General features: G+C 43.7%; 2 protein-coding genes across 6 annotated transcripts; one reads left to right on the top strand and one right to left on the bottom strand.

Moving 5' to 3' along the window:
• Positions 1-841: 841 nt before the first annotated feature.
• LOC135912350 (uncharacterized) lies at positions 842-19,116 on the bottom strand. The gene is made up of 4 exons (XM_065444782.2): positions 18,945-19,116; positions 18,371-18,518; positions 16,171-16,451; positions 842-11,594 (listed from the first exon to the last, which is right to left on the bottom strand). The coding sequence occupies exons 1-4, from the start codon at positions 18,957-18,959 to the stop codon at positions 11,307-11,309; spliced, it is 732 nt and encodes a 243-aa protein (XP_065300854.2). The 5' UTR covers positions 18,960-19,116; the 3' UTR covers positions 842-11,306.
• A 197-nt stretch (positions 19,117-19,313) lies between these two features.
• Positions 19,314-54,614, top strand: ari-2 (E3 ubiquitin-protein ligase ari-2). 5 transcript variants are annotated; one of them, XM_065444776.2, is made up of 16 exons: positions 19,314-19,481; positions 20,504-20,524; positions 20,641-20,750; positions 23,464-23,670; positions 24,280-24,423; positions 25,073-25,223; positions 25,827-25,948; positions 27,869-27,978; positions 28,233-28,350; positions 30,724-30,774; positions 34,315-34,360; positions 37,654-37,781; positions 38,874-39,017; positions 40,993-41,061; positions 44,739-44,822; positions 50,198-54,614. In XM_065444776.2, exons 3-16 carry the CDS (start codon positions 20,652-20,654, stop codon positions 50,264-50,266), a joined length of 1,542 nt encoding a protein of 513 aa, XP_065300848.2. In that variant the 5' UTR covers positions 19,314-19,481; positions 20,504-20,524; positions 20,641-20,651; the 3' UTR covers positions 50,267-54,614. The 5 variants fall into 5 exon arrangements, with proteins under 5 accessions (XP_065300848.2, XP_065300851.2, XP_070396771.1 ...); XM_065444779.2 differs by lacking the exon at positions 20,641-20,750 and having other exon boundaries at positions 19,315-19,481; XM_070540670.1 differs by lacking the exon at positions 20,641-20,750 and having other exon boundaries at positions 19,315-19,481; positions 20,504-20,536.
• Positions 54,615-54,916: the final 302 nt, after the last annotated feature.

Here is a 54,916-nt window from a genome sequence, read left to right as displayed (position 1 = left end):
CAGGGCTAACATCAAAGAGAGTCGTTGAATACGAGCCCAGACAGAATGACACATATCCAGATGGCTCCAAGTGTCCTTGGGGAAGCGCGAAAGAAGAGTCCCACTGTAGTACACATCTCGTACATAACGCATTCTGATGGCGGTAATATAATGGCGGCATTCTGATGGCGGTAATTGATAATAGCCACGCATTGCGTGGCTATTATCAATTCAATGCTAACGCATTACTGTCGACAGTCATCATGAAATGGGTTCTCCCAAATTTTTTTCTTTTTGCATTGAGAAAGGCAAAATTCTGCTGTTTCACCAGAAGGTTATGGCATTCATAGTGGATGCACGTGCGACATGTTGGTGCGACGCACCATGGAAAACAATCTCTGCTGGATAGAAGGAACCATGTCCTGGCAGCTACCAGGCGTCCCACACCAGTGGCATGATGAGAAGCATCGCCAGTGGTGACGCAGGCATGAGACCACAATGGTTGGTCAGCACGCAGCGAAATGTTAGGTAACATCATCTTGACGCTTATTGGCCATTCCATTCAAACAAGTGCATACACAAAGCACCTCAGCGTGAATGCTATTGTGATTCAAGTAGCATGCGCACAAGGCTCATGCCAGCAGCGGAAGGCAGAATGCAGAATGTTGCCCTACAAAAGCAAACCTTCAGTTAAAACTAAATGTACTGCCAAAGCATGTTTACATTTCATTCAGTTCGTATAAGGCACAAGATTATCTTCCTGTAATAGAGCCAATAACAATGCTGCATAAACACTACCTAAAAGCAAGAGCAGTTACACTTTATCACTTGTACTGACAGTAACAGACACAACACAAAAGGCTCAAAGAATTGACACATCTGCTTTATTTCACCTATGAAGGACGTCCTCTAATGAGAGACATGAACAGACATGCTCACACCACAAAAAATATCATGTAGACATTACCAACACAGAAACACAACAGCAAAAAAAAAAAGAAAGAACAGCCCATGTATGACATTTGTAACACATGTTCCAGTCACACACCATGAGATAAAAAACACAAGAAATGACTTCAAAACACTTCAACCAGTCAAGATGCGTCTGATGAATGTGGGAATGTCAATAAATATTGCAAGTAAAAACAAGAGTTCAAAAAGCAAACTCTTGGGAGTATTGGTTGCACGGAAAAATATCACAATAAGAAACATGAAGGGCTTACAACACACGAGAAAAAGGCAGTTTCAATGTTTTTTATGTCACCATGGCACAACATGTCCTGTGACCTGAAAAATTAGACGGCTGCGTCATATTATCATAGGGCCATTACATAAGATAAAGAAAGGGGCTTACCATACTGAGGTAGAGTCATGAATATAAATTTTCAGAAAAATGAGGCGGTGCAGACGTGTGTTCATAAATAGTTGTTCTAATTACAAGATAATGAGCATGACTGAAAAAAGTTTTAGGCAACTAAGGCATACATAGGCAAGAGCACGCCCTCAACTATGATGTTCCAAGAAACACATACCTTTGGTGCATACATTAAAAAAGGCAATATCGCCAGAAAAAAAAAAGAAACAGGTGAATTGTAGTCTTAAATTTGAAGCCTTCGAACTCGCATCTGAACACAACAATGATTTCAATAAAAAAATGTCATTGTTCCTTCTTTTTTAAATAGCAGGAAGTCAACAACAGAACTCATTAGGAAACAAAACAAAAACTAAAATAGTGCTACTCCCAAAAGAGGATTTGACACCGATATTTCCTGGGGAGTGCTCAGCTTTGCACGACACAGCACTCCTGGTAAAATCGGGGGCTACATGTTGAATTATTTCCTTTTCGTAGAAGCAACATTCAGTGCAACGCCCTCAGAGTCAATGAGTATTCATCGATGCCACAACTTTTCTGCTGCCCATCCTATCTCTGTACTCAGCAATTATGTGACATGAAACAAATGCTGATGAGAATTAATGTCACCTCTAAGTACATTTGGTGTTGCACGTTGTTGCTAGTTTAGCAAGCCCGCACGCACTGAAAAAACCGTTCTTCAATGTCATCAACAAGGAACACAGTCCAAGGTATGACCAACCCTTCAAGGTGTCAACTGCAACGAAATTTCGCTTACATTAAATTGATTATAGAATTGGCAGTACATACTACTGAAACAGACTTGGCAAAACTGCACGGCTGGTAGTTGTTTAATTTTCTTAGCAGCAGCGTTTAAATAGCCCCCTAAGCAGACAATGAAAAAGTCCCGGAACGTCCCCTCCAAGATCTTCAAGCATGCCACAGACAACTACGTGTGGCACCTAATCTCTGACCTCGTGCGGAGGAACAGCACAATCCGAGTCATGCATCACTTTCGGCGAGCAGCAACATCAGCATCTGTTTTTTTTTTTCAGCACAAACGTCTACTTTTGCAAGCCTTTTGTGACACATTCATTCGTATATTGCATGAACGCTGCCCAACATCAACGCTATCTGAAACTAGGCTTTTTACAGGGCCAAAACTTCTGTAGCAGTTGGCCTTCAACTCCCGATATTGAGCTACATTTGTACTAGCAGTTTATATTAATAATGCCAAGTCCCACTCATATATGTCTCGCTTTATTTTGCTGGCCTAATAGAAATGAATGAAACGTGTCAGCTCATTTATTGTCGAGAAGACAGATTTATGCAACAGTGAAACAAGAACAGACAGTACTTGTGTCAGACCCGCCTCGGGGGCTTAGTGGCTATGGCGTTGAGGTGCTAAGCACAGGGTTGCGGGGTAAAATCCCAGCTGCAGCAGCCACGTTTTGATGGGGGTGAAATGCGAAAGCGCCCATGTACCGCGCATTCGGTGCAAGTTAAAGATCCCCAGGTATTAATCATTTCTGGAGCCCATGGCATGCCTAATAATCATACTGTGGCTTTAGCACATAAAACCCAAGCAATTAAAAAAAAAATTACCTGTGTCAGTGTTTGACTTGGAAACATTCTCACCAAGAGACATGTTGTTCTACTGCCAATTCTCTTAGATGTTGGTCGGAGGTTGCCCCCCTGAACATTCAGGTGCAAGTTGAAAAGTTCCTTGGGACATCATATGAGCTAGCTAGCGTTTCAGGAGTTTAGGCCCCTTAGAAAAAAAAAAAGTGGTGCACAACAATAGCACGATATCGCTTGCCTAATTGGGAAGGGGCTTGAGAAAGGGAGTGGGGGTCGTGAGGCAGGACATGCTAATCTTAGTGCTTCCGACCCCATGCAACTTGGCAAACAGTGTGTGAAATACCTGGCAAAAGGTGTGGTTGCAACAAATGGCACATAATGCTTTCTGTGAATTGTTATGACTTACTAGGTATGTCTTTGCTGTGACAAGCATCATGTCGGAGAAGTGGGGCTGGGGTGAATGACCTGCTAAGAGTGAACTGCAGTAACGTCACTAGAAGACACGACAGAGGACATGGCAGAGCATGCAGATCCAAGCCCCCTTTTCAATGTTGTTCTACTGTGCCGAGACAGGAAGACAGTCTAACAACAAATAAGATGGGAAAAATTTCAAAGTTCAAGTTCCGAGTGCACAAGCACTCCATCCTAAAGGAACTTTATATGTCATTTTATATGTCAATATTATCTGCGTGAGTTGTATGTTTGTTTTGACAGAACATGGTATATGTAATAAAGTATAGGCATTGTCAATATATGTATGTGCACCTTGTTTAAAAGAAAGACATATGCTGAAAGTTACCACTTGTTTTGTGTTCTCCCTGTTCATGCTTGCTTTCCTCTTCTGTTGTGCTATAAATGTGTTACTATGGCCAAGTGCAAGGTGAAATATCAACCCTCGTAAAGTTGTGGAGTTAATATTGGGTGTCCAATTATATTATACTGTTGTGTATTTATCTTTCATTATCATGATTCTATTTAATGTTACCCTGACATTGCGAGGCAAAGCTGCAGTTTCAGAGCAAGTGTCACTTTTTAACCAGTTTTTAGTGAACATCAGGGTAGTGCACTTTTAAATGTAATGTACTTTTAGTCAGCATGCCTTGTCTTAATTTTGGTGAAGATAACATATTAGAGAATTTAGCATGTTTTCTCCAGGAATAAATGCGATGGGCATCCAGGGAATCACCACGATCGCGTTATCATATGATCTGAGTTCTGAGTATATTAGTTTCTGGGTGCGGTAATGGGCTCACGCAGCTAAGTCTCTTTACAGAACAAGCGTAATAGCAGGAACACTCATCACTAACATTATTCCTGCATTGTGTCAGCGTTTGATGCATTGGCATGATGGGCAACCAAAACTTTGTGGCATCAAGGTATGCTCATGACTATTTGAGGTTGTGCACCACATCCTCCATCATGTGAAATTGTTACGAAAAGTCACTGACTGAGAGTACAACCCAGGGAGTGCTAATGCAAATAACACGACCCTAGAGGACTGATGACACCCTGACCTGAGCAAGATACACATGCTGTGTGCCAAGTGAATGTGTGAATGATGCTACGGCAGGCAGACCACACCAGGGGAATGTAATGTCAACTTCTCGTTGTCAACTATGGAGCACGTCGGTAGTTTACTTCCTCTAAAATGCACAACTCTGGACACAGCGCATACTTCCTTATCTTACCATACCTGGTGCACTGCTCGGTCGAAGCTACACTGCTGCCTGACACCCTCGACTGCCACTGTAAGCTGTGCTCCGCTTTTGCAAGCACGAATTGATTTGCAATTTACCATGTCTCTTCAGAATACTATGATGATGCAGTCCCTTCCAATTGACACAACCTAACATCAGTGGCTGCAAACAATGCCAGTGACAAGGCCTTCAAGCTGTGCCTAGTTGCGCAGCCACACTCACCCCAAGTGATCTGACCTTCAGTTACAGGTCCCTAAAGGTGTAGCTCCATAACTACAAGTCGCAACTAGCACACACTTGGTTACCACTGTTACCAAATTACCTGTAATTCTCATGCAAAACTGAATTATTGCAATAGGCCATCGCTCAGGTTCAACTCAATAATGCACATTCATATGCTGCACACCCCTTACGGCATAAAAGAAATACAACTGCACATTACATACACCGTTTAGGATGTACAACCGTAAATATACACCTTTTCACATTTAGGGTGTACAGCATTCATACAAGGGTGTATATTTTTAAAGAGTGCAATACAGCTGTGCACCCTTCCGGGTGCACAGTTAAGAATGCATTAACATATAACATCATTTAAGGTGTAATGCTGGCATACATGGCATTCATGGCACACATGGCATTCCTGACAAGAACGTACCAGGCCTGTAGTGTTAAGGAATGAAATTGTGCACAGACTATGATTATTGTTGTCAAACCAAATCGCACCCTAGAGATTGTGCAATTTTTAAGAGCGTGGCTGGTGTGTTCATGTAAGTGGTCTGGTATATTGGTAGAAATAACATATTTCCCTATAAAAATTTCTCTTTTTCGCCAGTTACAACAATCATGTTTTTACAGAATGTTGGGTGGAAGTCGGAGAGAAAAAAAGAAGATAGAGCGCGGTTAGGCTTGGCGAGTGGATAATAAGAAAGTATAGAGTTGCGATATGGTCTCCTGCCCTCTTTAACCAAATGGTGCACTAGTGTACAGCAGCAGTCGCAATGTATTTGTAAATAGTAATGCAGCAGCAACAGTGTAGCTTGCTAAGTGCAACATGGAGCATAGAATAGCTGCACAAATGCACTGCTAGAAACACAATATTTTACATCACAACCACAGAAACCATAGCTCTCACCTAAATGAATGTTTACACATGCTTTCCCACAAAAGTGTGAGAACCTTAGGAGTCACATTGTACTACACCACAAACTTACAAGTAAGTAACATCATCATTTTGCTGACTCCCAATCAACTTTGTGAGCACTAAAGCCAGTAAATCACTGTACTTACTCTTAAACATTTTACCAAAAATCAGCTTTTGTGATCAATTGAATGGTGGCTTGGAGTTCATGTACATTCATTGCACCAAAATTAGAGAAGTGGGAGAGAGAGAGAGAGAGAATATCACACTAAATGAAGATTTTCAAGCCCCATACCTTTGACAAATTTTACAATATTTTTTTTTTTACATAGAACCTGCCCCTATGTATGACCTACACCTGCAATTACAACCTGCGAAAAAGAAAAGAAAAATTACATATATACAGCCATTGCGAGCCTACAATCCCCAAATAATCCAATACAACGGCCATATTTTCACAAAAGCAACTCGGCGCAATTGTCAGCAGGCAGCAAAGCTCCGTAAACAAACATGCTTGGCATGGTTGATTGTGACCACTTTTTCACCACTGCTATCTATTAAAGCCGGATGCGCATTCACACAGTGTTGCAGTGCAAATTCAGGAGCAAATTTTGCCTTTGCATGTAGCATCACACAACAGTGCACTCACTGTGTGATGCCATGAAATTGCATTCGCAGGTATGTCCACTTCGTACTTGCACTCCTTAATATCCAGGTGCGTGTTATGTTTCAGAAAATACAGTAACTATGCTGTATTTATCGACACCTTCATCAGTTCACACTGTGGACAATGAGAAATAACATACACAGATACCAGTACCAATATGCAGTGATCACATCGCACTACTAATTTCCTAGCATGACTCTATTGCTGTGACAGTTGAACCTGTTGAGCATAACTTGCATGTTTTATGTATGCTTTTAGTTAGGTACTTATATATGCCACAGGGCAAGATGTGTTCAATAGAGCAAAATTTCTAGCCAAAATAATTGTAACATAGTCTAATGTCCATGCTCCAGTAACTCCATGCTCCCAATGCACGCACATTTTATGATGTACACCATACGACAATAAGCTGCTCAATCTTTCAGCCTTATCAGTCTTACTTCTAACTAAAGCTTGACTGCTGATGGTTTACATTAATACCGTTGCCATCAAACACACACATACCACTTAAAATTAACTCTGAAATCATTTTAACAATACCATCAAACTGATACATGTGCCAGAATGCATGTTCATGATCATTCCAATTGTATTTCCAGTTGGCACTGGGCAAGCACAGCAATATTTTAAAGAGCCCCTGAAATGGTTAAAACAAATTTTGTAGATACGTAGGGTACAGCTTAAGCAGAACATTTGCACCACAATTTAAGTGAAGCGTTACGTATTAATGGAGCTACAAGCGATTACAAGTTACCCTCCTCCCTAGCCATGCTTTTCCTCCTCAACTCGTTCGCCGAGCCATCGGGGCTAAGCTCTGCCTTCACTGGTTCTGCGTCATGATGCGACGTCAGATCGTCCATTTCCGGTTATTTTGGAACCTGCCCCTGCCCTCACGAAACCTCTCCGCTAGCCGCTTGTCTGTCGACCGCAAGCGAGAGCTATCGAAGCAGCGTGCATTGTGAGCATTCTGTCGCAGCACCGAACATGTCTGGTATTTCGTTAACCACACACTAGCGGAACGTTTCGACAGAACGGTGGAAGCATAAACTCAAGCTGATGAAGGAACTTTAGCGTAGACGTACGTGAGCTGCCTGATAGGTCTCCACAGTACAGCCACCCATTGGGGCAGAGCTTAACCAGCCAAAGAAAGAGCTAATATTGCTCTAACCAAGTGTAAAACATTTTAAACATTTACAAAAACAATGTGTTAACGATTACACTACCGCGAAAAATTTACACCAGCAGCAAAGAAGTATACATTTTGTTACTGCCACTGTGTGTGGTTGAGCTCTATGCCACCAGGTGGCTGCACCGTGCAGACCATTCACATTTGTGCTTCTGTTCATCCCATGAAATGACACGCAAGGGGACACAGTCAGGCCCTGTCCCCTTTGTGCTTGCGTTTACCCTAATACCAGACTCGTGAAATGCTATTGTGTTAGTAATCTTCAGGTGTTAAGTGATGGCCGCAATCGTGCAAATCCTGGTGCCGATCGGATAGCGGCAGACCGATGCGCTGTAGCCAGTCCACTCGTCTACTGGCTTGCAGAGGGACACGATGTCACAGCTTGACATATTGCCAGTCGCTACATTTGCAGTCCAAAACACAACAAAGTCGAATCATAGCGCTCGCGAAAAGACAGACCAACACTGACGGCAGAGCTCTCGTCAAAGACAGAGCACGTAACACAAGCAGAGGACACTTGCTGTGCGCCAGAAGTGCTTAAGTGTACTGAAAAATTGTTCTTTATACTTTCTCCTTTATGTTACTTTCTTTTTATAAAACAAATTAACTAACATTTCAACTATTACGAACATTATTTGCTTGCCATAAAGTTGGAAAAGTTATCGATCACACGCCCTGGTCAGCCAATCTGATAGCTGGCCCCACTGACGTCATATGGGTGATTTGCGTCATACGGGTAGGGGCGGCTGAAAATTCCGCCACGCAGTGTGCTGCGATCGGCAGCCATGTGCATTTTTAAAACCTTACAATAAATTACACGTTTTACGGGAAGCACTTAGATACGTCAATTAATTATCAGAAGGACCTACTCTAATGACTCAGTACGTTTGTAGAAAATCTTCAAGATCGTTTCAGGGTCCCTTTAATGCAGTCCGCCACATCTGGGAGACTTTGGGCTTTCCCACTGCTAGTTTTACATTGCTGCCTTTGTATTCGTCTTGTTATCATGTTAAAAAAGTTTCGAAATTTACCTGTTGTGCCTGTGAAGCAGCCGGTTTCCCAGAAATTGATCACACCCGGTCATCAATAATGATAAGGCCCTTACACAGTGCAATAATTCTGTATGTCTACCATACCCTTCTTATGACAATGAAGCTGAATTGTTACAAAATCTTCAATAGTACCATAAGAATGGTACACGAGAAACAGAATCAGTGGAGAGCATACAGGTACGTTTCAGTATGGATGCAATCGGCTTTGATGATGTGACTAAGATTTACCACTTTCACTGTTTTAAATGTTTTTCTTCCGAGTAGCAACCTACTGTGATACATCGGTAAAAACAGCTTGAAATAAACTTGGACAAGGGAGGCACACACGACAAGCGCTTGGCCTGTGTTCTTTCCTTGTCCGCGTCCATTTCATACTGTTTTTAATGATGGATTCATATGAACTAGCGCACATTCATAGCCTTTTAAGTGTTATAAGTTCTCACATTCATTAATTACTTTGCATCTGTATACAGAAACCGATTCATCGTGGTTGTGTGTTAGCTGTAACTATGCCTTTTAATTTAATGCATGACCGCTTGTTCTTACACATAAATCCACTGTATTTTGTGTTTTCTGTGCTTTTTTGATTTACTTATGAGCAACCCAAATTTCCTTTTCCTCTACCTACATCATATGTGAATCTAAGCCTGCAAACCCTGCAGTGTCAGAAGCTGTGCCGTGACAGGCATTTTTTCTTCACATGCCTTCTCCTTCCAATCGGTTGGTGAAAACTGTGTTCTCAGAATTTCTATAAAACAGTGCTTTCGTTGAATAATTCCTAATGGCAGATTTCTCTTGTATTCGAAAATGAGCACTTTGCTAACCAACTTGTAAGAGACCGAAACATAAATCTCATCCATCGTTAGCCTTTTCTCAAAAGCAAACAATTCCATACCTTCCTCTTAGTATATGCTGCATTGTAGGTGGTACTAATTGCTCAAGGATCTTTTGACTGGCTGGGCATCTGTTTTATCAACAGCGGAGACAGCTAACCAAATAAACAGACTGCTGAAGCTCGACATTTTTCCATGTTCCCTGACATAGAAAATAAGTTTAACACTTGCGACTCTGAGGGCATGTTTGTTAGAAAGCAGGCACCTCAAGATGCCTGGTACATGCAGAAAGTGTGCTTACTCTCTAGGTTTCGAAAGTAAGAAATAACCCTTCATGCACTTGTACCTCTCCAGCACTAAGTTACCTTCAAATGAACATCATTGTGCCAAGATTTAATAAACAAGCCTGTTTCTAGAAAATAAAATTGGCACCAATATTGACCTTTAGGTACGAACGTAGTGAAAAGTTGAAGCTCAGTGAAACTTGAAGTACAATAAAAGTACAGTGCTCTAGGATGCAAGGAATGACTGGGCAGATAGTTGGCCAGTGATGCCTTCAGTGACCATAGTTACCAGCATTCTTCGAGCACCGAGAGGCTGGAGGTTCCACATTGTAGGTGATGACTTGTGCAACTAGCACTCTTCGGCCCCACTTATATAGTAGTAATTGGTACAATGACAAAAAAAAGTTATGATAATAAAATGTGAAGTCACTTATAATTACATTTTCCACACTGACCAGCCAGTAAAAATGTGGCATTCTGAGAGTCCTGATGTGGCTAATCCTGTTAACCTGATTGCACAGTGCACCAAGCTGCAAACTTTGCTGATAACTACGGGTTACTATTATGAGATTATGCTGCAGGAATCGCTGGCCAAGTACCCACCCTGTTCCACTTGACAACTTAACAACTTGATGGTCCGTATGTGGCAAGTGGACCTATGGTTTAACTGTGACTACTCTGTACAATACACAGTGGTGGCAAATGGACCATTAAGCTCTCACCATCTCTTCTTTGCCCTCATCATACACATGCAAAGTTGGAAGGGCTGTGTGACATTAGAAAACATATATCAGACCTCAATCCACCACGGCATGCAAATCATCTTCCTCCATAAAAAATAGCAGTTGGAACAAAATGCACAAGCTGACTTGCTCCAGCTTGTTTCATCGTGGAACAAGCTGACTAGAATTCTGGTCACTGTGCCATGATTTTTTCGTTAAGCATGCATTGTAAAGCAAGATTTCTGAAAATATTAGGCTTTTCGATGCTTGCTTGCAAGGGAGGGCATTTAATTTGCGATTGACTGATGTGACTTAACATCCCGAAGCAAGACAACAGTTAGGAGATGTACAGTTGTTTCATTATGACCACTAGCAGTTCTTTACCATGCACTCAAAGCAACACACACAAGCATTTTTGCATTTCATTCACCATTGGCATCCGGGCGGGGACCAAAACCCATGACCTCACAATCAGTTGCACAGAACACCATAGCTGCTTAGCGACCTCAGCGGGTGCGTTTGACTCTTACGATTATGGCTGTGCATGCCACCAACACAGTTCACCGACACCACTGACCTCACTTAATTTATCTTTACGTACATATCAACTACAATGCTGCGTTAAAACAAGTCCACGCATGCTTCAACGTGCTCGAGAAACAAGGTGCTGGCGGGAGACTCGTCACCGAGTGAAAACTAAAACAACAGGCGGCAAGACACTCGCTCACGTCACGTCGATTATTGCTGCCTCTGTTACTTTGTATGCGAACACGATGGGTGCACAACAGCGAGGGTGCGGTTTCCCGTTGGCCACTACTTCCTATGATTGGGGTCGACGTTGTGCCTTAAATGCATGATCAGGTCCATGATCTTGACCTTGGCCGTGTCACGGGCCAAGGCATCGAACGTGCGGAGCGCAGCCGCGACATACATTCCAAAGTAGTGCTCCTCGTCGAGCAGCACACTGTTCCTGGTAGGCGTCGCCGACGTCGCGGAATGCTCCTCCTGCTGTTTTCTCCGCTTGTGCGGGGGCGTCTGGGCACGGTGCTCCGAGACGCTGGAGCTGTCCTGCTCGGCCTCCAGCACCTCGGTGGACTCATCCTGGAGAGTTACATTTTTCAACGCAATTAAAGGGGCAGCAAAACGTGCCTTGAAAATGGGGAAATATATTCCCGGTTTTCGGACAATGCTGCCATGAACGTGCCAGCCAAGTGTTGTTCGACTGCATGCAGTAGGGTACCTACCAGATACACTTGCGTGAGAGGCACACTTTCTTTCCATAATTATGACAAGGTGCTGCCACTTACATGGAGACAGATCATTTTGGCCACATTTTTCCTGCCTCGCATAACTGGCATGATCTATTTGTACCAGAAGAGCGCACACTGTTGTTTATATTTTTTTTATTGATGCATACCATGCACTGTCCCTGTCTAAGTGTTCGCAACTGTCTATGTCGCCGGTGCTCAGGTTTGGTTTGGCAGCACACGTGGAGAGAGTCGTCCTACATGTCATACGTGGCGTGTTAGGTGTGTCTGACTTTTAAGGTTTTTTCCAGAGCAATGTTTGAGGACCACCACGGGCCATGCACACAGAATATAAGTGCAGACAAGCTGCAGCTGTACCAAGATTCTTTTTAAAATTTTCTTTATGAATTTTCACCTGTCAAGTTGAAGGCGTGGCTCTTGCATGGGTGTGACACTTACTCAAATGTATAAAGCACAATCTCACATTATACCTGGTGCTTCAGTTTAGACAATACAAGATCTCTAAAGATTGCCTGCGACAAATGTGGATTACTAGAGGAGCTGCAGATTATTTGCACAAGAAATTGAAATGCATAGCTGGCTAATGAACAATATATCACTACTAATTATGTTTACAACTAATTCCCTTACGGCACATATTGCAATTTACAAATTGTAGCCAGTGAGATTGCAAGGCATATGCACTTGCAACGAATTCTAAGGCTGACACCAGTTTCGAGATGTGTGTTCCCAAAGTGAGCAATAATATACGCTGGCGTTCCAGTAACTTTTGTGCTTCAAAGCAGTAAATGGGGCTTTGTTAAAAAATAAGTGGAAGGACAGTGAATTTTCACTGCAGGTTTGACAGCATTTATGTTGTTGGCAGACAGCGCTGCTGGCCATTGAATTGTCTTTGGGAAGAGTAGAAAGGAGATGGCTCGTGGCGGCGGCGATGGCTCGTGCATTCTTAAATTTATTTTCCAGGATTTCGCATTCTTTCTCCTTCTGGTGCATACGCCCAGTAGCCAGTTTTAATTATCATAACCAATAACGTGGCAGCGGAACATTACAGCAAGCAGCTTGTTTTACCATAGCACACACACTAAAGTTCAAAGTACCGTGGCTGCTCAATGTTGTATCTGCTTATTCTTGAAACCGGTAATGTTATTAAGTGGGTATGACTGCGCTTCTTTCTGTTCCACTAAAATGGTATCATGTCTGTCCTGTCCATTTTTTTTCCGCAACCTGGTTATAACAATTACTGGTTACAAGAATACAATTTTCTTGCCACTTGAATATTGTTATAAGTGGTTTTGACTGTATACAGAGTGATCACGTGAACACAAAAGCCGAGTATACAGTTTAACTGACTTGCATACCTGCCAATACTGAAAAAGTTGCGTATAATAGGACTACAGCTAAAAAATAGTAAACTTACATGAAAAATGCCAAAGCTAATTTTATTGGATAAGTATTTTTACAGCTGAAACCCGCGATTACAAAACGCTATGACAATAAAATTCTCGCCACAATGAAATATTTTCACATCCCCCACGAACGCCCATAGGATTCAGTGCATTTCATACCTCTCGACAACGAAACGTCGCCGTACTACAATCCCGCACCAACGAAATTTGCCGCAATGTAACCCCGCATATTACCTGCTCTCGCGAGGCTAGCTGGCTCCAAAATGTGCTCAAATGCAATTGCTTTGCACTAAAATTGCGTAAAATACCACCCCATTACACTTGCGTCAGCACAGCCATTTTTGTTAACAAAGACAACCAAGCATTGGGAGTGACTGCATGCACCAGATATAAGTCATGGCCACCATCTTGTTTGATGATCGCCCGTTTGAGGCAGCATGCATGTTGCTACTGGCATGTGACAGCAGTTTTTACGCACTTAGAGCAGTGCTTAATGTGCGCCTCGGTTAGCAAAATGCAGCAAAAATAAGAAAATCCACGTCCCATTGACATGGAATTGTTTATGACGCTGGAGATGGCTGGATGCTATGAGCGTTCATCGGAATGGGGTGGTGGGCTGCGCCATCAAGCTCTTGTACCAAACTTTCTGAACCCCCTATTGGGAGCTCTGTTTTTGTGTGCCTCCGCTGTTTGTCGTTTTCGTACTTTTCTTCCACCAATGTTCAAATTGCCTCCTATTAATATCTATTGCGCACATGCCCACTTTCCTCCTGCTCTCACTGATCTCAAGGGCTTAAGGAGGCCAGAGGTGCCTAAATCAACCGCTAAGCACATACCTTCACATTTCAATAAAACATGCTCCATTATTTCCCTAGCTTTACCACAGCAAGCGCATACTTATTCCTTGTTGTATCTCGCTTTATAAGTGTGTGTTCTAAGGCATCCTGATCTCGCTTCGAAAAGTAATGAGCTTCCCTTTGAGTTGTCTTAAGTTGGCTGCCACGCATCAGGCCGTGATTAAGCAATAGATTAACTACTGCTTTTGGTGCCAGCCGACAGGCATCATGTGCGGATTCGGTGTGCGAAGGGGCCATAATCTTGATTGATTGCCTTCGGGTATACGAGGTACGATCACTTCCGCGTTCGTCACCGGACACAGCAGCGTCTACAGGTGCCAGCGTGCACTGAACAAATGCCGCTGCTTGATTGGGGCGGTGTTGCTTCGCGTCCGGTGCCGAGTTACGCAAAATCTCGCAAAAGTGATCGTATCTCCGAAAGCGATTGACCGAGAATGCTGCTCTACAGCAGTGCTGCCATTACTGACTGACGCATGCGGCGCACTTTGTACCGCCACAGTGTGGTTCCATATCCCCGAGCAAAGCCTGCCAAAGTAGGCCAACAGTATTTTGACGTCACGTTTCTTTCTGCAATGCATTACCTATCTGTTCTGTCTCATTTCACGACAAAGAAATTCTTGCAAAAGCAAATTTTTTTCGCGTCCCCCCCCCCTTGATTTCGTTATTGCGAGGTTCAACTGTATTCAAGACTGTCTCAACTGAAAACAACTATTTTAAGCACACAATGCAGATGTGGTAGGCAAATGCAAATATGAGTCATGTTCCAAGGTGGGCATTGCAGACGCATGAACAATCCTGTTGGCAAACGTCAAAACAATCGGGTAGAGTTTGACATCGTTGCCAGCATCATTACTACACTGAGAACATTTTAGAAAGGAAACGTCAGACAACATCGCCTGTGATTTCGTCGGTCATTGCTGTCACAACTTCAGCAGTCTTACGTAAGGGCACATACATAGTTCTGTGCTTCTTTTGAACCGGGGAACATTTTCTGGAACAGAATATCAGCATGGTTGGCGGCAGCAAAAAGTATGTTATGCGCTATAAGGAATGTTGGGAAGAGGCGCTCAGCCTTATTTGCTGAATGATTTGTCTCAGAAAGAAGAGAAAAAAAAGCCACCCAGCTTTTCATTGCTCTCAACAACTTCCGATAAAATATAACAAAAACATAGGTGTTTCACCACCTGTGCGGGTGGCATCGTCAGTATGCAAATGGCTCTGCTCTTATTGTTGAGCAAAGCCAGTGATAACAACACGTTGAAGTGTGACACACAATGCGGAGGCTATGGTTCGTGTTTCTTTTTCTTCTAAATTTCGCATTCTTTTTCCTTTCAGCATGAATGCCTAACAGCCAGATTTATGGGAACACTGCAGTAAGTTTGTTTATTTTGCCATAGAGCACACACAAGCATTCACACAGTTATAAGTGAGTTCAACTGTACTTCTAATTAAAATGTTTGATGTTGGTCCCCTCCATTTTTTTTTGTTTTTTCAACCTGGTCACAACAACTAATCGTTATAAGCAATGTAATTTTCTTGCCACTTCAATATTGTTGCAAGTTGGTTTGACTTTATAACTTGGGCAACTGGGTGTAAATCAATGGCTATATGCTAAAGAAAACAGACAACTTGGGGTACTGAGAGTGTTTAACTGGGCCTGGTTGGGCAGGGTTGTTGTGGGAAGGCCAAAATGGAAAGGTAGCTTCTACTACCGCTACATGCAAGCTGCATTTTGAATGAAAGCAGCACAAGCCTCTGCTCTGAGTGAGTGGAAGGTGAAAGGTTACGCCTATGTATTTTTTTCTGCTTTCATATTGAATTTGTAAGTTGAATAACTTTGGTATGCCCAGGTAAATTTCCATAATTCCTTTTTTTGTGCATTCACCTTAGGACTATACAAGGAACGCACTGCGACCCAACACTTGGCAGTGAGTGTCGTCACGAGACTGCTAGCGGGGCCCTTTTAACATGTGCTGAAATTGCCGCATAGATGTTCAGTACCACATTCCAACGTAGCTGCCACAGCCCTCTAATAAAACTGATACCATAGTGATGAGCAGCAGAAAGTCAATATCACTGCACCACCAAAGGTGCGTAAAAAAAAAAATTCAATTAAATAAGTCAGTGGGTGGGTGGGGGGGCTTACTATAAGGCAGTCTGGCTCCAGAATGCTGTTGACTTCCCAGTTGTTTTCTGCGCCAGAGGGATCTGCCGGGGGCTCATGGTTGTTCTCATTAGCAGCCGCTATCTCCATAGTTCGAGGAAGGTAGCACACATTAAGAAACTTCATGTCCTCGTAGAAGTCCCACTTGGAGGTGTAAGTTTCCTCCCCATTTCCATTGCACGTCCCGTTGTGCTTGAGAACCTTGTTATACTCGCGGAAGAAGTACGTGCGTAAGTTGTGGAACTTGTTCTTGCATTCCAGCACTGCATTTGAGAGACAGAATGAAGCGAAAGAAACTGAAAATGTAAGCTCTGCTTCTGTATTTTACACATTAGAATTCGCAAGTTAGTCCTGCGTTTTTAATAGGATTGATCTATTCCCCCTTGTGGTTTAACATTCTGAGGACGTGCCACACTCTAAAAGAATTTACAACTGTTAAGGCATATCTTGTCTCCAAACAATAACTATCTGTGTTGCTTGCGTTTTCTTTCTTGAAAACTCTAGGCTCACTACTTTGCCGTCAAGAAGGCTATGCCATGCTGATAATGCATGTACAGGCGCCCAAATCTTTAACTGGCGTGCGCGAGCGGCGACTTTTCGGTGTGTCAGCGCCGTGTGACGGGGCGAGGCTGGAAACAGTCTGAAGCTAAGCGCATGTGGACAAAGCCCGCTCAGCTGGGCCAATCGTCTGCTAGGCTGTTTCCAGCCTCGCCCCGTCATACGGCGCTGACGCCCGGAAAAGTCCCCGCTCGCACACGCCAGTTAAAGATTTGGGCGCCTGTACCATTTATGACCTGTAAATGTGGGGAGAAAAAGGCATGCAAGATAAATGATGCTTATTGTTCAGGTACTATAAGTCTCAATGGCTGTCATTTTTTTCTTGGAGTGCATGATAGCTCAGTGGCTGAGTTGTTGCGTTGCTAAGCCCGAAATTGGGTATTCAAATCCTGGCTGCCGCGAACACTTTCTGATAAAGGGCAGAATCCAAGAATGCCCATGTGCTGTGCTTTGGGTTTACATTAGAGAACTCCAGGAGGTCAAAATACTCTGGAGCCCTCTACTGCAGCATCCCACATAACCTACATTGCAGTTTCAAGATGCTAAACCACACATTTATTTAAAGCAACACTGACGCTATGAGATGGAGTGCTTCCGATTAATTTTCACCCGCTGAGGTTCTTTATCAGACACCTAGATCTACTCAAGCACTTTTTCACCAACACACAAGCATTCTATCCACCATTGGAATCCAGGTGGGAATCAAATCTACAACCTTGTACAGAGGCTGCTGATAGCGGCAGCTATGCCTGCATGCACAGGATATTTGCTGTTGCCACCAAAATACATGCACATGTGCACGCTGCTCTTTATCGAGCATGCATGACACATAACTGTTTGTGACAGTAAGGGTCAAGCATGAGTGCAAACTGGTTGACGGCCCAGTGGTCAGCACATAGTTTTCAGCTGCAACTCAGTATAGTGACCTTGAATTCAAACCCCAGTGGTATCAGTGAGTGGAGCTTTAGTTTTCGTCGCCACACGATGAAATAATGACCTGCGCAGGATTCTGCTGGATTGTGGATTCCGCTGCAATTGTTCACTATGATGTGAGTAAACGCTCCTGCTTGAAACGATTCAATATTACACCTGTGAACAAAAGCGTAAGGACCCCAGATTTTAGGAAAAAGATGAACTTCATGAATGCTTAGTCATGAACCCTGAAATTGAATACTGCAGTACAATCAAAAAGCATACGGACACCACCATGGACTCGTAAGTTTCCAACTACGGGTCCACCAAACAAAGAAATAAAATGTTTTTTTGAAAAATCTGAAAATCTGTGTACTTGACTCGCACCGTACATATGGAGCATGTTCTAGTTCTGCACTTCTTTCTCTGTATTGGTACTACTAGTGAATGTTCTTGGAACTATTTGTTCAAATGAGGGCACGTTGTTAGGAATCAAACACACAGTTTAAAATTAAAGTACACTGAGGTGTGCACCCTTGAGACAAAAAATGTGGAAGTATTACATTTTTGTTAATAATGGATCACAGTTACCAATCGACGGGGGTCGGCCCTGTTATTGTATGTCATTATTACCTGCAAACTGCTAATGTTGCGACTGATATGAAGGAACTCGCCACAAAGAAGACCCCATCCCCATGCAGCGTTTACTCACTTGAACACCCGAGTGTATTGCACAGTTCGAGAATCTTCTTGTCTCGAAGTCTCCTCTTCTTGTAGTCTGGATGAATAGGGTTGTACAGAAATTCGTTCTCCTTGAAAAAATCAATGAGTATTTTCTGCCGGTCGTTACTCCACAGAAACTGCAAAGAGAAAAAAATTCCGTCAGACTGCAGTGTCGCTTCCATCGTCGCACATTTCAGGCGCGTAGAAGGGTTATACCGTATTGAGAGCAATCCACAACCCAAACCAAAACAAAATGGGATCCATACCTATGCTTTATCGAGATATTCGTTAGTATTCAGCTTGCGTTGAAGTTGATTCACTTATGAAACGCGCAGAACAGCAGCGTCGTGCGATCGTGGGAACTTGCGGCATCAATGAAAGCCGGACTACGAATCCCGGGTGTGAAAAGCAGAAGTAACCAAGTGTACATCAGTTTTCACACTGAATTATAAACACACAGTGCAAGGTAGATCAACGAATGTCATTAAAAGGCCGTCAAACCCTTTCCTACCATGAGCACTATGGCGATCCAAAGACAAAAACAATCATTTGTACTAACTCACCGGCTTGTGCTCCATTTTGTACGTGTGATGTATGGATTAAAGGAACTTAATATGGACCACTAAAGTCAGCAACGACGTATGAAGGGCAGTTCCGACGGCATTTTGTTGACCGCTCAACGGCGGCCAATGCCCACTGAAAACCAAAAAAGAAACCAACCTGAAAACGCTGCGCTAGCGATTCGGATGAGCGGTTTCAGAGCAGCACCGCCTTTCTACTGAACTCGTTCGCGCTTACGACTAAACCAAAACATGGTGTCTTTTATTATTATAGCATTACTTTGAAAATTAAAGGTTAGAATTGCGCTTCAGCTAATAGCAGCAGATTAATAATGTAACAAAATCTAGTGCGTTTACGATGTTACCATAACGATACAGTAGCTTCCATGGTCGCTTCATACCGGCTGCGTCAAGGGGCGCTGGCTTCAGTTTGTTGTGTTTGTTAGCGAAATGTAAGCCTAACCACGGGAGGATGTTACTTTTGCCACCGTACGAAGCTTTGTTATCGTAAATACGGACCGTGGCACGTCGGGTTACAAGGTAAGAGCTGTCTCCGTCCCTGCGCCATTTCCTTCACGGTGTGCTAGGTTGCAAGCGGGCGACAGCACTAGTGCGAGTCGCCGACGAGCGTGTGCGAGTCGTGCATACACACTAGTTTTCATCCACTATTTCGCTGCTAGTACGCTAACTAGCGCGTTCACAGCAGCGCGATCACGTAATAACGACAAGGTGGTTAATTATCGACGGCGTGGAAAAAATATCTGGTGCAGTCCGGGAAAGTGTTGAACGCGCGCAACCGAACTGCGTACTCTGACAGATGTTTGTGTTGGATGTGGTCCAAAACTCTCCGCATCCCTGCTTATCTGACAAAGACTTGCTTACACTTGTCGTTTATATAAAGACACACCGCGATATTTCATTGTAAGGCTTTCTCTCGATAAGCCATGTACGAGTGAGAGCGCACGAATACACTTTGACAATTGTCTAGCACGGCCGACGAGAATACATTTACGCTCTTTTTTTCTTTCTCTACAAACTCGGCTTGAACTGTCACTCGGACATTTAGCTGTTCCAATCTCCAATTCAGTGTCACTGCAGCCAGTCATTGTTAACTCCGACGCGCGCAAAACACCCAGGCGTCTTGCGCAAGTTCCGATCTCTCCCCAGACCCCGTCATCGTCGAAGTGGCAAAGCACCAAGAAAGCTCGCGCTGGCACCGCCTCAAGTTTATTCGCGTCCTTTGGGGTTATTTTTATTCTGATTCCCCCGAAAACTCGTTTTAAGCTTCGTGCCGCGATGTGGAAATTGCCACGGTGTCGCGTACATGTTTGATCAGGCTCGCCGTTCAGTTGCTCCACCCAATATCGAAGGACCGGGTGTGTTTGTGCATTCAGTAAATGTAAGCGCCTTCTCAACGCTGAATGCAATGCACGTTTTGAGAAAAACGACTCTTGTCCTTAAACAGTTGGCGCTGCAGGTTTTGGGAAGTTTCGGCAAACTGTTTTGACATGTTTTCACATGTTTGCTTTCTGCGCTTTTTATTTTTTTACCCATTTGTGCAGGTTGCCAGGATGACCGCTCGCGTAAGCAAATCAGTTACGTCAAAGTTACGTCGACTGGTATTTTTTTGTCTAGGGACCTTGTGAGCAACATAAATGCAAGACGCAGTACAGAAGAATAGTGTTTTACGCTATTTCAGGGCCACATGTAATGTTAACCATTGGTCATGTCACACTTCTGCTGAAAGAAGCTCAACCTCACCATAACCGACAGCAGTTATGTGGCAATGTCAAGCCATGTTCAAGGCAGGTAATTTCATGATAGTTTAATTCTGTTGCAGTCATATGCAGTAGCAGTAAGAAACAACTGGCAGATGCACCGTTTTTGATGGTTGAAGCAGATGGTTCCGTCACTGATGCAAATTAAAATCAGTGTATCATTATGTGTCAGTCGAATATGTGGGTCCCACACTCTTCCGTATTTCAGTATTTAGTACACATCAAAACCTAGTGTTGCACAAAGTAGTGAACTATGGTGCGCTGTCACCGCAACTGCGCATGTCGCAAAATTTTGTTTACAATGAACCTAAGCATTGGCTTGAGTTGAATTCCTGTGCTTTTTTCTAGCTAAACATACGAAGTGTAGTGCACAGACATTGGAACTTTTAAATAGAAGAAAGCGAGTGCATTGGATTTACGAGTTGCGAGTTCTGTATTCTGATCTCTTATTTCCACTGCCTGTGCCAGGGGACAACCAATCAGCTGCGTTCAGTAAACAAGAGCAGACTACAGTGCTCAAAACTGCTGTCACCTGGGAAACATGGTTACAGCACAAGGAAGTTGAAAACATAAACACGACATGCATAGGATGGGCTCCAGACCGTCAAGTGGCTTTGTTGCACCAGTAATGACGTGCGTGAAAGACACACACATTATAGCATTCGGAAGTGCATGTCACATCATCCAAATTGGCCATCATGCGCATGTGCCATACATCCTGTTGTTCGAGTAACCAACTTCTGTACTCAGCATCCGGACAGCATGTTTGCTAGCGCACTTATTGGCTTCTTGTTTGTAAAAGGCCTTGTATAGCAATCTACTTTTCAGCCTTATATCTACCCAGCACATGTGTGCTTTCGAACTTCAGCGTGCATGGGCGCCTTTTGCAATGGCCTGCAAGGTGACCAGGTCTTACTCCAATTTTGAACTTGTGCAGGCTGCTTACTCAGCCTGTCATTAGGACACTTCCCAGTCTGTCTGAATTAACAGTTGCCATGGGAGACCTGCTGACAACTAAGCAAGAGCTTAAGGGAGCACTAGACGTACTTTTGAAGTTGTAGAACGTCTATCGCAGGCTTCTTGCATGTAAAAGAATAATGGTTAGCATGTTTGAAGGTTGGGAAACAGTTGAAAGGCATTTTAATTTGATTGTAAAGTTGGTCCCGAAATCGCGGAATTGACATCATCAACATTATTGTGACACAGACATTATTATGACACAGAGCTAAATTTGCTAACGTCTTGTAACAATAAAGCTAAGGAGGATGATGTTGCTCTTAAAGAATGAACAACAGTTTTGTGCCTGTTCTGGCTGCACTCAGCTGCAGCAATTGCAGGAATGAAGTGAGCCAGCATATTATGACACATATCATGACAGTGTATTATGACGCATGACCTGGGTACCAACACTGAAGCTGGCTTGTAGGAGAAAGTGTTGTAGTAAAATATTTGGAGCACTGTGGTGCTTGTAACTGTTTGTACTTTTTGTTCTTAGAATTTAGTAAGTTACAACCTTCATTTACCACCCAAAAGAAAGCAAAAAAATATTATGTTAGTGCTTCTTTTATGGTTCTAAGGTCAGTACATGCAGACTCTACAAAGCCAGTCACATTGAGCACAATAGACTGACAGTGCTGCGACAAGCAAGAAATAGATCATTTTTTATAAGTGGCTACGGTTTGGTATTCACACTCCTAACACTAATGACATGCCTTGGCACGTGTTGTTTTCCTAATAGTCTTCAGTTCAGCTGCCGTCACTAGCTGTATTTGCAGTTATTAGTTGGTGCAGTCCCCATATTTATTGTTTGATTAAATGTAACACATTTCCACTCTCCATGCTTTTGCCTGGTACAGATGAAAAAGGTGTTTGGAGGAACAACAGTCTTTGAAGCACAATAACCATGTTCTCCGCCTAAAGCAAATACATGTCGAAATATCAGCCTACAGCTTTAGCAAGTCTTGTACTCTTATGGACATGCAAATGGGAAAGTTTAAGGTAGAACACTGCTTTCAAGCAATGAGAAAGGGTGAAATTTATAGCTACTGCTTACTATTCGTCATCTTTATGAAAAGGGGGGGTGCGAGCGCATGACAGATAGTCTAGTCAGTTGCATGTTGCACGGCAATGTGACGACATGCTAAAGCAAAAGGACGGAGTGGTGCCATTCCCTCTATTGCCTACACCTTTTCTCGCGGATTTCCTTCTTTCTGTGTTGCTACTGCTTGCGAGCGGAGAACGGAATAATTGGTTGATGGGGATCTTGCTACCTGTCATATCGTTTACTCCAATTGCATGCAAAGCTGCACCATGTACTGTGTCCATATCAAATTGCAAAGGAAAAAAAAACAACCCTCATTTGTATGCTTGCCACAAGAAAGATTGATTTTTAAAATGTTCACGGCAGTGGTGCTGGAACGGGGCCCTTTTCTCCTTTTGTTTTCACATTTGCTGTTGCACAATACATGTGCCTGATGAGGCTGTTTGCAACGTGCTTTCATGTTCTGTTTCATGAAGATGACAATAGCATCTGGTCTCTAAAAATAGTATAAGTCCCAAACTGAATGTATGCACCAAACTCATGGCAGAAATTTTTTACTGTCACTATTTCGGTGCGTGAAAGCACTCTAACTGGCACTCTCTCGTTCGCATTTCGTTTATGCACTACAGTGTTAGTAGTTCCCTTCTTCTGAAAGACACTGAATGTCCTTGTGGTTCCACTTATTTATTTGTTCATTTTTCAGATGTCTGAAGCTGGCTCCGATGCCGAAGTGAGCTCGGATTCGGACATTAGTTACAATGACTACTACAATTGCCCAGAGGACGGGGAAATTGACCAGCAGGACCAGAAGAAGCAGGACCCCGAGTACTTTGAGTTTGAATGCCTATCTATCGAGGATGTTGAGCGACTGCTGAATGAATCTGTCGAGTCCATTTGTGCTAGCCTCAGCGTGAGTTGAAGTGCCATTCCAAGTCGCCCAATTCCCTTTTGATGTACCCTCTTGTCATAGCATGTTAGTGTACGCTGCAGATCACTTATTGCTTGGCAAGTTGGCTAAACAATTATAAAGGCAGGTTACAAAAGAAGCTTGCAGTATGCCTTCTTCTTGCTAGTGTTATTTTCATTCCACATGCTCTTTGACTACATTGACTAGATATTAATATGCTAATGATGCCAATACGTAGTCATTTAACGTCATTCGTTTCTTTTTTTCTTTTTTGCCATCAGTAATTTATATAAGTTGAGTCTTTGAAATGCTTAGGGGCCTGCGAGGTGGTACAGTGCATTCAAAGAATGCTTTTATTTTTTTACCTGAAGTATAGAAGTTTGAGGTTGTATAATTTGTGATTACGAAGCCAATGAAACTTCATAAGCAATTAGAAAAAATTACTATGTTTTTCTGCCACTAGTATTTAATGATACTGATGAAGCAAGCAATGAGGTAAAATAAATGTTCTACAGACAGAACTAATTGGTGCCTAGAAGTAATGCGGCGTTGTCCTTGTCAGGATTGATTTCAGCAACCTGGGACCACTATGACGTTGCCCTTTGCGCTCAGGTGATGCCCTCGCTGGCGAAAGTCTTGCTTCACACCCACAACTGGAATGCACAAGACATCATCCAGAAGTACAAGCAGAATGCAGCGCAAGCCCTGGCCGATGCAAGGATCAAGCCACTGCGGTCCGCCGCTGTAGAAATGCAGGTGAGAGCCTTACTGCGTCTTCACTTGAACCTATTGCAGCAGGGACTTTACGGACCATGTACATCTTGTTAAGCCAACAGAAACTACACGTGGTACATGGAGGGGTGATACAAGTGCCTCATTAGAAATAAGCTCTACGCCCTGCTCTCTCTTGTCAAACCTGTTGTATTTACAGTACCCGCATAAAATTTAGTCTCCCACTTTTTTCTTCCTTCTATTTTATGTAGCTGTAAATTTCATAATTACAGTATTAAGACCGAATTGTATGAGAATGCCCGAAATAATTAACTCTATCACCTTTTAGTCCACAAGTTCAATATGTGTGCCAAGGATGGCATGGCATCTGCTGTCTTTTAGTAGTGTTCTTTGTAACGTCCAAAGGTTTGGACGCTGTGTTCGCTCGCGGCGCTGCATCCTATTTCTCTGCAAGTACTTATAAGCTCTGCTGCCATAACCGAGGATGGTTGCGGAACACATTCGTTGCTGAAATCCGCTGCACAACAGGCGAGGAGAGATTGTTCTGCATTTCTTATTGTGTTTCGCCCTTTTGTCTTGCTGACTCACCAAAGCTTCGCGTGCGCAGATCCTCACACTATGTGGGATCCGCTTGAAATTGTTAAACTTATAATGGCTCTCTTTTGTATTTCAGGCAATAAGGAAGAACCCTTCGGTTCAGTGCCCTATCTGCCTGCAGAACTTTGCTGGGGAAAGGTTCAGGGGCCTGGCATGTGGCCACTACTTTTGCGCAGATTGCTGGGCCATGCACTTCGAGATACAAATCCTGCAGGGCATTTCTACAGGTGTGTCTTTCTTCCAAGCTTGCAAAACCGACTGCTGCCAGAATAACAAGTTTGTAGCAGTTAGATTCAGGTGCCTGTGGAACAATCCATGAATACTTTGTTTAGCGCAAAACCACAGACACTGAACTATGGTTCAGACGCTGAACTATGGAACACTGTTTCATTTATTTTTTTTTTCCTGGGTTAGGTGCTTTTTGGCCAATTTAGGTCCTCTGCATAGCTGCAGAAGAGAGGCAATCGCGGCTGAGAAAGTTAATCCTAATTAGGCTTGATCGCGATTGAAGGTGCCCCATGTGTTACTCTATTTAGCTGTAACATGCACCACTGAGCTCAAGTTAGCATTACATTGCTGGAGCCAACGTTCTGGCAAGATTTCGCTAGAGGACTTTTCACGAAAGCAAAAGTTGTTCTTATGGAGGCAAGCCTGCTTGTCAAAATCTTGACTCAAGCCTGTGACATCCTTTGTCTGCCTTCTGTTGATTTGTTCACTGCATTGACGTAGACGTGCCACGCAGAGATGGTGCTCGTCTTGTGTAAACGTGCATTGAAGTAAAAAAAAAAAAATCTTGATTTGCATTTTCTCTTTCCCATGTGCACCTCTAGCCATTGAATGCATGGCACAGTTCTGCAACATTCTGGTCCCAGAGGATTTTGTCCTGAGCCTGCTGAGCAAATCGATCCTGCGTGAGAAGTACCAGCAGTTCATGTTCTCCGACTATGTGCGGGTGAGTGGTTGTGCGTTAAGTGCACGTTAGAAGGAAACAGCTGAATCAGTTTAGACTGATAAAACATGATTGTGAAAAGCTTATTTCAGAGCAAGAGACTCATTATACAGTCAAAACTCGATATATCGAACACGGATATATTGAATTATTGCATATATCGAACACTTTCTATATCACCTGGAAAATTGCATGCATTTTTTATTTTGTTATTTCTAACGAGGTTGGACATAAAATGGATATTTCGAACTCCGCCACCCCAGACCACGTGCGCTCTGTTGATAGGTGGCAAACTTTCCCGCAACACCCCCAAAGATAGCGGGGGCGCGATGGGCGTTCCCGACTGCCGCGTACTGCACACATCGATCACGCCGAGGGCGCCATTTGAACGTAGCAGAGCACACACGCTTGGCTAGCTTGACAGCGTCAATGACGTGTCAGCAACGACACTGACTCCTGTTCAGTGCCGCGCTCTGCCCCTGCTGTGCCTCGCGAGGACTGGCGGTTTGCATCCACAAAGACACGCGACAGTGCATGCTCACTGGGCTCACTCATGGATGCTTTGGCAGACGCCACTTTGTTATTGACAGTATTTGAAAATGCTTCGATTGACGGATGTGGGGATCGCAACAGAAGTAGCAACCAAACGAAGACGCTGCCGAGGTTGATCCCGCAAGTGCTGATATTGTCCCGCTCCCGACTTCAACTGGGGCTGTAGCTGCTTTGGCCCTTCTATGCCACTACTGCGGCGCAATAGAGGGCGCCAGCCTTTTGCTTGTGGATCGTTTAGACTATGTTGAGGTTTCCGTGTTTAAGCACATGGCTGCCAATAAAAAGCAGGCTACACTGCTGCAGTACTTTCAGCCAAACAAATACTTTGTGTGTGCTTCAAGTGAGTATTTACTGCACCATAATTGGGGCGATTGTTGTTCAGAGCGTGCATTCGGTTGTGCTGTGTGCAACTGGCCTAGGCAATGCCGACTTCGTGAGGCTGACAAAGCCGGCGCGGTCGAGGCTAATTGCATGTGGCGAAACCGAACGCGCGCTCTCGGCTGATGAAGATGGGGCAGCCTAGGTCAATTGAGCGCGGCGTAACCGAACATGTGGTCCGAACAACGATCCCCGATCGCGCCCTTGGTTCATTGATTGATTCGCAGAAGTTTTTGACGCATTTCTTTCGTGATTTTATATATCAAGCTTTGGCTATATCAAACTATTTCGTGATCACCACGCTGTTCGATATATTGAGGTTTGACTGCGATAGTTTGTTTTATACATAGCGGGCAATACTGTGGAGGCTAGGAAGACTTCTCTCACTGTTCCCGCTCATGACCTAGAAATAGTGCATCACATATAAAAAGCATCCTTTGTGTAATTCGATGTAGCATTAAGTATTGCTGGTTTAAGCCGAAAAATTTGACTTATTACATGGAAGGCATTGCCAATTTGAACTTGTTTACCTCCAAACAAGCATAGTGACACATGTCTGTGACCAGCGGACATGTCACATCGTTTTTGCTCTCTACCAAAACATAGTACGTAGCCTACGGGAAGCACAAAGGTGCACAAATAATAATGTGGTTTGATATAACCTTATGTCTACAAGTTGTGCAGTTATAATGCATGAAGCAATTCTTCCATTGAACAACTGCACATTGAAAACAACCGCACTATGAAATGCGCAGGGGGGGACATTCTATGGCCGCACTCCATGCATAGCTTCTGCAGCATTGCCTGCTATGTATAGTGTATAGCGTTGAGTAAAGAGAAAATAAAAGCAAAACTTTCATTAGTTCAGTTTGGGGCCAGAACCTTGGCACCAGTACATCAGTGTGACATCATGAAGTTTAACACATTTTCTTGTATTTGGGCTGTTGTGGCACAGTAAAGGTTGTCGAAACTTGCCGTGCTCGTACTCAACAGAGTCATCCCGAGCTGCGTTTCTGCCCTGGTCCCAACTGCAATGTCATTGTCCGAGCCAAAGAAAACAAGAGCAAGAGGGTCGTCTGCAAGAACTGCAAGACGACGTTCTGGTAAGTGTTCCCTGTTATACGCGGTGGCTGAGACTTGCCAGCAGAGTGCTCTATGGTGGTGGATACTATAGCGAATTTCTTGCTGATTCTCACAAATATGCCTTACTCATCTTGGGTGCCAAGCTGCATGCCAAGTTACCCTTAGGTAACTTGGCATGCATTCTTTAGCATCTGTTTAATTTGCCGAAACTTGGGCTTATCATAAGTGCACTATGGTGTTTTTAATGTGCAATTTGTTTGTTTGTCCCGGGCAGCTTTCGGTGTGGGGGAAACTACCACGCGCCAGCAGACTGTGATACAATCAAGAAGTGGATCACAAAGTGTGCCGACGATTCGGAGACTGCCAACTACATCTCTGCTCATACTAAGGACGTGAGTGGTGCAGATTCGGTGCCTTCCCTTCTTTCTTTCTTTTCATTTTTTATGCATTACCGTAAAGACCTGATATAAATAACACGGGTGCCACACGGCACACTTTTGATCGTGATCAAGCCCGATCCGGATCGAATTCCTCATCCGTGATTGGCTCCTTTGCGCAAGCTGTGTGCGGGAGCCAATCGCTGTCGAGAATTATGATCTGGATCCTGCTTGATCGTGATCAAAAATGTTTGTGTGACACGGTATAAGAGCTTTTCCTTCTTGATTTTAGCATGTCAAATTTTCTTCTTGTATATTAATATTTGGATCTGGAGTTTCTTGCACGCTTGTGTATTGGTGCACCCAGTTCAAGTTTCGGTATATCTCACAGAGAAAGCACCTATCCTATTGTGATCGTGTGCATGCTTGGAATGCTGCAAGTGGCAAATGGATGACAGTTGATGAGATTCATATCTCATGTGGTATAACACATGGCCTGTAGTTGTTCGCTGCTTACGGGCTGTACAATGGCAACACCATGGAAGCAATATTTGGCTGCTTTTAAATGAAAAACGATTCTGACTGGCAACACCGTTAGAAACAGTGTCGCGGGACAAGGTGAAGTTTTTGAAGCCCCAAGGAAGGAGCGTTCTGGACATCGAGGAGGCTTTGCTGTATACAACAAGGAGCAGTTTTTTCTTCACCTGACCATGAATATTGAGCTCCTACAGCAAAATTCCATTGAGCTTACCAAGGAGAAAGCCATCACAACAGGTCTTAAAGCAAGGAAGCACTGGGTTGCCCATTTCGTGAGCCAGGCTGGATTTTCACTGCGTCGATGCACATCAATATGCAGAAGCTGCTTCAATGGCACGAAGAACTGGTATCATTCCAGCATTACATTCTAGCCCTGCAGGTGATGACAGGCCTCCAAGTGACACAGATTGGCAATGCTGACCAAATGCCACTCTGCCTAAATGTGCCCTCTGCGTTCATTGTGGAGAAGAAAGGATCCCACTAGGCTTTTATTGGAACACGTGACAGTGGAAAGATGCAGGTACTTGTTACGCTCTGCGGTGCAGCAGAAGGACGCAAGCTTCCAGCATACATTGCCTCCTAGCAGATGACACCGCCCAAGCACAAAAAGTTCCCCAGGAATGTCATTGTGAGCTGCTAGAATGAAAGATGGGTGGATAAGACCTTCATCGCTAGTACAAGAGGAGCACAAAAGTCAGCATAGATACACAGAGAAGTATATAGACTGTGCATATGGGTGTTGTTTTGCACCCTTTTCTTTTAATAGCCATGTTTCACCTACTAGCCCAACAAGAACTCCTAAAGCCCTCATCGTCGATTGAAAGAAGTTGGTGTGGTGTCGGCAGCCTGGAGGGCTGCTTGCTTTTACGATTTTTGTCCTATACGTATTTTGGTGCCTCCTCACCAACTCCACCAAAAAAACGCTTTGCTATTGTGGGATTGAGTCAGTGGTAATTCCTGGTGGCACAACTTCTCAGTTGCAGCCACTCGACACCTGCATAATCTTGGTGGACCATGTCAAGCAATGCAGCGATGACTAAATATGCTCAGGCAAGCCCGCTGCCAGCCCACATGAGCCAGCTACATTGCGCCAGTGGATTGTAGAAGCATGGGCTGCCATTCCGCAGGACTTTGTCATGCGTGGCTTTAAGAAGTGCAGCGTATTGAATGCGCTGGACACAGCACACGCATAATGGCACAGAAGGTGTGGGAGGACAAGGCGTTGTACGAGGAGAGTGACGACGAGTGAAAACTCGGCGCATGGCTTCAATAAAGGTTCTGTAAAGGCTCAAAGTGCAAATTCTACGTGGATAAATTTTTGGTCCTATTACTCAGTCTCAAAATTGCCCCTTGTTTTATATACGGGTTCATATTATATGCCTGTTTTCATGGTTTATTGAACAGCTTTTGCTAAATTCTTGTAATGTCATGCCAAGAAGAAAAGAAATGGGAGTTTTCAGTGGCATGATTAGTTGGGGAAATCTATAGAGAATGTACATTTGGGGTTATACTCAATACATCTTGTTTCAGGGTTGCTATTTCTGCTTGTATTTTGAATGTAAACTGTTTCTATGTAAAATCTCTATGCCTGCCAAAGAAAGCTTTTTCTTTTTTAACATTTTATATCCCTTAGTGAACAGAGAACTGAACTCTTAGCATATTTTTAATATCAGAACAACATGAACAAAAATTTGGCAGGATAGATAAGCTAGGATATTTATCTATGCTTTTTTTATGAAGTTTGTGGGAGATAAAAGGTTGGTTATATGTATTCACTGAGCTGCTTGTTGGGATAATCACAGTGCTTACAGCTATCATTGAGCATTGCATTTTTCTTTCTTTCTCTTGCAGTGTCCAAGGTGCCACATATGTATAGAAAAAAATGGGGGTTGTAACCATATGGTAAGCAGTTGTTGCTTTGTGTAGCAACACATTGACTTCTAATACTGATTTCACTTGAGCATTTTGAAGGCTTCCAAATTGGTAGTTTGTCTAATTAACGAAAGAGTAGGCATTGCTACACAAGCTGTTTCGATGGCTATCAAGTCAATAGTTTATCATAATACAGCTCATCAACTTGACCAAGTTGTGTGGAACTACCATAATCACAGTCTCCAAGGCCTTACAGTGCTGGGTGGACGCACTTTTGCCAACAGTGTGCCAATTAGACTAGTGACTTGGAAGCAACACTTTCGAAGAAAAAAATAGTGACTAGAAACAATCTTGCAAAGTTATTTTTCTTGCAGCAACTATTTGCTAGTTCCGTGCCATAAAAAGAATGCTTCAGCAAACAGGCTCAGTGTTGCCAGTACGCTCAAACGAAACTGGCAATTAATACAAAATGTGCGACCATGAAGTTAATGTAACTGAATATATACTACATTATGTGAGTGCAACAATTTAAAATTGTAGGTTGAAATAGGGTTAAATAGGGCTGTCGCTGTAGTGTTTTTAAACGCTTTAGCAATGAAAGTTGGCTTTCAGAGTAATATTTGGGGATTTTCACTTTTGGGGGGTGTGGCATTGTCGCCTGACACTGTGACAGCACAAGTCCTTGGTGTCAAATTGCCGAAGCAGTCATCCGGGTCACACAGCAGCGATATGGCTCATTCGAATTGGTAGAGTTTGAGAGTTTTAAAGGCTGATAGCTATTGAAAAGTGCCCATGTGAGAAGGGTACAACACTTTTGCACAGGTAGTCCTTGATGGGGCACTAAAGTGAAGTACAGTAGAACCTCGTTGATACAATCCCATTTCATACTATTTAGCAGCATCAACTTTTAACGATCGGGAACACAAGAAATGTCCCAATACAGTTGCACTTCTTTTTTTACCAGTTAACCCCTTCCCAGAAAACATCATTTTTCGGCACCTACATGCGGTGCATCACCATACTGTACCTGTATGTACCGTACGTACATACGTATGTACGCACGTATGGGTATGTATGTACCGTACTGTACCCGTATACGATCACCATACTGTATCCATATGATACGTCTTCCGGATGCTAGATTACATGTGAACAAAAAAAAGGCGCGAGGCACATGCGATTAACAGCAGTGGGTACCCTCCACGGCAGCTTCCCCACAGTACTCGCTTGCCCATGTAACATGAAAATGCCAGTGCGCCAACATGTGCCGTTCCTTCTTCTGGCACCAGCAAATCTCCTCGCAGGAAGTTGCATTCACAGCTGTCACTGCTAGCCCTATTGTTATGAGAATCTTACCTACCCTGTTTCACAGTGCATGTGGCTCATAACCCTTGAAAGCCTACTGCATGCTTTTGATCGGCAATTACCTAAACCTGCCGCCCTTCCTTGCTACAGGTGTCATGAAGTGAGGGTCATGTTTAGCTCTGGTGGCATCGCCCACCAGCTCGATTTCGTTTTGCTTTGCTGTCGCAGTCTTGAAAATGACAATGCGTGTCTCATGCTGCAACGATTCGTGCAAGGCTTCGCACTACATTAATGTCCACTACAGTTGAGTCTCCGAAATTTTTAACTGACTTTGGGTCGCACACTTTCCCAGTCAGCATGTTTTGTCGCATCTTTTTTTTCCCCCAGAACGTATTAACAAGGTGCTACTGTATTAACCTAAGCTAGGTTTGCATATCATGCTTCAAGAATTGCAAATAGGTTATAGCTATCATTGAAAGAAGGCTTGTTGTACGAGAACAGCCATAAAAACTAAATATAGGTGACACCACATTGACGCTACAACGCCTGTGGGTATAGCTTATAGCGAGCTATACCCACACATCATAGACTATTGCCTGAATCTGTGCCAGCCAGATTGTGTGCTGATAAAAAGAGGATTACATTACATTCAAAGGTGAGCGAAAACTTGCACACGAAACTTACTATGCTCTTCCTACTGAAAAAGGCCCTAATACATGAAACTTTTGCTGCAATTCTGTATGATTCAGTTGCAGAATGGGTGCCTCTGGTCACAAAACTGAAGAGGTGTTGTCAGTCTTAGCCACCAAATAAGTATAGACTTCTAAACGAGTAATCTGCCTGTCTAAGCTGATTTACTGATTCTCTGTAATGTCCTTTTAATCTTTAAACGAAAAGCAAGGCAACCTCGGGAGAATTTGGGCACTATAGAGCAGGTAGGCTGGCAGTTGCCTAGTTCAGTGGAACGTTGAGCCAAAAAATATTTTCTTCATTGAGTCTTCAATGCAGTATGTATTTTCATTCTTAACTAAGGAACAGAGTTCTGAAGCAAAGTTAAGAAACGAAGTATTGTTTCCAGTTACAAATATCCACTTTCTTACTTTATTTTTGTTAATTACATTTTGTGAGGTCGAATTAAAGAAAGAAATTGTTTGCTTGGAAAGCCAAAACCACCTATTTCGTTATTATGACATCATTGGAGGCAATATTTCAGAATCTCAAATGTCCCTTTTTTGAGAATTGCACATGTGATTAGTGCCAATTCAGAGATCACTTTGCACCTCTTCGCACTGAAAAGAGCCATGATTTAGCAATTTCCAGCTGCTACCTAGTTTCTAGTCCGATTTATAGGAACACCAATAGAATAATGTAAAAGCACTTTGTGTATGTGAGTATAGTACGAAATGGCAGTTCATGTGCAAACTGAATGGTCAAATGGCCAACAGTAAACTGATGCAGATAGAGTGCTGCAGTGTATGTTTAGCGGTGCACTAAAACAGACAAGAATAAGTTTTTGCGTGCCCCTAGACCAGGAGCCGCAGGTGTATAGAAACCATTAATCATACGCACGCCACGTGTGCTGAAGCCAATAGCTCAGAGTGCGGAGTTGGGTGAAAAAATCAGGTGTTCAGAAGAGAACATAACAGGCAGAAACTTTCGTGCCTCCCAAGAGGTGGCAGCACCTTCTGAAATTTGCCTGCTCTAAAGACAAGCTGTCACTGGCCATGAGTACGGCAGCATCCGTCAAGGGGTCAGAACAAGGATGTGCTGCAACAAAACCTCCCTGTGATCTCCCTGTGCAACACAATGTGTTTATATACCCCATGTCTCTAATTCCATGCAGTGAATCGAAGCCTAGGGCTTGTGTTAGCCAATCAGCAACGAGCTGGCTATGTGCTCCAGAAAGGAGGACTTGCCTGTTATGTGCTAATAAATAATAATCCTTCCATGGAACTTGCGCTCAGTCGGTGTCATGCGGAAAGCGATTGGCGGTTGATAATGGAGGAGCACTTCTAAAGGCTCCGTCGGCACTGTGCAGGTTTGGTGAAATGAGTATAGTAGTGTGAATGTGAGAGGCTGTGTGTGTTGTGAGTTCAGGTTCTTAAACGTTCTAAAGAATAATGGAGTCCTGACCATCACTTGCATTCTCTCACTTGGTTGGCAAGTTTTTATAGTTTTGATTCACGTTTTGTTCATTTCAGCTGTGGAAAATTAACTGGTGAGCCCATGATAACGCAGTTTCTTTGCTTTTTTCTTCTTTTGCAGCAATGTTACAGTTGTAAATATGATTTTTGTTGGATGTGTCTCGGAGGTACGTGTGATTCCCCACTTTGTGTCTGGGATTTTATTTTATGGCTGGGCGTATAGATGTTAGCAGCTGAGTGGGGCAGGTGGTGATGTAGCGTGCATGGGAATGTTGGAATTGGGGAGTTTCAGTTTTGTATATCTCGAGAGAGAGCCTGGACTCACTGTGGCAACCAGTGCTACATTTGTCATAGTAGTTTAGTGTTCTAAAACAGCACGAGCAGTGGTGGTGTTATAATATGTATGCAGTTTTTATTATGCTGCAAGTGCAGAATAAACCAAAAGTAGAGCCAAAAGTAAAAATTTTTTAGGTGTTACTAAAGATGTTTGTTTTAGTTGAAATGGTTTATATGATCCTTTCTGAAGGGCAACTAAATAAAAGATAAAGTCAAGCTAAGTTAGTTCACAGTAGCAGGTAGTTAGCAGTTACAGGACTGCAATAAACCAACCTAGGCAGTACTTGCCATAAGCATACCCATGCTAAGAGGACACAACGAACATTTTTGAAATTCCTTTACCAGCTTAATTTTCTCTGCACGAGCACCCCGTAAAGCCATAAACTTTGGAGCCATCTGCTTGGGACTAGTCTGTTATTTAAAAAAAAAACATTATCGGCAATTAAAGCTGAACGAGCACTCATCCTTGTACCTTTCATGCACATTCAGGCGTGCTTGCAAAGGGCTCGCATAGACGAAAATAGTGTGACGTTCGTGACAGTGCACATTACTGCCACTGTGGTTTGGATGCATGTTTGAAGGAGAAGATTGTCCTTCACATTTCACCACTGATAATCAATACAGTCAATGTCTGATTTTTTGGACACCCCAGGGGTCACAAAAATGACCGGAAAATTGGGCAGCCCGAAAAAGTGAATGCATGTCTTTTACTACCCCCAAGGGCTTAAATCGCCACAGGGAATAGTTCTAAAGGCCTGCTACTACGCTTACTAGGCGTATCAGCGCTCATAGCGTGACAGAAGACAGCAGGTGCCAGCATGTATAATTAAGGACCATATACTGTGTCCAGTGGCGGCAGCCCCCTTTCCACTCGGAATGCTTCACCGCAATATATTGCGTATGCTTTACTGCATAACACCGCTGTGGTGCAGCGAAGCTGACTTTTGGGAACCAGCATTACACAACACTTAACCCTTGCCGTGTTTTCTACGCTTTTAAGCCATCGGTGAGGACGACAAAGGCGAAGTCGGCACTATTGCTGACAGCAGTGAATTCTCTCAATGAAAAAATCTGGGAGGACACTTAAGCTTCATCTTTAAGAGTGGGACACGATAGCATTCAAAGATCCCTAACTGCTTCTCATGCACCCTGCCAACTGCAGCTTACTATGTAACTGTACTGTTTTCCTGGTAATGCTGGCGGTGAATTCTATGCACGAAGGCGAGCTTTCTGGTTCTTTCTTTTTTATGGTGTTGCAAGGAACTGAGCAGTCCACGCCACACTTTAAGACAGACCTCAAGCAACAGCTGGAAAAGGGGTTTGTGTTTGAGTTTCCACATAAGCGAACTATGTTTTCTCACATACTCCTATTACAGTCTGACACTATCATGTTTGTAGGTTGTGTGTAAGTCGTAGTTTGGAAATTTTCTGATGCATTTTACTTAGAGAAATTCAACAAGTTCAGTAGCGCCTATGCGCCACACAGAGGGCCTGCGTGGATCAGGATGTATGGCTTGGGTTGATTTTCTTGGCCGCTGACACCAAAGCTGACGCCACATTTTTTAGAGACACGGGGCCCTTAACACTACCGCGCTAAAACACGACACCGAAGAGAAGGAAGCTTGGCAGCAAACATCAAAGCAGCTAGGCCAAGCGTTACCACTGTGGTGGCTACAGCTGCCAGAAGGTCAGCATGTGAGAGCGCTGGCTCGAAGCTGTGAGATAATAAAAACAGCAGCATTAGTGGCTTCGATTAATGCCATTTCGGACCTGCCTTTATGACAAACAGTCCAGGATATCGAACAGCGAATGGTTTCAGTGTCCGAAATTTCAGACATTCTTATATTGGCCCCATTGGGTACATGGTGGTGCCGCAAAGCCATCCTAATCGTCTGGCACGTCCGAAAAATCGTTCATTGACTGTATTTTGTCATTCAAAAAACAAGAATATCTTTTTAAAACATATTTACTTAGCTTAACTTGCCTAACGTTTCTGCTTAGTGTCTTTTTTAGGGCAGGGAGGCTGTATTTTAAGTTCTAATTCCTGATGTAGTAGTTGTCTTAGCTTTTGACATGGTAATGGGTAATGTACAGCCTCCGCCATACTTAACCCAAACACAACTTTATTGCTTCTCCTGTGGATGGTGCTGAAGATCTGGCTGAGGTGGCTTGAATGTGTTAGCTTAACCTGTCTTTATTCTAGAATATACAACATTTTCTCCTCACATCCTGCATATTTGTTAGAATTAAACAGCTACAGATTTGTTTTTGTTGTCCATGTTAAGGCTGACGGCAGCTGTAATGTGGGAAGCACCAATAAATGGTGACGTGACATTTCCACTGCCTCTTCTCTTGGAGTACAATCAACCGCAGAAGTTTGCGGGATGCAGCATCTGCAAGGAAGCCAAATTCTCGCAAAGCGCGGTCACACAGCCTCGAATTAAATGTTCCAGCATGTAGTAGCCTTCGCCACTTTCACAGTGATTCCTTAAATACAAAGTGTCATGTCTTGACAATGCAGGAATTCACATTTGAAGGGGAAACCGCATCCCGTAAACTTTTGCTGTTGACTGTAAATAACACAAAAGTAACGTCGCTAGAGTGTGTACTTGTCGGCAATCTTCCTGTCACGAAAATAACCACTGGCTTAGTCGAAGAGTGCGCCACAAATGTTTGAGCATTAAATGCTCTGTAATTTCACCCTCATTGGTTCATAAAATTGAATAGTAAATCGGACTGTCTGCCTGACAAACGTATGCACTTTTCTATCGTATTGAATTCTTGTTTATCCTCAGAGAAGCTGTGTGCAGGCTCTCACGCTAGTTAGCAAGTACTTAGTTATTTGCTTAAGTCGAGGAGAATCGCGCTTTAGATTTCTTGTGAATTAAGAATAGGATAATGGATTTCTTTAGTGTACAGTATGTTGCTGCAGTGAGAGTTTGTCATTTCTTTTCTTTCTCTGCATAATAATTTTATGTCCAGGTTATTCTGGATGTTTTCTTCTCTATGTTGATGTCCCTTGAAATCTCAATTGGCAAGTTTTTTTCTCGTCCTCAAAAACAGACGGCTGTTTTTGTGTGCATGGGTTACCCTATTAACTGTGAACACCCTCTTGTCATTGCAGACTGGAGGACACATGGTAGCGAGTATTATGAATGCAGTCGGTATAAGGAAAACCCCAACATAGCCAACGAATCCGCCCATGCGCAAGCAAGGGAAGCACTGAAGAAGTACCTCTTCTACTTTGAAAGGGTTTGTACACTCATTTATGCATGGCTACCATATTTGCACAAATATAACGCAAGATTCTTTTATTTATTTGTGTGTACGTCTAAACTTACCATGTTGAAAAACGCTGTGTGTTAAATTCGAAGCCACAAGCTGACTATAACGAAAACATTTTTTTTGTCGGGTATGCCTTTTGGCATCACTAGGTTTACATTGCAGAGACAGACAAGTTTGGTTCTAACTTGAGCTGGTACAATTGCCAACCAATATTTTGCACTTAGTGGAAACTGCCCAAATAATTGGGAGTCCAAAATAATGGATTTGCCAAAACTAAGCGGTTATTCGATAAGTCTCCAAAAAATAAATTCTCAGCTTGTTTCTGCTGGACGTGCGCGTGCATGCGACCTGTTCAGTCTATTTCAACTGCTGTCGTACTGTTGCTACAGGTAGATAAAAGTCGGTGCCTGCACCTAATGTTCATCCATTGTCAATTTGAATAGAGCATGACTACAGGCAGATGAAAGTTGGTGCATGCACCTAACATCCATGTTTTGTCAACTTGAATGGAGCATGACTGCAGGTAGATGAAAGTCGGTGCATGCACCTAATGTTCATCCATTGTCAGTTTGAATAGAGCATGACTACAGGCAGATGAAACTTGGTGCATGCACCTAACATTCATGTTTTGTCAACTTGAATGGAGCATGACTACAGGCAGATGAAAGTCAGTGCATGCACCTAATGTTCATCAATTGTCAATTTGAATAGAGCATGACTACAGGCAGATGAAAGTTGGTGCATGCACCTAACATTCATGTTTTGTCAACTTGAATGGAGCATGACTACAGGTAGATGAAAGTCGGTGCATGCAGCTAATGTTCATCCATTGTCAACTTGAATGGGGCATGACTACAGGCAGATGAAAGTTGGTGCATGCATCTAACATTCATGATTTGTCAAGTGGAATAGAGCATGACTACAGGTAGATGAAAGTCGGTGCATGCACCTAATGTTCATCCATTGTCAACTTTATTTAATAGAGCATGACTGCACTCTTATATGTAAGCTGTGCAAGCAGCCTGGAGCAAAAGTGCATTATTTTTCTTCCTTCACCAGTGGGAGAATCATGCCAAGAGCCTTCGTCTGGAGGAGATGACGCTCAGTGCCATCAAGAACCGCATCAATGGCAAGGTGATGGCAAATGAGGGAACCTGGATCGATTGGCAGTACCTGCTTGATGCGGTCTCTCTCTTGGCCAAGGTGAGGAGCCTGTCTTGCCCTCTATGACCTCACTCTAATGTGTCTAGCAAGGTTCACTTATCGCGAGCACGTCTCACAAAGTGCATGTGATTTTGCTTTGAAGCATCTTTATTGGGCAGCTATGGGAGTCTTTAGAGGTTAGTGCACGTAAGACTTGCACTCCACGTATTGCTCTATGACCCGACTGTCTATACTAAACTGTGATGTGGCATTTAGTGTCCGTGTAAATAAGTTACAATGTTATGTGCCATGTCTTTGTCTATTGCATCATAATCTTCTACCATCCATTTGTTTTAGCTAGGCAAGCTGGTTCTGTCATGGTCTCAGAATAGCGTATTGTAAGCGAACCTTGTGTTTCCTAATATGGGACATCTTCAAGAAATGATGCACTAGCCAGTGCTGCTTGGACACCTGAGAGTTCTGCCAGTAACGGTTCGAATGTCGGCTATTCATTGCCTGAAACAGCAAGGCACATCAATCGCAATTTCGATTGCCTTTAGAATGCGGCTCTTATGCGCCCGTTCTTGCATCGAGTGTCGGCATGCCTCAGCGTAACCGAGCGAACGAGCACAGCAAGTGATGGAGTTAAGGCAGAGTGCAGTGGAGAATGAAGGATGGCGAGAGCGAAGAGAGTGTGAGGAGGAAAGCAGAAGAGGGTGCAGCAGAAGCATGAGGAGAATAGTGTGGCGAAAGGGTGAGGAGGAGAGCGGAGTGCCAACTGATATGTGCTCCACAATGGCGACCAGGCATGCGGCGAGCACATTTTATCTTCACTACTATCCTAATACAGGATGTTTCCGCTAAGGGTGTGCGAATATCATTGCTGTGTTACAAGCGTCGGCGTATGAATACGGTACACTTCTAATGTATCAGTGTAAACGTGGCTACTGCTGTTGCCGCTCGCTATTTGTTGCGTGCCCACAAATGCAGACGAGAAGAATCGAAAGGAGCCTTTTTTTGTTTTTGTTATTGACCAGAAACATTATAAACCATACAAATAATAAAGCCAAGGCAAGTTTGGTTGTAGCTTTTCTTTTTTTTTTTTCATGGCACTGTGGAAAGTGATGAAAGGAATAGAATGGGGCATCTGCTTAAGAATGTTTGGTGCGTGCAGACCGCTTGGTATGTCTTGAAGAGTCGTTCGCATAGCATTCGACAGCATTCGTCAGATGGTAAGCGCGATCATCATTAGCTAGACTTGGCACATGAGATATCGCTGCAGCAATTTCAGGGTGTGATGATTACGTGTAAAAGGAAAAAAATCGAATTTGGCGACAAAATTCAGGAGTGTAATCATTATGTGAGTAAATACGGTATATTGCACACTGTCAAAAAACATCACGGTTCTCATACTTTACTAAGGGAGGCCATATGTGTCTAAGCATCCTGTAAAGGTGTTCATTAGTCACCGGCATTTGGGACTGACCATTAGAGCAGGGCATGGATTCCCAGCATGAGCAACGTTCCCCATGCAAAAGCTCTGGAGAGATTGACCCACTAGGAAGTGTTGGAGGGGATGGCTCACTATAGCGTCCTTCTGCTTCGCTACAATCCTATAGTGTAATTAGTGAACATTGTTAAAGGAAATGCACTTTCTATCAATAAGGTTTTTCGTTGTGCTGCAAGATTGTTCCCTATAGGGTGTGGGATAAGTTCAGGAACCCTCTGGGAATTGGTGTTTGTGCCCATCCATCTTCATTATCCATGCGTGCGGGTGGTGTTCCTCCGTGGACATTACTTTCAACGAGCATTTGTGCGAACTTCCACGAATGACAAAAGCAGGCCACGAACTGTGGATTGTGATTGGAAAATGGTGGAGCAGGACATTGGTATGGCGAGATTAATTTTGTGACACGTTTTCAAAAGCTTGTGTACCACGGTCAATGCAGGGTCTAGGGGCGCGTAGCACATACAGCGGTTTTTGGACAAATGTGTGCTACCCCTCATTGAATACATTCTAGTGCATCTTTTGCAGTGCCGTTACACCTTACAGTATACATACCCTTATGCCTACTACATGGAACCTGGGCCCAGGAAGGAACTGGTAAGCCCACATCAAAATTTTTTTTTTTGTCCTTTAAAGGGCTTTTCACCAGGTTTGGCCATTTCCTACTGAAAAGTACAGTGCATGCAATGTGAGCTAACGATCATGCCTTAGAAACATGCCGTAGAAAGTTATATTGCGGTGTATATCAGTAATTATGACTATGTAACTTACAGAAGTCGCAGTTTCATGAGTAGCAAAGTACGTTTCCGCTACATTTCTTCTGCGCACACGCAGAGCCATCTTGCGGCAAACACAGAAGACCCCCTCCTCGCAATGTACGGCGCTGCCCCGACAAGTGGCGCGCCGCTCGCCCCATGACCGCGTCCGCCTTCATGGCGCGTCGGGGCCCGGCTATCTGTGCCGATCGCGACGTTTGGCTGGCGGAGCGCGCTTGAGTAGGTGGTGCGAACAGGGTGCGATAACGCTATCGCGTTCCACTCTTGAAGGCGAAGCTTAAGCGTCCTCCAATTTTTTATCTGTTGCTTCACTAGATGAAGTTATGTTTAGAGCAACAATAAAGCCTACAAACCGAACGTCTGCATGTCTTTGTTTTGTACTTTGTACCTTAGCAAAGAGAGATGTACTTCCGTTTCGTCTGCAGTTGCACGCATAGAGAACAAAACTATGTCAATTTCTACCACGTTCCAGTGCGTGATGATGCTCCGGGGTGCACTTGCGTCTGCTTCAGTGTTCGCATAGCACTGACTTATACCGCTAGCCAGGTGTTGTGCACAGAGCGCACGAAACGAAACAAACGCAGCAGCGCACGTGTGAGACGATCAGCCGAAGTGCGTCACACAGCTTGAAAGCTAGAGAAAAAAAAAGAAAGAAGGTGGAGCCCGTCATGTACGCATCATGCAATCTTCCAGCTCCAGTATGGGAGAATGCAGCGAAGGAATTTCGCTTGCTAACGCTAGATGGAGGCAAGTGGAGATAGTGTCTATGCTGGCGGTGACGCTCGCCTCCTGAAATCATGGGTTTGCAGCACTGACATATTTATATCTTGGCTATTAATGAACCAATTTTTAAAAAATTATTGCAGCAGAACGCTCTCTAGAAGGCACCGAACAAGTTCTGGTGTACATATAACCAAAATTTGCCATGTGGCCTGGTGAGGGGTTCTTTAACAGGTGCACCCATTATGTTGGCTCAGTGGCTGTGGTGCGCTGCTTGAGAACGAGGTAGTGGGTTCGAGTCCCGGCTGGCGGTACCATTAATATGCCTCTGTGCTTAAATGGAGCACTCTAGCTTGTGAAAATTAATCTGGTGCTCTCCTTGGCACCTCTCATAGCTGAGGCGTTGCTTTCAGGCATTTTAATTGATCATTCGATTGATAAATCAATTGGCCGGTCGACTGAGTTCCATTAAGTCTTGACTGAGATGTGTGGCTAAGGCATTTTGTGTGGAGCCATTGTCATCGGAATGAGCAGCATGAAGTGAGGGGTGTGGATGATAGCCAGCTGATATTGCACTGCATGCTTTTAGGAGGTAGCTGTTTTGAGTTAGTGGGCAAACACAGCTTGGACAGACGTACCCATGTGCTCAAAATGAATGCAACAAAAACTATATCTGGGTGCCTGTACCTTAGCGTCCTTAGCGTGGTTCCGTTTCAGAAACAACTGTCAATTGCTATTGACTTGCATAGCTTAGCTGCTAACCAAGGTTTGTCCTTAGAAACTCTTTAAGCAGCAGCCACATCTATGATATTTCCACTGTGTTTTCAGTGTAGAATTGCTTAGTGTCGATGGGCCCATTTTGTTGCACCGGGCAGTGGCCTTGCTGTTAACGTGACCAAAATGTGTGCCACTAGGTTTCCGGTTTAGTTCGTAACCTCGAGCCACAAAGATGGGCCAGAATTCCAGTAAGAGCATTACATGGCCTTATTTGAATGCTCCTGCCCAGTATCTGAAGATTCATTGATTTGTTCCATGTCATTTCCACTTCAGTGTGTTTCAGAAAATTTGCTAATTAGCTTGGAGAATGTTAACGTGAGGGAACGCACTTATTGCTAGCCCACCAGAATACAAAAGAATAGAACACAGTCGGAATACAACAGAATGCGACAGAGTGGTAGCCCAGGATAATAAAAATAAAGCTGACACGTTGTGATGTATATATTATCTGTTACCCTAGTAAATCAGACAGGTGATTCCCCATTTTCCTGCGTTGTCCACATTTGTGCACGCTGTTTTCACTACACAGTTAAAACTCGGTCTAACGAAACCTGATTTTACGAAGTTCCCTGTGTAATTGGCAAAATTTCCGTTCCCCGGCAAGTGCCCATAAGCTTCAATGTTGTCATCAACCTGAATTAACAAATGTGTCTTGCATTAAACCCGATTTAACGAAGCTTTTCCAAAAATAAATGACTAAGAAAAGCTGTGATATCTTTCTAATTTTGACACAGGTTGGTTCTCCACGCGTGTGCCGCACTCTAACACTATTGCATTGAAACATCTCAACACCCCAGTCGCGGCCCTAGCCTTATTTTGACGAGGCTGCATGCCACGCCCGTGCATGCAACAAAGGACTCGGCAGTCGCTAGCGTTCTTACGTACCAGATGGCGCTAGGGGCGGCAGTAGTTCGGCTGTCCTCATGGACTTTTTACACATGCAAGCATGGGCTAGTGGCAAATACAATGCCGCACTACCTTTCGGATGTCGCTGCGTTACAGTTTCAGATTTTGAAGGACCGAAAAATCCCTCGCTCAATTTTCCAAACTTCCCGATTTAACAGAATAATTCGAGCGTGGTCATCACTTCATGAAATTGAGTTTCAACTGTAAGCACGTGCCAACCCAACCAAATTTCTGTATTTTTTTGCATGCCTGCATTGTATAGTGTGGTCGATTGTGCTAGGGAACACATAGTATCGAGCAGATTTTTCCTTCTGGCAAGTTCGAGCTTTGCAGCAGATTATTTGTGGTCAGCAGTGCTGGGCACCTTTCTACACACCTGTGCAGTGCGTTGACATAACTTCAGCTGGCACTCGCAGCTAGCGCATTAGCAAGGTGAGAGCCACATGTGAAGAGTGTGTTCCCTTTAACTGTTGACGGCACTATACCTGGCCACTGACTTACGCAGCACTGTTTTGCTTGTCAGCGGTCTGCATGTATCCTCCGCCGGTTCGATTAGCGTGCCTCATAATCAGAAAGTGGTTTTGGGACGTATAACTCCATATTCCCCCCCCCCCCCCCCCCCCCCGGTTTGATTAAATAAAGTTGAATGAGATTAGGACTGTCACTATCAAGAGGTGACACGACAAAGCATTGGCAATGTTGATATGTGATACCTCGGGTTCCGCACATGTTGGCTCGTATTTATAGTCAACCGGTTGCCAAAAAAACTTGCTGGATGTCAGTCATAAAAAAAATTGTGCCGCGGGCAGGACACGCACTTGTTGAAGTGTGCGTTGTTCGGCATTCCGTTTGCAGCTGTCGCAGTGCAGTTCTGTGTTGTGGGGTGAACAATGTTTCTCTTGTTGATTTATTTCTTTTTTTGTCACAGCTCATGACTTTTCATCCATAGCTTTTACGATCACTTTGTGCAGGTTTCATTGCGCATGACTAGCCGCAATAGATTGAGAATGCAGTGTCCACTGTGCTGTTGCGGTGTAGACAAAAAAAAGAGGTTTACAGCCAAACAAGTGACGTTTGCTTCTTGTATGACTGCAGTTTGAGTACCAGCAAGCAACCTTGGAAGCAGAAATAGAGAATCTCTCATGGAAGGTGGAACGTGCAGAGACGACAGACAGAGGGGTATGTCTTGTTTTGTTTTCTCACATTCTCTCAAGTGGCCTGTCATTCTATTGCGCTTGTAGTGAGCTGCAAGCATGCTTTCTGTGGGTATTATCATTTGGTTATGAAGTGAATATTCGTTCACTCACAGCTCAATATATATGTGTTGTGGTAGCAAAAAATGTTGAATGCTGAGGACAGGCAACTTGAATCGCTCTTTCTAAGCACACATGCACATTTTGGCCAGTGGCTTGGCTTGGCTGGCCAGGAGCTAGCAAGCAAACCTGCCCATCCAGTGTAATAAATGGTTGTGTATTGACAACACTGCGAAGCATTTGTCAACGCGACAACGTTAAGGAGCTCGTGTCGCAGAAAAGCTGGTGTCGGCGTCCGCGGCGTTGGCCGTGAGCGACAAATCCCGGCAGGCACTTTATGAATAATAAACAACTTGCAAGCTGGGCTGAATGGGAATTGAACCAGGGTCTCCGGAGTGTGAGACGGAGACGTTACCACTCAGCCACGAGTTCAATGCTTCAAAGCGGTACAAAATCGCCTCTAGTAAATGCGGTGTTGCCTTAAAATTGAGGCGTAGAAAGTTATACTGCGGTGTATATCGGTAATTATAAACATGTAACTTGCAGAAGTCGCAGTTACACGAGTAGCGAAGTGCTTTTCCGCTACATTTCATCTGCGCTTTCTGCACACGCAGAGCCATCTTGCGGGAAACACAGAAGACCCCCTCCTCTCAATGTACGGCGCTGCCCCGACAGGTGGCTCGCCACCAGTGGTGTAGCCAGAAATTTTGTTCGGGGGGGGCTACGCCACTGGCCCAATATATATATATATATATATATATATATATATATATATATATATATATATACATGTGTGTGTGTGTGTGTGTGTGTAGCTGCACGTTGCAGCTCAGCCTCCTCCTTAAGAGGAAGCTTTAGCTCGGGTGCTCCTATTTAAGTACGTGTAGAAGGGGAATTCGTTTTTCCCTGCAACCACTTCACCAAATTTGAGGAGGTTTGTGGCATTTAAAAGAAAAAGTTTAATTCTAGTGACTACTGGCTTCGAATTTTTCATTTAGGAGGTCAATTATTTATTAAAAATTGGCCAAAATTGAAAATTTTCAGGAAACGAAACTATCAAGTTTAAAGCTCCGTGACTAAACAAAGAAAAATGATATCACAATTCTGTGAATTGCATCTAATAGTACATCTACAGCGGACAAAATAAATATGTTACACAGGAATCTCAAAAAATTTAGTATTGTGGAAATACGGCTTTTGCAGAACCCTTGTACACAACGTAACCAATTAACGTAAGATACAAATTGACCCAGCAAACTTGTCCGCTTTGACTGTTATAATAAATGCTGTTTACAGAACCACAATATCTGTTCTTCATGCATAGCTATTAGTTTGTAAACGCCACGTTTCTATTTTTTCAAACTTTTGAATTTTCCAAAATATTTTAAACAAAATTCAGGCCCTAAATCGAAGTTCTGTTTCCAACAGACACTAGGATTTAACTTTCTCTCTCAAATGCAACCAATTTCAATAAAAGCGATTAGCAGGATTATCTCAGAAAAGCGTTTCTGTGTTTTACAAGTATTTGAATAGGCCGCGTCGGATTGGGCCCGAGCTAAAGCTTCCTCTTAAACAATTTATCGAGGGATCAAATACATGAATAATAACTGCATTGTCATTGCCAAAGATGCTGCAAACGAATTCTTGAAAGCTACGCTCTATAAATACAAGTAAAATATGTATTTTTTTCATAAAATATTATACTCGTATGTGCCAAAAATTGTGCCCAACAAAACCGACGTCAATGCTTCCATGTTTTTTGTCTATTTATTAAGTAAAGAAAATATCACACAAACTTTAGAACTATATCAGTTCGAAACCAGGAAAGCAGTGCATGCCGCTTATATGAAAAATTAAAAGGCAATGAACTGAACAAGTTGACGACAAATATTTTAATAAAACTTTGTCATTCAAGAACCGTGCTTACATTCTTGTATATATGCAATGGCCAGTGAAAAATCTCAATGACGCTGTCGTTTGTTCCATTGTATTACGCAGGAGTAGCTGTCCCTTGTCGTGTATCGTGAGTAATTGCACCGAAGTTATAGTCGCGACAGAGAGCACGTATAAAAAGCAGGTGTTCTGCAAGATATATGAGGGCAAGTCAAATGAATGAGCCAACAACGGGGTACTTTATTTAAAAGTAGTCTTCATGAGAATTTAGACATTTGTAATATTGACTAACGAGTTGCATGATTCCCGTCTTATAAAACTCCTTGGGTTGCTGCTTCAAGAAGTCTGTATCTGGTTCCCTTGAGCTGTTTTTTCGGTTGCCCCAAAATGTAGAAGTCGCAAGGTGACAGGTCTGACACGTTGGCCCGGTCTTGGAATGTCTTTGCAACGTCCTTTGAACTGTTTGCTCCAACGATTCACAGTGGTCAATGAAATGCAGTGTTCAACGTACACGGCAGTCATATGGTGATTAATTTCTGTTTTGGAAACACCTTCAGCTGTCAAAAACTTCGCGACACCGAGTTGTTCAACTTTCGAAGTGTCCATTATGTGACGCAACCATATTCAACCCAGTGTATGAGAGCATTAAAGAACATTTATCTTCACACCTGCGTGTCACTTTTGTAAATGAGACATGCCGTTCTCCTACGCGTATGCCTCGCAGATAATGAACCGAACCATTATTGCGCGGTTAGGGTAGGCTCACTTTCATTTGACTCGGCCTCGTACATTAGAAATGCAAAGGTACAATGGGATATGCAAATGCGAAAATACGGCTTGATAAAGGACAAAAAAGTGTTACTGAAAAAAGTTCACTGCATGTATACACAAAACCTCGCAACAAGATATTTAAGTATACGTATAAGTCTCCAATGAGTCTATGTATGTAACTGTATAAGTTAACTGTATATAATGCGTCTAATAACTGTATAACTGTAATAAATGTATAATGCGTATATAATAATGTAATAAAGAAGTAACTGTATATAATGCGTCAAACAAGGCAAATAAACATGTTGCACAATCATAGATTCACAGAATCCTAGATTCCGCCCCCATTCCATCCACTCCGCCGATGTATTGCCCGCGACGGAAGGCGGCGCGCTTGCTCCCCGCTTTTCTCCTTTGCGCACACAAGACTGAGCCACCATCGTCGGCTCACCCATTCCACCTCCCCTCCTTCGCTTTCACTCGCACATACAGCATGTAGCGCGTGGTCACAATGTTATCACCCTTAGACTTTATACGAAACATGAGGGCGATGGCAGGAATGCGCCTGGAGTGTCCATATAATTGCTTTCGCAATAATATGATAAACTTATCCGGCAACTGAAGCGTCCCGTCGCCCATTACTTTCCGCAAAAGAAGTATCAAAATCGAACTTTCACCCTGCGACAATTCGCTGCGCCGCAACAATGTATTTTTTTTTCTGTGAGGCGGAGGCACCGAAAGGAAAAAGAAACGCATAGGAAAGTATCTTGGCCAGAATCTAATGCCTACTTCGGGCACCTAATGGGGCTACGGAAGGAATACCGAAGATAACATGAGACGCTTGGTCAACTGAGAACCATACCCATACTGCTCAGTATCCTACAGCGACGAAAGAAGACTTTCCGGAAAGGTTCCGCTCAAGGAATGCGGTGCAATCCTTCGAGTCCCCACAGTGATGGCGGCGAGCGACCATTGTTTTTTTTTCTCGTCTGCTAGCCAGAAAGCGTCCAAAACTCTGTCCGGTGAAAATCCACTCGGCCAGAGCAAACCGAAAGCGCACCGAGGTGTACCGCACGGTGGTCGGGGCCATACGAGAAAAACGTATGCGCTCTGCTTGGCTCTGGCAGCCCGCGGTTAGGTTAGCGAGAACAAAAAAAAAAAAAAAAAAAAAAATTGAAGAGGCTCAATGTGTCCTCGCGAATAAAAGTCAAAGTAGAAAAAATAAATAAGAACGTATTTACTTTGGCTGGCTTTAGTGTCTTGACATGGATGTTCTGGCGTAGGTTAAAAAAAATGTTTATATTTTTTATGTGACATGACGGCACAAATGAACCACCCCAACGCTTCGTCTCATTGAACCTCGCTGCCTGCTTTGTCAACTCGTCTGCTAGTGTGTTGATTTGGCTTGTCTCGTTGTATGTTCCGATGTAAGACTTTAGCAAAGTCAATAGACATTTGGCGTCAAATGTTTATAACAACATTAAACCCACAAAGTTCCGCAATTGAAAATCTAAAGCACAACTTTGGAAATGTCAATGCAGCTTTCACATCAAGAGCTTATGAGATTTATACCCATAAAGTTTCGCAATTGATATCCATGCGCTCCATAGATTCCGTGGCCTCAGTGAGATGCCGCGGTGAGCCCGCTCACCATCAAAGCGCCCTTGAAACTTGGTGCTCGGATGGGACTGCTTGGCGTTATGTGACTCCCGGTGTATGGGCGTTGCCACGAAATCCAGCCCGAGTTTGCAATCTTCGCGGTTAAATGTCTTTTCGAGCGTCAAAAAGACATTCTAGACAAAATCCAGAGTGATTTCCGGCGCCGGAGGTCACTTTGGTTGGCGGTGCATGAACAGCACGAAAAAATTTCGGGGGGGGCTGAAGCCCCATAAGCCCCCCCCCTGGCTACGCCCCTGCTCGCCACGCGCGCATTGGCGCTGAGCGAGACCAGCGCGAGGCGTGTCGCTGCCCGGACGCCCTCTCCCCTGACGACGCTTCGCCTTGCTCCTTCACGGGTTGCAGAATCAAGCGTCCTCCTTCCTTTAGATCACTATCTGTCAATCTCTCTGCCCGTGCCAATCGCGACGTTTGGCTGGCGTCCATCCGAGACACCGAGTTCTTAGGTTCATTCCGCTTGCTCAGGCGCACATATCGTTGCCACGCCGAACGCTACGTTGCTTGACGCTCACCGCGTCCGATGCGGGGCGCCTCGTAAGTGATCGCTGCGCTGTAGCCCATTGTCTTACACACCTTGGCGGGTTGACGGAAACGCTGTCGCGTTCCACTCTTGAAGGCGAAGCTTAAGCGTCCTCCAGTTTTTTTTAAATTGTTCACGTGCCACACAGGAAGTTGCTTGTGGGCCGTCAGAACCAACGGGAGGCCCTTTACTGCCCTGTCGGAGGCATCACACTTAACGCTTCTTTCGCATAGCGCTGGTCATCAATTCGTTGTCATTTCTTTCTCGTAGATGTCGGCATGCATGCTTATAACAAGTATTGGATATGACGAAGGGCGTTTTCGTGTCAGATGCAACATTGTTATTAATGAGGTTTGGCCGTATTGGTGCGATGTGTTCTTTGTTTTTGCACGACTAGCACAAGTTACGTAGTGTCACTGCTATCTGGTTGTCCATTTCAGGAGCTTGAAAACCAGATGGACGTCGCCGAGAAGAGGCGCTCAATTCTCCTCAAGGACTTCCTTGTCTAGCAGGGCAGAAGGCTCTAGTCACCTGTGCACAGACACATGACTGTCGTACCGGCACACCAAAAAAAAAAAGAAGCAAAAAAAAATCTGACGCTACCGTGCCAGGACATTACTGAAGAAGATGCTCGACTTGGGACCCCCGCTACTAATCAGCGGGCGTCGTACCTCATCATCATCACGTCTTTCACGTTTGCAGTCATCGGTGTAACATCGAGGCACAAAACTTATTGGGGATCTCTCCTCGTCCTCAACGGTAAATTGTAATTAACAGAGCAAGGATGTGGGAAGCTTTCCACGGGCATTCGGTGTTCCGTAAAAAGTGAGAACTAAATTCGGAGGTACAGGTAAAGCCTTCCGGCATGAGGGGGAAAAAGAAATGTAACGAGAGTTGCGGGAGTGGTTTCCTCATCTGGGCATCGTGCCATTCACAAACGTGGTTTCCTGGTAACCTGACCTGAAGGCTGCATTTGTCGATCGATTTCTTTTGGTGGTGATTCCGCACGGCACAATTATTTTGCTATTCCTTTTTGCTCTTTGTCAGTGGTCCGAGTGGTGCTCCTCCCTCCCACCAGGATTGGCTGGTTGTGAATGGTGGATGCCAAGAAAGAAATATTTGCGTTATAGCAACCCTGGTTTCCTTAATCGTGTTCAGAATAGCACACAGTGGGAGGTTGCATACAAAAATTATGCGCAGTGAGTTAGCGATTTTGTGCTTTGTTCTATCTTTGTAGAGAGAGCTGCTGCGGTTGAAGGAATTCAACTTAACTGCTCATGCATTGTCATTGGGGTGAACTCGACATCTGTGCGATCGCACAAATTTCGTGATTACAAGTTTTTTTTTTCTCTTCAGGTGCAGCAGCATTCTGTCGCTTCGTCTGAGAGCATAGGACGCGATTCTGTCCCTGGAAATTCCAGGGACAGAATTCATTCATTCTAGTTCGGTGGCCAAAAATGGACATGACATCATCATAGTGACTGAACTATGCCCGCAAAAGTGACGTTTCTTTCGTCCGAATTGGGAACGCATCTGGTCGCCTTCAGTGCGGTTCACTGTTGTGGCGGCAAACATTTATACAAGCCGCAAGATTTCTACTGGCAGTTGCCTTAATGCACTTGGCTGTGATGCGGTGTCAAGGTGATCCTGACAAAACGTATGCTTCCCATGTCCCATATTTGCCGATTTAGTTAGTTGCTTGCATGCTGGGAGCGATCTCCACGAAAGTGGTCAATCGAGAGTGCAGCCTTCTGTAATCTTGCTCTCTATGATTGAAAAACTTCGCTGCAATGCAGAACAGGAATCGCTGTACTGCAAGAGTGATCTCCACAAAAGCAGTCGATCGAGGACACAACTTCTAGCTCTCTAAGGCCAAAATATCATCACAGGATAAAAATCATAGACTCTGGGAAAAGCCTGCATTGCAAATTAGAAAAAAAACTAACTCTTCTGGAGAGTTTTGTTCAAGTGTTGCGCCGGAGGAGTGGGCTGCATTTAACTTAGGGTCGAAGGTGCGCGGCAGGAAACGTTTAGGAGCAGGGAATCCCCTGTCTTTGCATTGTCCGGTGACGTTAAAATGTTCTTTCTGCTGGCGACCTAGCAACCTTTGCACGTTGACGTCATCTGCAAAGAATCTTTCAGCTCCCACAATTGCCACAGCACTGGTGCATATTTGCCTTAATTTAGGTGACACCTGTTCATGCTGTCCCGTCTGCACTACTTTTCTTCATAAAGCCTTCTGTAAGGGGGAGAGTTCGGATCCAAATACTTTTAAGTTTTGAGGCTTGCTGCATCGTAGCAGACATGGTATGTTGCAGTGCCTTGCACTACATACCACATCTTAAAAGAAGCTCGTTTGAAAGTTTCGCTCCCACCATCACTGTCTCTTCAGCCATGCGATTTCACGTTACCAAAGCCATACTGCACATGAATTTGGTGCCATTCAACTAGCAGAGTGTGCTGGAGACGGACAATAATGGTAGAGTGCTAGCACTATGCTAGAACACTCCATTGGGCACACAGATTAGCCGAGAGGAGGTGGCTTGTAAAAGCAAACGTACTGATTCTGAGTAAGAACACTTCTTTGAGAATGGACACTTGAATTGATGGGTGCTGGGAGCTATGGCTCACGGACCCGCTATAATGAGTTTTCTAGCTCTAGCCCTTAAGATAAACGTGACGCTAGGTGTGTTCCTGTGAATTGAGTCAGCACAGCTTCCTAGTATGTTGATTATCAAGCTTCTAGTAGTTTGAAACTCTCACAAGCCCATTTGTGAACTATTTAGAGCACATATATTATAACAGTGATAACAGTTATGGGCATTTCCCTTCACTTGACATGATGGCAATTATCGTCAAGATTGCCAAATGCCTGAGGAAAACTGCACCACTCAATATAGTGCACACAGAGTCGCAGTGGTGTCACAGAGTATTGAACATACAATAGTGGCAAGGTCAAAATAAGTGTACGTAACTGTCTAAAAGGGGGTTGCGGTGATTGCTGTGGCTTTGCTCTAGATTACTTCAGGAGTGTGTGCTTTTTTTTTTTTTTCAGTTGCACACAGCTACGTTAATACAGGAAAAGCTCGAGCTGTTACAGTTGAAGATGTATATTTGTGATCCCTGTAGTTTCCTTATTAGGTACTTCATTTTTCACTAGTGGTCAAGCAACTCATTGGCAACCTTGTCTCTTGTTTCACCTACTTGATCTACAACTTAGCAGGGTTCTCAGTTTCATACAAGCTCTTCACAATATGCCTTGCTGGGGTACCTCACTTGCCCTTTTAATATCCACTGTCCACCATGGCATGTTTTCTGACTGCTCTCAACAAATCCCCCCCTTTTAACTATCTAAAGGACCCGTGTAGTTCTCAAATAATTTGAGAAACGCCACTTCAGTAACTCTTCCCCCTACAGAAGGCCTTATTTCTCCACGATCTCTGGTGTGAGAACTTCCCAGTTGCTACTGTGACCATGATAACAAAGCACATTGTTACAAGTTTGTGTTTTGCTCTGCCCCTTCTGTGCTTCCTCTTGACATAACAATCCCATCTCCGTAGCTGCTAAGACGAGCATACTCATTGCTTCAAGTTCGTGTTACGAGCCACTAGACGTTGCCTATACATGCTTCTCTGCACTGCAGAGATGGATCGTTGACTGAAAAAATAATCCTAACATGTTTTTTGTCAGCTATTTGCCTTTGAGGGGCACAAGATAACAGGTTGTTGCCAAATAAGCCAGTTTTCTCCCACTAATCATGCTTGTGCTTCAGCGTTTGCAATCTATGAACCCACACTTTTCTTTGCTTGACATTGTCTCGTCACCTGCTCATGCTGGCATGGGCAGGGGAGTATCTGCTCCTAAACATTTCTTGCTTCATGGCAGGAGATGATGAAATGACTACTACTAGCCATTAAGGATGGAAGTAAAGCAATAGTGATGCATGACTGGAGAGGTCTCATTTAGGTGAAGGCAGCGTCTTTGTTGGTGGTGCCTTTTGAAGTATGTCGAAGGGAATGAAAAATGATGCAAGCACTTTTGTTTACTACTATCCCGACAGCTGATTACCTCAGTCGGGTGCGTAGATAAGGCAGGTTTTGCTGGTCACGTAGGAGCACCCCTCTCTGCATTGAGAGTGTACTCTTCGAACTGATCCAGTGTGATAATTGCATTTTCCGAGTCTGCGGGTTCGTGAGCTGAACACGCAGTCCTTTGTGAGACAAAGGCGTTCTTAAATGTGTTGCAAAATTAAATGTGTTAATTGCTTATTCATTGCGAAAGCACATTTCTGCAGAACGCCAGGTTGCCAGATCGACACATGATCTAGCATTGAAACAACCTGGCAGACACCCATTGTTTAAATGCTTATTAAAAGAAAAATGCAGTTTTAAATTGACCAGCAAAATGTGTTTTAAAAGGTGCGGAAAATAGAAAAAAAGAGAATAGTGTGCAAGGTACATTTGCTGCATGACATCTTTATACAACATTTGCAAGCTTTTAGTAATGAATTTACAAGCGAACTCGCTGAAAGCAAAGATAGAAGATGTGCCAATGTAAACGAATATGTGGGAACTGTTTGTAAGCTTTTTTTGTATATCTGTGTGCGCTGTTCCAATGGCCAAGCCTGAATTGCTACGTAAAGCAGTGTTCTTAAGAGAGATGGGTATTTGTTTGAAATCATGTTGGAAGAAAAGTGTGCTATCCCTGTTACGGAATGAGCTGGCATTTTGAGAAATCTTCTTTTTCTGTTTTGTCTAAGTGATCTCGTTGCACTTTTTTTTTTATGTACAGTTCTATATATTATACATAGGTGGTACTATACATAATTACAAATTAAAGAAGTTGCTTCTTGTACAAGACTGTGTTTTGTGTTGACTTGGTGTTAGAGCACAAAAGCACAGTGCCAGTTCTAATAGACAAAAACTTGGGCAACTGATTGTGTGCCTGAATTGACAACTTGAGGCACGGTGAACGTGCCCATTCTTGGGCAATGCCCCAATATGAGTATGTGCCATTGTGGCAAAAGGGATATTAGAAGCCTTAAGCACATTTATGTGTCATACTTCTCTGTGCCCACACGTGTCATCAAAATTCTTTCCTCCACAAGCATCATACATTATCTTCATCCCCGTGACACAGCTAAGCCAGAGGCGATGAGG

The sequence above is a fragment of the Dermacentor albipictus genome, chromosome 6 (genome assembly GCF_038994185.2).
Source record: "Dermacentor albipictus isolate Rhodes 1998 colony chromosome 6, USDA_Dalb.pri_finalv2, whole genome shotgun sequence".
Classification (NCBI taxonomy): domain Eukaryota; kingdom Metazoa; phylum Arthropoda; class Arachnida; order Ixodida; family Ixodidae; genus Dermacentor; species Dermacentor albipictus.
Note: the sequence above shows the minus strand (reverse complement) of the source record. Positions and strands in the feature narration are given on the sequence as shown.

Bases quoted from the DNA above. Each gene is read 5' to 3' on its own strand.
- ari-2 (XM_065444776.2), top strand. From the start codon at position 20,652: ATGTTAACCATTGGTCATGTCACACTTCTGCTGAAAGAAGCTCAACCT. The intron at 30,775-34,314 runs GTAAGCAGTTGT...CTTCTTTTGCAG, and splicing joins ATGGGGGTTGTAACCATATG to CAATGTTACAGTTGTAAATA. The intron at 44,823-50,197 runs GTATGTCTTGTT...TGTCCATTTCAG, and splicing joins CAGAGACGACAGACAGAGGG to GAGCTTGAAAACCAGATGGA.
- LOC135912350 (XM_065444782.2), bottom strand. The intron at 16,452-18,370 runs GTGAGTAAACGC...TCTCAAATGCAG, and splicing joins CAATACACTCGGGTGTTCAA to TGCTGGAATGCAAGAACAAG. The intron at 11,595-16,170 runs GTAAGCCCCCCC...GTAACTCTCCAG, and splicing joins TGGAGCCAGACTGCCTTATA to GATGAGTCCACCGAGGTGCT.